At 46.2% G+C, this 61,909-nt stretch overlaps 9 protein-coding genes across 12 annotated transcripts; 4 read left to right on the top strand and 5 right to left on the bottom strand.

The window, feature by feature from the left end:
* Window positions 1–2,391: 2,391 nt before the first annotated feature.
* LOC128304310 (ER membrane protein complex subunit 5) lies at window positions 2,392–3,011 on the top strand. Its single transcript, XM_053041482.1, has 3 exons — window positions 2,392–2,501; window positions 2,572–2,624; window positions 2,713–3,011. The coding sequence occupies exons 1-3, from the start codon at window positions 2,426–2,428 to the stop codon at window positions 2,950–2,952; spliced, it is 369 nt and encodes a 122-aa protein (XP_052897442.1). The 5' UTR covers window positions 2,392–2,425; the 3' UTR covers window positions 2,953–3,011.
* Window positions 3,012–3,050: 39 nt separating this feature from the next.
* LOC128303333 (T-cell activation inhibitor, mitochondrial) lies at window positions 3,051–5,017 on the bottom strand. The gene is made up of 4 exons (XM_053040258.1): window positions 4,956–5,017; window positions 4,303–4,893; window positions 3,928–4,240; window positions 3,051–3,851 (listed from the first exon to the last, which is right to left on the bottom strand). Exons 1-4 carry the CDS (start codon window positions 4,976–4,978, stop codon window positions 3,240–3,242), a joined length of 1,539 nt encoding a protein of 512 aa, XP_052896218.1. The 5' UTR covers window positions 4,979–5,017; the 3' UTR covers window positions 3,051–3,239.
* Window positions 5,018–5,263: 246 nt separating this feature from the next.
* LOC128303234 (CKLF-like MARVEL transmembrane domain-containing protein 4) lies at window positions 5,264–7,906 on the bottom strand. Of its 3 annotated transcripts, none has more exons than XM_053040115.1 (3): window positions 7,372–7,906; window positions 6,176–6,652; window positions 5,264–6,104 (listed from the first exon to the last, which is right to left on the bottom strand). In XM_053040115.1, exons 2-3 carry the CDS (start codon window positions 6,560–6,562, stop codon window positions 5,961–5,963), a joined length of 531 nt encoding a protein of 176 aa, XP_052896075.1. In that variant the 5' UTR covers window positions 6,563–6,652; window positions 7,372–7,906; the 3' UTR covers window positions 5,264–5,960. The 3 variants fall into 3 exon arrangements, with proteins under 3 accessions (XP_052896075.1, XP_052896078.1, XP_052896077.1); XM_053040118.1 differs by lacking the exon at window positions 7,372–7,906 and adding an exon at window positions 7,202–7,294; XM_053040117.1 differs by lacking the exon at window positions 7,372–7,906 and adding an exon at window positions 6,756–6,910.
* Window positions 7,907–23,253: 15,347 nt separating this feature from the next.
* LOC128304574 (calmodulin-lysine N-methyltransferase) lies at window positions 23,254–24,766 on the top strand. The gene has a single exon (XM_053041774.1). The coding sequence runs from the start codon at window positions 23,270–23,272 to the stop codon at window positions 24,764–24,766; it is 1,497 nt and encodes a 498-aa protein (XP_052897734.1). The 5' UTR covers window positions 23,254–23,269.
* Window positions 24,767–25,819: 1,053 nt separating this feature from the next.
* Window positions 25,820–27,856, bottom strand: LOC128303215 (zinc finger protein 271-like). 2 transcript variants are annotated; one of them, XM_053040089.1, is made up of 4 exons: window positions 27,529–27,856; window positions 27,231–27,466; window positions 27,019–27,165; window positions 25,820–26,948 (listed from the first exon to the last, which is right to left on the bottom strand). In XM_053040089.1, the coding sequence occupies exons 1-4, from the start codon at window positions 27,652–27,654 to the stop codon at window positions 26,237–26,239; spliced, it is 1,221 nt and encodes a 406-aa protein (XP_052896049.1). In that variant the 5' UTR covers window positions 27,655–27,856; the 3' UTR covers window positions 25,820–26,236. The 2 variants fall into 2 exon arrangements, with proteins under 2 accessions (XP_052896049.1, XP_052896050.1); XM_053040090.1 differs by having other exon boundaries at window positions 27,550–27,856.
* Window positions 27,857–28,484: 628 nt separating this feature from the next.
* Window positions 28,485–31,393, top strand: LOC128304595 (coiled-coil domain-containing protein 40-like). The gene is made up of 4 exons (XM_053041797.1): window positions 28,485–29,822; window positions 29,895–30,207; window positions 30,288–30,904; window positions 30,966–31,393. Exons 1-4 carry the CDS (start codon window positions 28,485–28,487, stop codon window positions 31,344–31,346), a joined length of 2,649 nt encoding a protein of 882 aa, XP_052897757.1. The 3' UTR covers window positions 31,347–31,393.
* A 125-nt stretch (window positions 31,394–31,518) lies between these two features.
* On the bottom strand, window positions 31,519–33,581 carry LOC128304716 (mitochondrial basic amino acids transporter). The gene is made up of 3 exons (XM_053041928.1): window positions 33,526–33,581; window positions 32,345–32,809; window positions 31,519–32,271 (listed from the first exon to the last, which is right to left on the bottom strand). Exons 1-3 carry the CDS (start codon window positions 33,557–33,559, stop codon window positions 31,574–31,576), a joined length of 1,197 nt encoding a protein of 398 aa, XP_052897888.1. The 5' UTR covers window positions 33,560–33,581; the 3' UTR covers window positions 31,519–31,573.
* Window positions 33,582–37,657: 4,076 nt separating this feature from the next.
* On the top strand, window positions 37,658–39,766 carry LOC128303309 (neutral and basic amino acid transport protein rBAT-like). The gene is made up of 2 exons (XM_053040222.1): window positions 37,658–38,217; window positions 38,298–39,766. The coding sequence occupies exons 1-2, from the start codon at window positions 37,658–37,660 to the stop codon at window positions 39,664–39,666; spliced, it is 1,929 nt and encodes a 642-aa protein (XP_052896182.1). The 3' UTR covers window positions 39,667–39,766.
* A 370-nt stretch (window positions 39,767–40,136) lies between these two features.
* LOC128303307 (protein expanded) lies at window positions 40,137–55,387 on the bottom strand. Its single transcript, XM_053040221.1, has 5 exons — window positions 55,296–55,387; window positions 53,457–53,602; window positions 47,615–47,694; window positions 43,791–47,544; window positions 40,137–42,619 (listed from the first exon to the last, which is right to left on the bottom strand). Exons 1-5 carry the CDS (start codon window positions 55,385–55,387, stop codon window positions 42,021–42,023), a joined length of 4,671 nt encoding a protein of 1,556 aa, XP_052896181.1. The 3' UTR covers window positions 40,137–42,020.
* Between the last annotated feature and the right edge of the window lie 6,522 nt (window positions 55,388–61,909).

Here is a 61,909-nt window from a genome sequence, read left to right as displayed (position 1 = left end):
CTTAAAACTTACATTGAGCTTGAAGAGCTCTAAACAGGCTCAGAATGATGCATCCAAGTTATCCATTATCGTAAAGAGCTTCATACAATCATACATCAATAATTAACCATACATCAGTCAATTATTCGATATCATTTAGTGCTCGGAAGCTTATTCACGACACAATGAATAACTTTTGCCAACTAGAACGTGCAACATCGTGATCGGTGCTTGTATGGCAGTATTTGCTTACCATGCTTATCCATTCCATTTAACCTTTTTTCTAACCAAATGCAGTTTTTCAATTGACATTCTAAATTAATGATGTTCAACTGGGTGTTAAATGTTAAATGACAATGGGTTTGAGTTTTGAGTTTTCCGGCGCTTCGTGGTCTTGGCTTGCTGCAGGAGTCCTCTAAACCACCTACGGTCCAGCGCCGTCATTAGCCAATCCTTAATCCCGATATGTCTGTTGGACTCATCAACGGCATCCCTCTAACTTAATTTGGGCCTACCAAGCCTCCTCTGTCCATGAGGACGACCTAAATCGGCTTTTTGGACAGGGTCGTTGGGTGTCATTTTCATGACATGACCAGCCCACCGGCGCTCAGACTGGTCTAATCCGCTGTACGACGGTAGGTTCGCCGTACAACTCATAGAGCTCATCATTGTAGCGGCTCCATTGTCCTTCCACACATACGGGGCCAAAAAACCTTCTGAGCATCTTCCTCTCGAACGCGGTTAAGAGGGTTTCGTCAGTTTTGGATAAAGTCCATGTCTCACAGGCGTATGTAGGTACTAGAGCTATATAAGTTCTATATACTCCCAGCTTCTTTCAACTGAAAATTATTCACTAAATCTACTTTACCGACAAATACATTCGCCATATTTTTAGATCCTATAAATCTGTGTTTTATAAAAAAAAAAAGTTAGTTAAAAGTAAAGTAAATGAATAATGAGAATGAACAGAAGACAACTACGCAAAAGAAAGGTTGCTAGATAAATAAGAAATGAATAGTACCCAAATAGCCTGAAACGTTTGAAATCGAACCATAACGCTGCTAGAGGGCTGCTTAGTGAAAAAGCGAACCATGTGTGAACCTTGGGGTTGCTTAAACCGCACGCAGCGCACGATGGAACTCGTGAGTTCCAAAGTAGTCGGTTAAAAGTTCCCGACGGAACTATGCGGTTCTTTTGGAAGCACACGGTACTCGTTGGAACTTTGTTTACAATATGATAGCTCTACTGTCAAATGACGGCTCCGCAAACGACACCATCCGTTTCGGGAAGTTGTAAGTGAAAATAAAATGGTTTTAATCCACGTAAAGGTGTATTAAATCAACGTGCTGGATTCCAATTCGCATCTGATTTATGCGTACGATTAAGGATGAGGGTCCTCCTTATGTACTCCAGTCATCATATCCTTGCGATCGCGAGGTTATCTGCTCCTGCAACATAGTTCGTAGCGCATACTCTTCTGTGATTAAGGCTCACAAACTACGGCAAAGTTCGTAGCACCCGCCGATTGAAAGTGATAATAAGTGGCATTCGTTTGTTTTGTGTTATTGTGTAATAAAAAGTCAACGATACATAAATATATATATACAATTATTTTGCAATAGTTTCCAAAAAAATAAAATCCGAAATAACAATTGATACCTAAATAGACAAAACATGAAAAAGAATGTACACGAAAATGTTAACTTTTTCCATTTAGATTGGTATCATTTATATATGTATTTTGTAGGGTGTAACGTAATAAAACTAAATGGCCGAATTAGTAAAGTAGTTGTTCTGCTGTCTCTGAAAACCCCTAGGTTCGAATCTCAGAAAACGATACTTAATAAATAAGAAAAAAGCAACATAAAGCCATAGATATGAACAGCTCCACCGTGTAGTCAGGCATTCACATTTTTTGACGTTTTGGCCGAGGGCTGCTTAAAGGTTGCTTAAAAGTTCGCGGAACTTCAAGGCTGGTTATCTACTGCAAACAACCTATTTAAAGATCGATCTTTAGCGTTGCCAAATTGGCTGCTTAAGCAAATCTGGCTACTTGGGTTGTTACAGTAGTGGGGGAGGGGTTCGAAAATTTAGAATTTTAGCGTTACGTAATAATTGAATGAGCCCTAAAGTAATTTTTTTCTTTCAAATTGCTCCGCAGTTGGACAAAAAAACTGCCAATTTAGTCAATTTGCTGGAACATATTTGTCTTATTTTTTTATGTTTTATTTTGTTTTCTTTGTTAATTTTGTCATAACTTAAATGCATTAGTGGATAAATTATTCAAAAGACTCAACATTAGCATACGTTGTATGAATTTAATAATATTTTTAAAAGTTATTACATAGAATGTCACTGAGAGGACCACCAAACGTCCCACTCTTTTGACGTTTGTACAGTTGTAAACAAAGCTCCATCTTTTCACATTCGTACATCCACCATCATCATGGCAATTTTTAATAAAATTCAAATTGTTATTGGATTTCTGTCCCTGCTGCATGCGGCATACTCTGCTGCTCAGCGTAAGTGTGCCCCTGGCCAGCGATGAAGGTTTCCATCTTGAATCACCATTCGTGTGTTCCCTCTTTTCAGACCGGGCATACCTTCGAATCACGGAACAGGAATTCTCCCAGCTACCGATCGATGTATGAATTGTTTTCTCCCCATTCTGTTACCACCTTTGGTTTTCCTTCTAATAATAACGGATTTCTATTCCATTTCGTTCCACAACAGATAATTTTTCAAGCGATCGCCAGCTTGATTTATATCATCTACAACATACTGCAAGTGGTGGGTGATTTCAAGGAAATTCGTGCGGCGGTCGATTTGCAGGCCAAATCGTGGGAAACTCTATCAAACATTCCCTCGTTTTACACCTTCAATCATCGTGGCAAAGCACTGTCGCCGGTATACGAGCAACCTTACCCCGACGTATATGACCGTCCGTACACATCGGAGTCCTATCTTGATTAATTGTCTTATGTAAACCAAAAATAAAACGCTAAATAAACGAGCTCCACGTGGTAGCCTGACAAAACACAAACTCTTTTTAGTGCAATTTGATAGTGTCATATCTTTATTATTGTCTCTGCCGTTTCACACGATTATTCTATCTAGTCATTACACATAAAACCCGCGTTTTTCGTTTCTCGGAAAACCTTTCTAGCTTATGAATCTCATACATGGCACATACCGGTTGTTGATTGACCCGCAAGAATTGGCGTTCAATTTTTAATTGACCCTTGCACGATATCCTCCCACTATTGCTTCCAGTCCCATGGTATACAAACCGTCCCATCCGTTAGCACGGAATAGTACGTCGTAATGGTAAGATTCAAATCGGCCAGCTCTAGTCTATCTTTTGTCCCTTGTGCCAACAGCTTTTCCAGACACTCGATCATTCGGTCCGGCGTGACGGAATCGTCCTTGGTGAGTGACAGCAACCGAAATTGCGCCACGCAGCGTGCGTGCAGATCTCGCTCGATGTGCTTTTGTCGATCGTATGAACTCTGCTTTTCGAGTGCCTCCGCCAGATGATTGGTAAGGAAATCTACCAGTAACGAACCGGGGCATGTCGCCGGTACAATCAGCTGTCCAGTCGGGTTCACCATCAGTGGGCCAGCTTCCGATTCGACCACCAGCTCAAACTGTGACAGATTGGTGGGCCACGATTTGGGGAACTTAGATTTTCCGAGATAATCCAACAGTGCGGTGGTTATTTTGCGCAGATGCGATGCGTACGCCATGGCTTGCGCCTTGGGCATAAACTTTCGACGTCCGATACGAATGTTACGCAGCACTTGAGACAAGGCGTACTCGTACGCGGGCAATTTGTTCAGGTAGCTGTCGTGCTTGTCGATCGTCTTGATAAGCTAAAAGAGAAAACACAGAACGAAGTGAAACTCAATTCTACAAGCGAAACTAATAACTCCGCATTTTTTAACTTACTTCCAACCAGTTCCGCTGTACATCGCCGGTGAAAAGCATCACGTGTCCTTCCAGGCTAACACCAGTGAACGCGGCAAACACAACCGTCCGATCCTTCAACCCATCCAACGCTCCTGGATGCAATTCGGCCAGCTTTTCCAGACTTTTCAAGCAACCGCGAAAGTGTTCCACATTCCAGCCACAGTCGTAAATTATCTCACGCAATCCCAATCGTTTCGTCACATCCTCCCGAAGCTTTTCAACTTCTTCCTGTAGTTCTTGGACAGCTTTCGTGCGTACCGTTGCGGTAACTACCTGCTTTCGAAGCCATTTCCTGTGGCAAACAGAACAATAACTTATTATATAACTCGATCGATGCTGAAAATGGGAGCATACTTGAGTGTTTCGTTTTCGCGCACTTTCTTAATCCTGAACTGAAACAAATCAAACTCCTTTTCGAAGGGAGAATCGTCTTGGTCGTCATCTTCGTCCCTGCCGAAATTATGCTCGGATCGTTTCCGGTAGTAGAATGATTGCTGATACTGCTGCTGAAAGCCTTCCTCGTACGTGCTGGACGCTGATTGATTCGGTGTGCTATTTTTAGATGCAGGCATCTTGTCCACAAACTCCGTCGACAGGTTGCAGGATTCGAGTATACGCCGTAGAACTAGCTTAGTATCGACGGTACGTTCAAGGGGTACCTTCACGAGATTGAATGTACCGCGGTCTTGAGGTGCATTCGACGCACGGATGTAGAATGGTAGTGTTCGCGGTGTTGAGGGAAGGATACGTTTCTGGCTGAGCAACGATTCCAGGTGGGCACTGAGCAGCTTTAGCGAATCTTCATTCACCTGCCTTTGCTGGGGATAGCGCCCGAAAAGATCCGGATGGACTGCAAAGTAAAACGGCCGCAGAGCGGTCGCCATTTCGGACGAACTGATCATCCGGCGCAGTATCAACGTGCTTGGAACCGTATATCGGCACGTACTGGGATTAAAAATACGTTTTTTATATGGAAAAGCTATTTTACTGATTATCACAACACATACCATTTCTTGATGAAAATGTACATTCCGAACCGATTTCCAACTTCCCGCGGGAGGTAATCGTATCCTGCTACGACGGAGAAACTCCAAATCCGCCAAAGTTTGTCAACAAAAATTCACCCAAAAATACCCCAACAGCTGACAGCAGTCAAGCGGGGCGAGAAAGGTATATACCATCGAGTTCATTTCCGCGACATTGCACGGATTTGAAAACGATCAGCATAATTCCAGCTCCAAACAAGGCGGCTGATCTACGATGTGTTTCTTTCATTACAAATAAACTTAGGGCAACTAATTACATCCTTGTCTTGACTGTGTAAACTTCAGTGTAAAGTTTATTTGCAAATAACTGGTTTTCTACAGCGTGATTTTTGCAAATACCTCTTGATCCATCCTTTCCGATCGGGTTTTTGGTAAGCACATCGAATCACACAACTATTCACAAATATCAAAATACAATGCACACTCTGGCAACATAAAATGAGTTTCATTGAGTTATTAAAAATTTGTACGCGCGTGCAGTCTGTGCGCACTACAAACGCTAGATTCGGTTAGACGAGAATTCCGTGCGAGTTCGCTTTCGCGATGATAAAGCTATCCTTGCTACGTGTGTAAATAAGGCGGTTCCGCTTACGGTTGAGGTGGTTCGAATCATTTCGTTTAAAGGCGATTAAAAAGGAGTTTCTTCGTTTCCTAAACATTATTACGTGCTATTATGAACAAACAATCGAACAGTGGGAATTGTTCTTAAAATACGACAATAGAAAAAAAAACACGCGACCGTAGTATTGATTACGGATAAAAGGAAAACATACTCGAACAACAACAGTTTACACGTTACACGGGTAAAAGAGAACGTTAAAATCTACACAAATTCATACTGGGCTAAGTGTTGCTAAGCTTTTGCACTTGGTTTTGAAATAATTTACCTCCTAGTCCAGCTTTATCGGTATCGGGTGTACCAAAAAATGGACTTAAGAGGGCAATTGTTAAGATGTTTGCTTTGTCTTATGCGGTTAACGTCGAAACCGTTTGCTGCTGCTGCTGTACATGGACGGTTCGTGCGCCTTGTGCGATTTCACCTGCACGGACACTTTTGAACTTAAGAAATGCATCCACACCGTACCCGATCATGGCACAGTAGCCGAAGAACTGTAAAATAAAATACAAATCATTAATATGATGCTCGGTTACAGTTAGGCATGGTGTCGCTCATGGCTTACGGCTGCTGCCTGGAACGCTTCGATGCTGGTGGCGGCCGCCACCGAGGACGCTATCATGTACATTGCTGCCCAGGCGGCACAGAAGTACAGTTCTATTTTTAACCAAGGGATTTTGTGAAACTTTTCACAAACGTGAAACAGGTAGAAGACGAGCATGATGCCGCTAAACCAAAATCCCAGCATTGCGATCGTGTTGAAGAAGGAACCCTGCGGTCGGTAGCTGAAGTACGAAAACTCGATGCAGATGAACCCGATGAGATTGAGCACGATGCACACAATCTTCACGATGCCCGGTATGGTCCGGACGTACTCCGGATCGTACCGTATGTACGGCTGGACGACGGTTTGCTGCTGCGTCACAGTGGCAGTTTGCGTGAATTCACTCATGTTTTACTGCGGTTCTAATAATACACAATTCAACTCGGCACGGTTTGCTAATGATGATATGCTTCCAATTGGTCGGACAGCTGGATAGATCTACGGGAAAGACGAATAGTACAAAGCAAAAGGGTAGAGAGAAATTAATAAATGCGAAAAGGAAAAAAATCACTGAGTGAAAGTATCCGATGGGCAAATTCACCCCTTTCGATGGAGCCACCCTATCTGGGGAAGTTTCGGACCCATTTGGATCAAAAGGAGCAGAACACGGGACCAGTCATAAATACGACCTTGAGCAGGTGGTCATCAAACCACCTGCCATCGTTTAGCGACCAGTTGATAATGTGCGTAACGCTGCCACTATGTTTTATTCTCGGACTTAGGTGCGGCCACTTTAAAACATCCACCCATCCACACAGGGCACACATCAAATTTAAACCGAAGGGCACACACGAACACGGCGCACAAACGTTCGTGGGAGGCCCTAATTTAATAATAGGGATTAAATTGAATTAACTCGCCGGCATGCTTCGGTTGGTGAGTGGTTGATGAGCACTTTCAGTTTCAAGTCGAGTTTAACCGTGCATACGGATCATTTTCTTTTGAAACTCCCCTTTTCTTGCAATTGATTTTGACGCGTATACGCACCAATCCACAAAGCTACACCGAAGGAACTATGACTAAGGTAACGTTGTTCTCTTTTGATGGTGATGTCACGAATCTTGCCCCTTCCATTCCGAGTTCTTTACAACTTTGCAAGAAGATTCTGTCCCCTGATGCGCCTGATGAAAAACAGTTTGCGAAACGTATGAGCTCACCTAACTAGTATCAATGCGCAACTGTTGTCGCTCTCGAACTACTGTTTTGCGATTGTTTTGATTTAATACAAAACCGCGTACACACTTGTTGAGGCGCTAAAATCTTTGCGCCTGTGCCTGTGGTCAAGTTTCAGCTCGCGGCAAACGAAACGTCCATCGAGAATACTGTTTTCGTTCCAATGCAGCAGCAGCAGACTTTCACTTGTGGGGACGTCGATGAACGATGGACGAGACACGACACCAACGTTCGGTTCGTACGCATGGCACGAAAGCACGCACGCACGCCACGCGCAACGTTGGGTTTGCGGGGTTAAAAAGGAGGAGCGAATGCGGTTAATCTGGTGTCGGGTGCACACGAAAATTTCACACCAAACGGTCAAGAAGCGGATACGGATCTTGCAGCTTTTTTTCGAGTCCGGTTTTTGGAGGCGTATTTTGTGCGAAACTAATATCTTTCATCCCACCACACTTTATCGCAACATCACACTTTTCGCCTGCGATTACTGCGTCCGCCTTCTGCAACGAAATCAACATGAAATGTTTTTGCTTGTGTGGACACTTTGGTAGATAATGAAGAAAATAAACAAAACACTAGGCGTGGCCCAAGGGACATCTGGAAAGAAATTCAATTGTTTGTTAAATTACAAATTTTGCATCATTGTTTTATTTATTTTCAGTTGCAGTAAATTACGTTAAATTAGTTTTCATTTATTCGAAATCTTAATTAAAAATAAAATAGGTATAATTTTATTTCACTATTCATGCCCATTGTTTCCAAACCGATTTCCCACTGTTGCAGGGTTGGATCGTAAAACAGGGTTTTCAGATGGATTTTTCAAAAATGAGTTTATTCGTAAAGTTCGAGTTATAAAGAAGATTGGTAATTCGTGATACGTGAATCGTCGTGCATTTATAAGTCATAGCTAACTGAGAGATAGCTCATGAATCAAATAATTCTTCGCTAAAGATTCATATGAAAAACTCTTCACAAGAAACTCTTGAAACAAAAAACTATATTTGGTGGCAACGGGGACAGCTTTCACGCCATGCGAACCGGTACGAAATCGCTAACAGTATATGTTGTACAAAATCGAGTTGACTAAATTCCATAAATGGTTGTTAGGAATTCCATTATTAAAAAAACAACATACAGGCAGTACGCGAGATACGCGGTTCCTCTTATACGCGGATTCGGATACGCGATACGCGGTTTTTGGAAATTTGACAGCTGAGCTAGTTTATAGCACAAAATTTAAGCAAAATGGTGAAAAATTGGTCGAAAATACCTTTCACATAAAACATTCCTCTTTTACTTATTTTAATGTAATCCTTTTAAACATCGCCAGATCTGCTACATAAAATAAAATGCAGAGAAGGAAGTCGACTCTGTGACTTTGAAGTATAAACGAAATTGCACCAGGATTCGACTTACGCGGAAATTCGGTGGTCCGCAATAATTGCATATCTCGGGGACTGCCTGTTTCTACTTTACAATCTGCACAATAGATTACGATGCTGAATTGATTTTAGTTTCATTTTATTTGCCTACTACGGTCTAGCAAAAACAGCTTGTCTCGTTGCGTTTTAATTAATGGCTCAACTATTGCAATTCAGCTGCGTTTGTTGTGCTACCAACGGGGGAATTAACTCCATTTATTTGTTTTTCCGCCATGCACGAGCGTGCGAATTCCTGGAAAAGAATTAAAATAAGATGCAGGAGTACACAGGCAAACTGGCTGGATCTCAGCAATCACTTCGCAGCATCATAATTCCGAATCAACGCTCGGACACAAACCCGCTGCTGCCTTTCCCAGATCTATTCGTTAGTACCGTGTTGAAGATCGCAACACAATCTTTCTGTTTCGTTTCTTTTCTTGCAACTAAAAACCATGAAAAGTTGACCGGTTGGTGGTCGGCTCTTGGCCAAAAGACTGCAGTCCGTTACTCATCGCGTAGGAAGTGGTCCATTGCTGCTCTTTGCCTTCTCTCTCCACTCGAAATCTATCTCAGTGCTAGGTGCGGTCGGTTTTTGTTTATTTAACAGCGAAACATGTGTTTCCGTGTGGGAGACGAGTTGCAGCTGCAAAAATGATCTATCGAGGTGAAGTGCAATAGGCAAATAGGTAATTTAAAAGGGCTTCGTAAATGTCATAGCCGTCTCTACGATGCGCCATTTTTGCTCTACCAGAAATTTATGCAATCGTTTAACGATTACTGCGATCCAATATTTGTATAAATTTATCTAAAAAAAGACAGACCTCAGCAGAAGAAAACTGTACAAATTACAAACACGTAGTGTGTTTACCTTAGTATCATATCTATGTTGATTCTTTGAAGTTCGATCCTTCTTCTTAAGCAGCTTTTGAGCAGCCAACAAACGTACAGCAACCATGTAGAAACTGTACTGGTTCGGGGCAAGCAAAAGATAAATGACCTTAGATCTGTTCAAAAACGAGTATTTTTGAATGTAAACACAGAAGCGAGGAGCCAAGAAAAAAAATTCAGCCATCTGCTGTTCACCACCATTCTGTCTGGCATGGTCGGGTGAATTGCATATGAAAAAAAAAAGAAAAGAAACCCTGTAAAACCACCACGATCATCCCCAAACACCTACAGCGTGTGTCTAAATGGGTGGGGTGAAAACGCCTTTCATCACCTTGCCCCGATCGATCGTTTCGGTGTGGCGAGAGTTTGGAGTTTTTCCGCCTGCATCGCTGCCTTTTCCACGCGGCACACCTCTGCCTGGGACGGTTGTTTTATTTTCTCACACCATGGCGTGCATGTATTAATCACTAAATAAACTTTATGTCACAACGTTATTTTAATTAGTGTTGGGATGCAAAAAAAAGGTACGTACCGGAGGATGGATAATGTAATTAAAGAACCACATGTTTTTTAGCGCCAGAATGGAATGTGTTTGTGTAAACATAGAAATGATCGTATTACAAGATCATGTTCTGGGAGGTGAAAAAATGGATCTTTTTTCTATACTAATAACAGCGAATGGTATGATTTATTGTCTGTGTTTTTTTTATATGTTTAGCGTAATCTTTCACTTGATCGTTTCTAACCCCCCCTTTACCAGGAATACCTTCTGATGACCTTAACCTGTCCAGCTGGGCCGTGTAAGAAAAACAAAATGGTGACACACTTCGTGGTGAAAACGATTTTATTACACTTCCTCCTGTACCGAGCCGGACAACCAACGCGTCCCTGGAGCAGTTATTACTCCTGTCTCGGGGCCATCTACGACAGCCCGGTGGTCCAACCGCGAGGGATGAATTACCAACGTCCGCGCTTGCAAGAGTAAATTTTTACCAACCACTAACCCACTCTACCAATTGGAATGGTCTACCGATCTACCTTGAGGAATGTCTTCAGCTTTTGTATACGAACACATCCCTGAACCTTGCCTGAACCGACCGGGGTCGAGACTGCTGGAACGTACGTACAAACCGTGAACCTTTATTGCCGTACATTGTCGGAAAGGGATGTATAAATTAGCGCTAGCCGCAGCTAAATCCCCATTACAAGCCAGAGAGGGGAACAAGAAAAGGGACAAGAGAAAAGGAGAAACAGAGAGAAAGAGCAAGGCATTACAGATTTATTTTTCCGCTCCATGCGAAGTGAAGAAGTTTGCACGATCTTTATTATTAGAAGAGTTGCAAACGTAAACCCGTGTACATAGAAATACGTAAGCTAAAGGCAGGGAATTTGTTTTAGTTATAGCACCGCTTTCGCACAAGCAAACAATCGGCAACAGCACCAGCTTAATGGTTCACTTTGAAGATTAAACGCTGCCGGTTTTTTTCTCGGGGGCGGAGGGTTTTACTGCATATTCCAATTTTTGTTTGAACATCACCGAACTGCGAGAATTTTACAGTATTTCAAACAATCTTGACCGTGAATTTTTTTTTGATATTACTTGTTTCGAAAATGAAGTAAGAGATGATTTAAATAAAATAATCTTGGACTTTCAATAGCTGCCTACAAACGCTTATAAATTAAATAAGTAAATAAATAAATAAATAAATAAATAAAAAAATAAATAAATAAATAAATAAATAAATAAATAAATAAATAAATAAATAAATAAATAAATAAATAAATAAATAAATAAATAAATAAATAAATAAATAAATAAATAAATAAATAAATAAATAAATAAATAAATAAATAAATAAATAAATAAATAAATAAATAAATAAATAAATAAATAAATAAATAAATAAATAAATAAATAAATAAATAAATAAATAAATAAATAAATAAATAAATAAATATATAAATAAATAAATAAATAAATAAATAAATAAATAAATAAATAAATAAATAAATAAATAAATAAATAAATAAATAAATAAATAAATAAAAAAAAAATGAAAAATAAATATATAGATAAATAGGTTCTAAAAATAGGTTTGTTTATGCAATATTCCTATCTACAATACATTTCAAAAAGAGTAGAAAAAAAGAAGAGAAAAGAGAAAATAATTCAAATCAAGAATGTCACATTTGTTCGTACCGGACTGCAAGCGCTACCATGTGTCCGTTTTTGGAGCTTGTTTTGCAATTATCGTTTGAAATCTGTCACAATTGTTGGTGCCATTTTATAATCGCATTTGGCGCAAAAAAAAAATGCTATTCCATAGAGAAAACATAAACACGAAGAGTAGCTATGTTCAACTTTTCCCTCCCCCGAGCTAATCCCCTGTGATTAAGTCCAACGTGCCGACGAACCGAAACAAATAAAGGAATTTCAAGCGCATTCGCAACATTTTGAAACAAATAACAATAAAGTATTAAATGAATCGTTTTGAGTGGAATAAAAACAATCAACATATTACAAATAAAATGAAGACAATTTCATGTATGCATCTTAAACAAACCTTCAAGATGTTTCAATCTTCCAAAAAAGCTCCTTGTCATAACCATCCAACCCTTCACTTACTACCATAATCCACATCCAACACGCTTCAACCCGCAGGCTTCATCATACCCCCATATTCGAATATGTGTGATGTCCATAAAACATTGGCCCGTTTCAAAGCAAAATCCACCGCGTCCCCGTTTGCCGATCATAAATCATTTCACTGTGCAGCTTACAAGGAGCTTCTAGAGCGTGAAGAAAAACAAACACAAAACAAAACGGAACAAATTGTCTTTGCATAGTTTTTGCCTTGCTTGGCTGTATATACATATATTTGTTTTTTTTTGCTGCTCACCGAATACGAATTAAACCATTATAAACACACAAATGTGAAACACACAACAGCACAAAAAAAGAAGAACAATCTCACTTCATGGCGGGATGTGTTCAACCGGAGGGCGCACACGGTTGAGTCATTTTTAGCTGGCATTTCCCGCAAATGAAAAAAAAAAACGGAAAAACAAAACCATAAAGGCGAACGCCAACAACATCAAAACCACCCTGGGGCCCTTGGGGCAGGGTTTTGCCTGACCTGCCGTAATCGCGCCAAAAACGTGCTTTAAAGCCGGGAGCATGCAGGCTCTCGCAACTGACAATTCCCGTTGAGCGGAGCGCACCGAGCGTTGATCTTCCGTGGTTTTGCTTTCATTTATTGGCGGTAAATAAACACTCTCATTGATGGTTTGTGTGTATTGACCAGCGGCTTGATACCTTTTCCCTCACCCGACCCGCATGCATCTTCCCCGGCGGCTCGAGAACTCGCGAGTATGGGCGAGTATTTAAGAGTGCATTCTTTCAGCCCTACCGCTCACGTACCATTTGGTGTGTCGCTCTTTGGGGATTCTGTTCGGAAATTTTGCAGACGAGATTTATAGAAGCAGAACACAGAAACACACAAGCAAAGAACGTATTATTTTTATTCACTTCTATTTTGTTTGCATCAGCGTTCGGGCAAGAGCGCGCACAGCAAAGGATGCTCCTAAGCGTACCCGTTCCGCATTAGGTTGGACCCTTCTGCGGCTGTGTATGTAGCCGTAAACGTTCCGTTCCGCTCGTTCGCCGGTCTCAGTTCGATCTGGTGCTCCGGTACGGTAGCATCGTGCCGTGCTTCGCAGCAGACCACGCACGCTACGGTATTGCGGCCGTGAGTGTGACCAGTTCAGTGCGTCCCGTCAAAACAAGCTTACGTCCGTTAGGGTCTAGTGGAGAGGAAATTAATTTAACCGTGTATAGATCCCTTTATGGTGGCTACTGGTGGAGCAAAAAAAATATCCGCTTCATTAAATATTGTTGGATGGTTAATTGTTTCAAAGTGGGAAATCTTCAAAAAGGAAAACTTTTCAAAGTTCGTTTAATTCCGTTATCCTGCCGTTAGTGTGTAGACCAAAACGACCACAAAAAAAAACAACAAATCGCGAAAGCCAATCCCGCACCCCTCCCTCAGCTCATCATTCCCTGGTAGCGGTGTAGTGTCCACTCCACTTCAGTGTCAGTCAGTCGGGCCACCGGTGGTGGTCATCAATCAGTATTATGTTTAATTAGTGCGAGGACAGCTGCTGGTTTCGCGCGTTTGGTGAACCCGAAGCCGAACGTGATCCATCTCTTCGATCGGAGACGCGAGACCGTAACGTGTGTGGTGTGTCGGGCGGTACGGTGTCAGGAAGTGAAGGTTGGTCGAAACGATTTTGCTTAACTCTGCCCGTGACTGTGTGAACGATACCGCCGTTGATAAGTGATACTACTACGCGATGATGCTGTGATACAAGCGAATAATGCCGATCGAATGCGCGTTGGTAAGAAACCGCTTCGCACCACGTGTGTTTTGTGTGCAATGCGTGTTTTTTGGAGTGGTGCATCCACGTGCTGCTGGCTGCTGACCGTGAAATCGACCGAAATCTGACATTGAGCAACTCGCCTGCATCCAAGAAGGCACTGCAATCCATTCCGTTTGCCGGAGCCGCTACCAAGCAGTGACAGGTGAGCAATGCACATGTGATTCTAGCTGAAGTTTTGTTCGTATGTGTGGCTTACGCCAACGAGAGCGACTATCACCAGACGAAGCGCTAATATTGAGCATGGTTGAAATAGCGAACAACAACCGTTTATCATCTGTTGCTGAATGTTGCGGATGATTCTGCGGATACGATTGCGGATCAGTGACTTAGTGCTTTAGTTTTACCTTCTCGCAATTGCTGTTGCTGCTTCCTGGCTTGGCACACCTCGGGCGATGCTAGTTGTTGGGGGAACAAAACCGTGGCCTTCTACGTTGAAAGCCTTTCCTTATGCTTCTTCTTAACTCATACCGATTGTGTGCCGGGCGATGCGTTTTCGAGCCGTTATGCGTATGCGAATGCTCACTTGCACGTGCGGTACGTACGTACACGTACGAACAGTTTGGGCCCAGTCTGTCTTGGGTCTGTCTCGAGCATAAATCATGATTTCGGTCAACTTCACCGCTCTCGGGATTCTTATCGACCGGGCGATCAGACCGGGCGGATATTAACGAAGGGCAGAGCGTGGGGCAAGCAAATCAGGAAATGAAAAAGGAAATACGGCTCTGCGGGTTGTGAAATTTCTTGCGTTATAAGTTTTTTGGCCTTCAGCTCGTGGTCGGGGGGAAAAATGTGATGGAGCCGCCTGGTGTTTGGTGAGATATATTGCACCACCAGGCGTCTCCATTTCGCACTTTTGATGTGTGGAAGAAAATCAGTTTACGGTGGCAAAATAAAAATGCATGGGACAGGTGCTTTTATTTCACTGTCGTTTTAGATTTTGTTGATTTAGATAATTATATACACAATAAGTTAAAAAAAATATTAAAATTTTTACTTAACGAAAAAATCTTAATGATACAAAAAATATTCGTTTCAAACGAAAACTCTTGTAACTTTTCCTTTCTACTACTAAGGGGCAAAGTTGGAGCATTGAAGAATCTTCGGTCTGATATGCAATGTTCGAGAACTTCTCAGAGCAATGTCAATGAATTTCGTTAACAAACATCTCCTTGACGATTCGGTGACTTTACGTGTAAATAACGTTTATGATATTTCTCAATTAAGGCCAATTTTAAAACAATCACAAATGATGCTAATGATGATAAAATAAATAAACAATAAACAAACGATGCTAGTAATAAAAGTAAATTTTAGAAAACCCAGACACCCCATGCCAAATTTAAAGACCACCAGGCGCCTCCATCTGTAAAACCAGAAAACGGTTTCAATGAATGCGGTGTCAATTCCATCTGCCACCTAGGTTGGAAAACCCGTGAAAAAAGTTATCCAAACAGATGCTTGTGGTTATTGTGGTTTTTTTTTGACGAGGAAAAATGAACAATTTCATTTCCCAACCGAACTTTACCATCGCAGTTTGTACAAAACCAAAACAAACAAATCATAAAACCAATGTGACACACGTATCACAAACATCAAACCACCAACGTCGAGCGGTTTTGCTTTCCTGCTTTCCTGGTTTGCCGGATTTCTTCCTTTCGGTACCTTAAATTATCCGCAATTGCATTTGCAAACCGTCCAAACGGGCGATGCATCACGTCATTATTAACTCGGAGTTACCTCCTGTGTGTTTTTTTTTCAGTTAATTTTCGTTGCGAAAGGTAGTATATTTTGTGTATGTATCTAATTAGTCTATGTTTCGCTTACAATTCATCGCCAAATTGAAAAGGGGTTTGAAGATATCCGGCAAGAGCAGCGACATTTAAGCTGTACACCCATACTGTCTAAGTATAGCCTTTTCGCCGTCCCGAAATAACAACGATCAAGCAACGATTGAAAGGAATGCACGATCAGCAGATTATAGGGCCGTGGTTCGGTTTGCGTGCTGTGGTTACGATTGTGATCAAATGTGTCTTTTATTCAATCGTACCGGCATTCAACAGAAATAGCAGCCCGAAAGGATACGGCCAGCAAGGGTGTCGCTGCTTTGGGATAGGTGAAAATAATTTGTTATTAAAAGATCTTTTGCCACTCGGGGTAAGTTTTGCGAAGGAGAGCAAGCAGAGTAGAGATGATCGTGTTTTTCTACACCCTCACAAACCTCTCCCACTGCACCACCCCCATTCACTCTCGGGGGCCACTCTTGAAATAAAATTTCATTCATAAATTTTGTCGCTGATCTTCCGCGAACACCGGATGAACACCGGTGGGTGGTTTTGAAGGACGCTCAGCATCGTTTGTGTGTGTGTGGACGCACGTGTGTTTATATATTTGTGTTTCATCCAGTAAACGGGTTTGGGAGATCTACAAGAAAAACGACCTCACATTCTAGCTAGCGCGGATGATCATCTTCACTGTATCTGCTGTGATCTGGAATACCACAAAACACCCGGTGCGCTCCAATCGGGCCATCTGCGTCGAAGCTACAGGTTGTGTAAATACGTAGGCGCACGATCACGAACATGTAAACCACCTTAAATCCGCCAAAGAAATAGACATCGACGGAGGGAGTGAGAAATAAAAAAAACAACAACTCAACTCTCTCTTTCCTTCCCGTTTCGTTCACCCAACGATCGTGCTCGCCTCCCAATGGGGGGCGAAGTCGCTTAATGAAACAAATTGAAAAATGAACTGAAACATGTGTTTTGAGTATCTTTCCGTACTGCGGTACGTATCTGAGATGGAATGGGAAGGGTGGTTTGTGAATCTTTATTTCTTTGTGGGGAGAGTTTGGGACATTCATTCTTGAATAGCACAGACGCTTTCCTTCCGGGCCACTGCACACAGTGGTCAAGCTTTAATTACGATCACGGTACCAAACCCCGGTAGCTAATAAAATAAATTCTAAACCTATACTGTCGCTACGATATAATTGGTGTTGTTTGTGTTCCGCACACTCTGCCAAATAACGATTTTTGTTGATCCACAAAGGATGATTAAATATTTGTTTACCCAAAACCATGCGTACGTTACGCCGGCAGTGTAACGCTCGTAACGCACTGTGCTAAAATAATATTTAATTTACCCCAAAATAAAAGCCACACCGAAATTGCACATGATTACATCGATCGAGCGTACAGCGATATGAAATCGTTTATCTTAAAGACATTTTATTGTGCAACGTGCCCCTTCCCGAGTCAAGGTTAGTAATCGGTAACGGTGGTACGTTGAGGGCGACGCAATTGAACAAACATCCCATCAAAAGAAGCAACCACTATTTATTTATAGGATAATTGGTTCGAAATGCATTCCCATTCAGTGTTTTTCGCGCTGGCCGCTCTTTGGGCCATAGGTAGCACCACGTTTGATTGGGGAGTGGCAACATGAAGCAGCACAACAGCTGAACCTGTCATACCCGCGCCAGACAAACAAAAACCACCCACCAAACCACCGCGAGCGTACACAACAAGAAAACGACACCTTAACTAAAGGTGACCGTCTGCCTGGCCGGGGTAAACTCTCGGTAGCATGCATTTCGTTCCCGATTCGCCATCTCCCGTATGCAGTCTTGCACAATCTTCAATTTCCCCGAAGGGTTGAAAGAAAACCACGCCGACCTTTACGTGAGGCGAAGAAATTATGAGCCATTGTGCAAATTAGGAGTGCTAATGTCACCGTCGTTGTCGTCGTTGCCACCGTCGTTCGGTGGGGGTTCATTTTACTGTTGAAGGTAATTATGTCGGAGTAATGAGCCAGAGCAGTCTTTCGCTGATGGTTGGGTTTTAGTTTATTGAGCGGGGAAATTAATAGCTTATTGCATTGCAGCGTAGAACTTGCTCAGGGTCTGTGATGTTTTTTCTTTGCTGAAAGGTTAATAAGTTAAATAATGAAACATATTTACCAAAAGATTGCCCTAGAACTTTGGGATATTTACTTGAGAACTCTGTAGATTAGTTTTCGATTAAGCTAATACTTCGTACTGTTAAATTCGTATTTTAAATTTAGTTTTTTATAATAATCGTACAAAACGATACTTGTTTCGCACATTACTCTTGTAGAATATAGAACACATGTAAACGGATCACCTCCAGGTAGTCGACTTCAGTTCGCTCGAGCAACAAAAATATATTATAAAAGGAGCACAATTTTTAAGTTTTAGAAAGAAAGCTTTGACAAGTCAAACCGTAAGGATCTCCCATCCCAAGAAATTCTACACTCTAATGGGATGTCACTTTGCCACTGTAAAGCCACAATTCGGCATCGTCAATCCAACAATAGCGTTGAGAACTTTGAATCGGTCACCATAAATACCTTATTTCTACCTGATGTAATACTTTATTTAAAATATTATTTTTATTGGTTATTATTACAAATTTATTTTTTTTTTATGTTTTTCAACAAACTTTAAACTTTATCAATCTCAGATATGCTAGAGAATTCAAAACAAACGAGAAAATAGTACGCTCTTTGCATGCTTGCACTGAATAAAATATATAAAAATTGTATTTTTTGTAAACTTTCAAAATATGACTGCCAATTAAAAATTAAATAATAACAATTATTTCACAAAAAAAAAAACAATGTAATTCTGCGTTACTGCCAACTTGATAGGCCAGATCCTAAAGAAAACGAGGCGGCCAAATAAGGTATTTCCGGTGACCGATTCAAAGTTCTCAACACCATTCTTGGGTTTACACCGACGAATTGTCATTTAGTGGATTTATTATAACCATTAGGCTGTGTAAACTCTATAATTATTTATGCTCCTATTTAATTAGGGAGCAAATTGGAATCAATATTTACCAATAATGTTCTAACTTAATAAATCTTTTTGAGTTGATTAATCCCCTTACAAAAAAAATAGATCGAATAATTGATCGATTCATGTGATTAATCATAACCGTATTACCAAACCAGTTACCATTTAAGACAGACAGTTAATTTAATTCCAACTAATAAAATCATCGAACCACTTCAACCTTTCTCCAGGCGGCAAAGTGAATGAATTATCATTTTAAAAGGCACATCAACAGCATCAAGTTTTTTTTTGTTTTCGTTCTCTTTGCCGGGCGTATAAGGGACAATTATACAACACGTGGCATATGTTTTCCCTTTTTTTCCGCTACAACTGTCGTATAAAGGGCGTGTGATCGTCTACTAAACTGTGTTTGGCAGAATTTACGAGAAAAAAATAATCAAAACATACGCACACATGGCGCCTTAACCTTAACATTTCCATCCTTGACACGATTCAATAGGACATCAGCCGTGAGTGGTTGGGTGTGCGAGTGTGGCAGTTTATAAGTCGTAACCAGTAGATCCACCTGTGCGACATACCATTCAACGCTGTTTCCCACATTTTCCCTCCTGTCCTTTGGCATGATTCGGCGTTGTTTCCCATGTATAAGTGTGTCTGCGCTGGTGAGTGTTGTTGCCTTTTTTTCAATTCAAATTAACGATATTAGAGATTTGCTCGCCCATTTGTTGGCGATATTTTTATTTGACCATCAGCATCACTGTCGTCGACGATGTGGTCGTTTTGCTACTCTACACGCTTCCCTCCTCACTATTGCGCGATCGTACGCTTTTCCGCATCGTTGGCAGAGAGTTTCCTTTTGGCATTTAAAAACCGATCCCCGTACAACCGAGCAATCGGTCGACGGAATGCTACAAACAGCGTGGACGCTTGCCTCTTACCGTACCAATCAAGCACAGGCATGATTTACTGTTTGTCAAGTGAAGGGATTTATTTTTAAACAATAACTATAATCCGGTTGGGGATTGTTGGTGGAGCACACGCATCATCGGACCATAATTCTTCGCAATCGATACCATTCCTTTATTCCTATACCGCATTTGAATGAGTCGGTGTGTGTGTGTGTCGCTTATGCAATTGGCAATTGTGAGTGCGCCAGCAATATGAAGATAAATCTGCTGCACGTCTGTGCAACGTGTCCTCTGAAGCCAATAGCCCACCACGCTTTGTGTTACTGCATCATCATCATCATCACCGCCATCATCGGCACCATTGGCAGGGTCAAATCGAACCGTTCGCTTACATCCATCGTGCGAAGCATGAGTTTTTTGGCAGAGGATGCGATACCACAAGAAAATCCTTGGAACGATTTCTAAATTGATCGTTTAAAGATCTAGACAGTGCGCTTCGAATGTTTTATACGAAAGGGAGAGCAAGAGCGAGAGAGAGTGTGGAGGGGTTCTTGCTCAGTTCCTTCGGAACAATGCCTTATGCTCCATGACACACTCGGAATGATAATTGTGATCCAAATCTGACCCCACATTATCGGGTAATGGTTTTTTTTTTGAGGGCATCGATGCATGGCAGTTGGCTGTTGACCACTCTTACGTAGCCACACTCTGATGAAGTCCAATGTCATCAGCTGGGGCGCGGTAGAAGAAATGGAGCCAAATGATAGGGAAAATATGGATTGATGTTTTACAGACTGCCGCAGTTTGCTTTAGGGACTGTACGCTCTGAGAATGAGAACAGAGCTGTTGTTAAGGAAAGTTGGAGTTAACACTTTGGGAGCCGTCTGAGTATCAGTTTGAGATGTTTCCCATTGTATATTAAACTGCAGAAAAAACAGGCTTGGTTACAGCGATATAATTGAAAACTTAGTTAAATCTAAGATCTGGCCATAGCTGAGCACTTCATGCTGACTACTCCTTAAATTAAATCGACATATGAGCACAGCAGCTCCCCGCTTTACGCTAATGTTCGGGACCGAACGCTTTGGCGTATATCGAGTTACAAATTATACTTGAAGAGTTGAAATATAACCTTGGTCACAAAATTTCGCAATTAAATTAAGTTGAACTAAGAAGAATTAGCTTATTTTTCATTCCTTCTAGTCAAATAACTAATAAACTTTCCATAATTTATGCTTTTTTTTCATTGCATCTCAAAATTTCGAGGACTGCCGTTTGCAGAACTCCTTTGATTATTTGTCTACTGTCATTTTTCCAAAAAATCGCGTAAATCGAATCAACTGCGGGGATTTGCTCTTTGTGTATTCTCTTCGAACATGTGTAACAAACTTTCGCCCATAGGCATGTCCAAGTTTAAAAGGCATTGCTGCGTGTTGGGACTATAAATGCACTGCGTAATCCCAGATTAAGATCAAGAAGTTTGCTCAAGAAATTCGCACATCTCACCGTCAAAGTCGTTGCTGACTTTCGACCCGTGATAGAGCTGTAACAGATACGATTATCTATCACTACAATGCGTAAATTGACGTTTGATAAAAGAACCACCTCTATTGGTTCCTGTTAATCTTGGACCTTGTTAATCTCCTATATGCTGTGCTATGTGGTCTATCTTTTGAGCAGCATCGACTATCTCAGATAGCCCGGGAAGGCTAAATGTTGAAAGTATATCTTGAGCTGGATTGACGTATAAAAGCACCTGACGTTCAATAATTGCTACTAAATGTTCTATTAAAAATTATCTACCAAAAGCAGGTATTCAAGCTTGATGCATCGTGTTAGCCACATCTTGATGGTGCTATTTCTGTTAGTCACTTCTATCGCTTTCCAATAGCATGATCATACCTCAGAGGTAATCAAGTACTCTTTGCCCGCGATGGTTTTTGGTCATATTGGCTTAACGATCTAGTTAGCCAGGAATATTAAATTGGTTCACTAGACTTATTCTATGCTCATTCTAGGTTCATTACATAGGTGACGCACAAAATCATGAGATAGCTCTCCAATAGCAATGTTGTAGGAATTATAAAAAAAGCATTAGAGGATGCAAGCAGTAGACCTATTACAATATTCTTCCAAGAATAACTTCCGAAACATCAGCTTTAAAAATTCCCCAAGACGTGGAAGCTACTCATGTTTCGTATGATAAGAAGATTCACCCTTCTTCTATTAAATTATTTGATTGTCTGCTCATTAAACCGTACCCTATTTCTATCACACTGTGCCTAATGCTTCCATATCTACACGCCACCCCTAAATTCAAAACGCAACCACACTTATCAGAACTCCCTCTCGCCGTGTCTCTGATAAGCACCAAATCAACGCGTATACGTTCGTAAGCAAATTGATTATCTTGCCCGAGTACATCATCGCATCGCACTTCTCTCGTATCAAAAGCATATCAGCTGCGAGCTGTAACCCTTCCCTCCTCCCCCGTGTGTATCACATTTGCACGTCAACGGTTCGAATTTCAAATTTATGTCCGTACACCGTTTTGGTGGTGCTCCCCATGGTTGTTAGCGATTGTTAGCTTACCGACGGTGTGTACCATCCCATCCATTCCAAAGTTGAACTGCGGCCAAAAAACCTTATCGAGAACGGTGAGGGAAACTGGGGGGGGGGGGGGGGGGGGGCTGTTGGGTTTAAAATCTCGTACCGTAGGGTACCCCGCCATCGGTACATCCAGCGATCCATTTGAAGCATGTGAAAGGTCTCAAGTGGAAATCGGTAATGTCGGTGTGGTCCTCTCGTCATCATTGAGGCAGACCAGGGCGGACGGACCGTGTGTGTGTGTGTTTGTGTTTATTGCAATGGTTAACAAATGGCAAGTGTATCGTGAATCGTGGCCAACATTTTCATCCATAAGCGTACCACTATAAATCGTATGCATTAGACGGCTGTAAGGTTGCTGGGCCGGCGACTGGTTGGGTAAAGCATGTAAGGTTACAACCGGGAATTGATTGTTATAAATAAATCCACTGCTAAGCCAACCGTTGCGAGCGTTCTATCTTGGCACCACGCGGCTGTGGGAGGAGGAAGGTCAACCGATTTTAAATTTCTCTTCCATTGCAGGAAGCGTGTGATGCACTCTGACTCTACGGTGCTAATACTTTCCATTTCATTCTCTTCCCCTTTTTTTTTGCGCAGCGTAATGGTGTTTGCTTGCGTGGATGTAACAACAAATTAACCATTCAACCGTTTGCGGAATTAACCGGAATCAATCCTTGGAAGCGTCGGAACCGGACCGCCGACCACATCTTGATGAACACGCAGGGTGATCAGTGCTGACAGGGGCAACGGGGGCAACACTGGGTGGCGAGCGAGCAAAAGGGGACAGCCAAACGTAACTGCGATGCGTTCGGTCGGTTCGCTGACAACGGCACCGTTGGCGGACGAGCAAACGGACGTGCCGGACGAGGCGACGGATGACCGGTGGCTGCGACGGCGACGACGACACGAAGATGACATAAATTGGAAAATGTCAGCTCAGCAACAGGTGACACCGGATCGGCCGACAGGCACGGTCACGGACGGTACGGACCAAGCGCCACCCGTCCCATCGTCGGCGGTGGTTGACGGTGAGAATAATCCAATTAAATCGTTGCGACGGCAACGACGGGTTGAGGGCACTAATGGCCCCACACCCACCAGTACCGTCCCATCAATCACGGCACCCACAATGCCAATGATTGCTGGCACGGACACGGAACGATGGTCGGCACGATTGTACCGGACAGCGGCTATTGGCGACGATGGGGAAGATGGTGACGTGCAGCAGCAACCGTCTGCAGTGGCAACTGATAGGAGCGAGCAGAGCGAAGGGTTTGCTGTTGGCGAACCGACGAGGGCGTTGGAGTTTGTTGATGGGGGTGGTAAAAATAGCACCGGACAAGATACTGCTAATAACAATCGGCTGGAATGTATCGTCGCTTCCGTACAGCAGCTCGCCGTAACGGACGTTGTCAACGAGCTGGAGGACGCACTGGAGCGAAAGCGTCACAACACCGGCAATGCGCGCCGTCGCTGGAAGTTGCTGGCGAAGGCACTCCGGCACGATTCGAGCGAAGACGATCAGTTCTCCAAGTTTAACCTGATCGAGGCGGATCGTGCCGGCGATGAGAAGGATGAGAATGTGTACGTTTATCGGCTGTACGATCGCTACCGGTTGAAGATCCGTCTGATTGGGCCGGAGCGTCCGTGGACCGCCAGCGAACTGATCGGATTTAACAACACCGGCAATATCTGCGTTTGGCCCTCGGAAGAAGCACTCGCGTACTACATCCTGTCGCGGCTCGCGCAGTTCGATGGAACCTCAGTGCTCGAGCTCGGTGGTGGGATGACCTGTCTGGCGGGGCTAGTGCTTGCCAAGTACGGGCAACCCGCATTCGTACACGTTACCGACGGGAACGAGCTGTCCGTGGAGAACGTACGCAAATCGCTCGTGCTGAACAAATTCAACTGCACGATCAAATCGTCCGTGCTGAAGTGGGAACAGGCGAACAACGAACTGGACCCGGACACGGCCGAGCGCTATCACTTCATCCTGTCCGCGGATTGCCTGTTTTTCGACGAGTCCCGTTCACAGCTGATCGATACGATCTGGCAGGCGCTGGCAGCGGAAGGGGTCGCACTCATTACGGCACCCCGCCGTGGGCAAACGTTGAGTCTCTTCCTCGCTGAGTGCGTTGCCCGTGGCTTCCATTACGAGTTGCTGCAGTGCTACAACGAGGCGATCTGGGCGCGACATCTTGAGCTGAAGCAGATGGACGGTTACGACGAGAACGTGCACTATCCGCTGCTGGTGAAGATGTACAAATACGGACCGGGCAGTGTTTTGCATCGATTGTGAAGTGCGATCAGAGCGATCCCGTACACAATGCTAGTTTCCCAAAGCAATTCCAAACAGGAACTAATTTGTTCACACTGCGTCCACGTACTTCCATTTACTCGTTCACCTGGACCGGAGTGATTTTTTTGCAAACGGGATACGCTGCCCGCCCGTACGCTTTGTTAGTGGGTAGTTTTAATGTAATTTTGAGGACCTGCATCCTGCAGCCATTAAGAAACGGTAACCTAATGGAAGCCTGCGGATATTGTGTTTAGAACGGACCAACAATAATGGATTGCACTATACGAACTTTGAAAGACACAGCACCGAAACGATGTGGTTTGTGTGTTTGCTTGCTGTTGTTGCTGTTGTTACTGTTGTTGTTGTTAAGAGTGTTAAGAGAAGGAGCACAATTTACGGCGAAAGTATTTACGAATAAGCGCAACAAACCAGGCGTAGTTTAGGAATGTTTTGTCGGTAACGCAGCGGTAATGCCCTGGTGTATCCCTGGTGTACAATTACGTAAAATGTAAGTGTCCAAACGGTGCGTTTGTCGACGAAGCCAAAGTATTCAACATGGACGGCCTTCCCCAATTATTTTGTGATAAAAGCGATTCTCCGAACCGGAGCGACACCCGGTGCACGGGGAGCCTAAACTTAGCTTAGGTTATAAATAGCGAATCAGTAGCAGTTTTTTGGTTGAAAGCCCCCCCCCTCCTTTTTGGCGTATGTTTAGTCTAAACTGCATGGGTGCATGTGCAGGAAACACATCGCGGAACACTGCTGTGTGGGAGATGTGCTTTCTGCCACTTTATTAATGAAACGTTCGTCGGGCCATGAATCATGGGGAAGCGTGGGGATTAGATGTTTATTGTTTAGGAACTAGTAAAACTCGACCAAGGCGACCGGCATCACGTTGTTGGGCGGTAGGCTAAATTTAAAGTTATGCCCCACTTTGCTGACTGGAAGAGGCATTCTAAGCGTTTCTTGCCACACTGGACGTGCCAAAACAGCAATGAATGAAACATTCAAGTGGCCAATTGTATCGGTTTTGTCTCGAAAAAGTGTTTTACATTAAGATAGTGGTGTTTCGTATGCAAAACCCTTTTCCACACTCACATACATACGCACAAACACATCCACACGCACACACTCTCATACACATTGCGACGATGATGTGTTGATTCCAAGGAAAAGCCAGTATCACAAACGCTCTAGCACTATGTACTTTTTTTCCTGATACGTTATCTTGTACTGTAGAATTGATAGGTCGATCCTGGACGAAACAAATAAAACAGTCTCGTTTTAGGGAGCTAGGGGAAGCGAAAACCCAGTGAGCAATGAATTTCCTGTTATCTGCAAATACAAATTTTATTCCTTCTAAGCTAAATAAATATTAACTGATGTAATGCAAATCGTGTGATGTATAACGGTTGAGGGGTGTTTTTCTTTCACTCTTTCCCTGCTGTGATGTTTGGCTTCAGACGATTTTCAGTACGGGTGCAATCGTTGGGATGGATGCATCTGGCTGTGGTAAGCTACCTGGGCGGGTGGATGTGTTGCGACGTGAGAGGAAGGATACGGTAACATACCTAAGCCAACACCGAGCGGTCCCGGTGGTCCGAGTCCGTGTGGCGGGAGCGCAATTGCAACTGGAACCTGCTGATGCTGTTGGTGTTGATGTTGCTGCTGCTGTTGTTGTGCTTGTGTCGGTGGCATCAGTTCACCGACAGGGTCCGGCACCGAACCATCCACATCCGGCGCATGTACCCTCATGTGTCCGTTAAGATTGTTCAGTGTAGCGAACACTTTGTGACATTCGTGACATTTGTAGCTTTCGTTGCCACACTCGTTCAGATGCATCTTGCGTTTGTGTGCCATCATGTCACGGTTGCGGCTAAAGCTTTTGGCACATATATCACAGTGATAGTTTTTGATGCCCGAGTGTGAGATCATGTGCCGCGTCAAATCGCCCGACGTGATGAATCCCTTGTTGCACGACGGGCACACGTGGTCCCGCTCGTTGGTATGTATTTTCTTGTGTGCCTGAAAGTTCCCGAGCGCCGAAAATTGTTTGCTACAGATTTCACACTGGTACGGTCGTTCGCCGGTGTGCGTACGAACGTGGATGGCAAGGTTATGCTTTTGTGCGAATCGCCGTGGACAAATGTTGCACGCGTACGGTTTCTCACCGGAATGTGTCCTTGGGAAGGGAAAAGATAACATTTCTTTTAGAGTTATTGTTCCTTTACTAAACCGATCTAAACATTTACCTCAAGTGCATTTGTAGCTGGGCGGCACATTTGAACGATTTGTGACATTGGTAGCATGTTTGCGGTATCTTCGGCATCGGTTTTGGGCCTCTCTTCTTGCGCTCTTCTGGCAGCTTGGGTCTGTATCGTTTCCTGTTGTTCGATTTCCTACAGATGTGGAGCGAAAGAACGCGTTAACTTTCTGTTAGATGCGACTAAAACTAACTACGTACTTTTCCGCTGATTTATGTTCATCCCCTTTATGCTCCATTCCAGAGAGCAACCACGAATCGTCCGTCATCGTTTCTTTCTCCATCGTGTAGCTGTAGTTCATTGCAGAGCCTCCGTTCATGTACTGGCGCAGTCTAATGTCAGAATTCTCACACTGTTGCTTAAGATGAAAGGCCACCCCTAGCCGGTACATGCAGTTGTTGCAAATAGTACTTGGTAGACCGTCATCTCTCGATACCTGTGAAGAGATACGAGGCACCATTCGTAATCTGCACTAATCATTCGATTGCACACTATTACCTTTATGTTCGAACACATTACCAGCATATTAGCTGGTGCCATCGGAACTAGCTCGGTGCTAAAGATCGATGTGAATACTCCCTCCTCCAAGCACACACGGCACAATCGACTAATATTGTAATCCATCTCGACAAGTACAACTTTGCTAAGTTCGACAGTGCAAAATTGAAACCAGATGGTAATTACGCCTTAAAATCACATTCCACAGATGCACTTAAATTGCTATCACTAAATGATACCTCACGTTACATGATATATTAAGAAAATATACGTTTTTGGTTGAAAATTAACTTAATTTTCCACATTTTTAAGAGAACATTGCTAGTGATATGGGGTTGTTTACGTTTTAGCTTTTTGTTTACCAATGCGATCTTTTGACAGTTTGCTGTGACAATACAGTGACCTACACATCAAACGCGAATGCACAACGAGGATTTTTTTGGTTTTACGCTGTTCCGTTTCTAGAGCAGCGACAAACTAAAGTTTCTGATGATTTGTTATAAAATGAACGATATTACATTTTTATTACTCAAACGAACTTAAAACACAGTTATGTAAAAATGGAAAATGGAATATAAAAACATTGAAATCTTTCCGCTAGAATCTGCTCGAGTCTGCTCGAAATTTTATTGGGTGTTCAAAAGAAATGCCAAACTCTAAATTTGGTGTACAAAATAACGAAATTTACGACCGAAAAGGGAAAATACGACACTTTTTTTTACAAAAATAAAAAAATGACCTTTGTAGAACATCAACTGAACACACTGCAAACCAAGAAGATGTTTTCCGTCGTTCCAAAGAACAGTTTTAAAAGAAAGAGAAGGTGCTCAGTCTTAGCAACACGCGACCATAGCAACCGTTATATTTCATTTATTTACTGCTGACGCTTCCTCGGGACATTGCGGACTGTTTTATCTGCTAGCAAAGAAAATCTGTTCAATTCTCCACTGGTAAAGATGAATCCGGAAGAAGATGCTAATTCCATCAGTGTGCAGGCGGATGCATTCAACGAATCCGTTATGGATCCTGTGGGGGTGCTGGAAACTGATCATCCCTTGCTCGAGCGCTTTCAGGCCGCTCTGAAGGCTCACCTGCTGAAGGTAAAGGATCAGCTGGAGGAGGAAGTGGCCGAGTTGAACCATCGACTGGAGCAGAATGAGAAAGAATCCGAAGAGGTCGGCGCCGAGCTGTACGACCTGCAGGAAGAAATTGATAATCAGAAGGAGCTTCTCGAAATTTACAGTAAAGAAATATACGAGCTGGCCGCCCAACGGCAGCAGGAGGAAAGGCAGGCCGCTCAGTACCGGAAGGAGTTCGAGGAACAGCAGCAAGAGCTGAAAGAGTTCAAAAAGGTGCACAAGGAGCATTTAATGGAGCTGGAAAATTTGACCATACTGGAGAACGAGTTTGCAAAGTGGGCCCAAGAAATCAAGGACGAAATCGCCGTTGCTAAGCGCGTCGTCAGCAAGGACGAGAAGGAGGAGCTAATCGCGGCGGAAGAGCAACGCAAGGCCGATCTGCTCCTGCTAAACCTTTCAAACGAGGTGAAGCGCAAGGGCCGTGAGATGGAAGCGATCGAGGATCAGATAAGGGAACAGGATGAAAAGCGGGAAACGATCAGCCGCAGTTTGGCCGATGCAAACACCGACCTGGAAGCGCTGCAGCACGAACACAAATGTGTGTCCCAGGCGTGGGGTGAAGTGATAGTGGCGATTCAGCAGCGGGACCGAGTGCTGGTGAAAACGAAGGAAGAGCTCGAATCGATTTACGAGGAGCATAAAGTTATCAAGAGCAAAACGGAAATTACCAAGAAGACGGCAGCGAAGGAAATGGAGCAGAACGAGAAGCTGGCCGGTTTTAAGAATCGCATCCAGGGTGATATCAACTCGCTGGAGAAGCAGGTCCGCAAGGAGCAGGAAGATGAAGATAAGCTCAAGCGTGACCTGGATCACTATGCTCTGATTCTTGAGCAAACGGAGGCCGATATCCTGAAGGCTCAGCAGGAGGGCTTGCTGATTGAGAATCATCTCAAATCACTGCGCCAAACGTTGGAGAAACAGAACCGCAAAAAGTTTGACCTTGAAGAGCAGATATTGGAGCTGCTGCAAGATCATCTGACGACGGATAAGGCGGGAGAAGCGCAGCGCAAGCTACTGGTCGATACCACCGAGAAGCGCAGGGAGCTGGAAATTAACATGGAGGTCACGGAGAATCAGCTATCGACGGTACTGCTGGATTTGGAAAAGTGGAGATCACTGGTGGAAAACTCGAAAGATGTGTTGAGCAAAGTGAAGGTAAGCTGATAGGAGGGACTTTGACTGAATGGTTGGCCGTTTTATACAGCTTGTTGCATTTATTCCCTAAAGATTGAACATGACGAGATGGATGCTGAGGCAAACAAGCACAACGAGGAGATAAAGCTTCGGAAGGAAATGATTGCCGTGAAGCTACGCAAAATGGATTCACTGAATCGTGAATTGGATCAGCTGATCAGTAAGGCTGGCGGGCAGGAGATGAACCCGGACGAGCTGAAGCTACTGGACGTCCAGCAAGACATCGTGGAGGTGGAGATACAGCTGAAGGAGGCACGCGCAGCATGGTTAAAGCTGCAGACAAGCGTCGCAACCCAAACGACCAAGCGATCCCAACAGCTGAGCGAAATCAACTACTCCAGAAAGAGTCAGTACTGCATGCGTGTGCAATATTACGCGGTGTTCTATTTTAATGCGCTTGCGTTCATGTTTTTTTTTCTTTTGCAGAGCTTCTTCTGGCCGAACAAAAAGCAATCAAAATCGAAGCCCAGCTCGAGGAGGTGTTGAATGAAAACAGGGAGATTGTTCGTTCGTTATCGGCGCTCAACACACGCCTCGACAGTGCCAGTATGGAGCTGTTCAAAACGCGCCAAGTGCATGAGAAGGGAGAGCAGGAGTGCGAGGTAGCTCATCACCAGGCAACGGAACGGCTGCGAGATGCCGAAATGGCCGTCCTAGGGCTGGAACAAGAGCTTAAAGATCTTGGAAAAGAGATCGAGGACTGTAAGCAGGAGGTGCTGGAGAAGCACCGCGAAGCATTGTCCTGGGAAACAAAGTGCAAGATGTCGACCGAGGCGAAGAAGTTTAAGGAGGAGGAAACCACACAAAACAGTGAAATCGGCCTGATGAAGGCGGAGATTCATCGTATGCAGGTACGGTACGGACAGCTAAAGCGCATGCAGGAGAAGCTGGTTCACGACCTGGAAAATACTGTGCATCATCGTGAAAACATTTTTGAATCGGTTAATGCACGCGAAAAGGTGTACGGTGGAAAGTTTAAGACTCGCTCGACAATGCAGCACAAGATAAATGAGCTCAAGAACAAGCTGAAAGTTGTGTTTTCGGTAGGTCACCCGTTTATCAATCTATCGGTAGACAGCTGACTTCTCACCTCCTCTTTTCTAGGAAATATCTCAAGCAGAGAAAAGTCTCCTGGAGATCGACACCGCCCAGAAGCTGCTCCAGGCGGAGATCGAGAACAAAAAGCATCAGATTGAGGAGGAAAAACTGCAAACCAATCTGATCCGGGCGGAAACGGAACAGGCGTCCATGTTGAAGCAGGAAAATCTGGATTACATCGTGCGCCATCAGTATCGGGCCCGCCGTTATCGGGCGCTGGCAAATGCACAGCAACTGCCCAAGTTCCGCAACGAAATTCTCATCCAGGCCGACCTGCAGCGCCAGCGGGAAGTGAACGAAAACATTGTGGCGGTGGTCGAAACGTTGCAGCAAGATTTTCCCACCCAGAAGTATAATCTCAACAAAATTCTTCAATTGCTTAAATAATGCTCCATTGGTTCGTTTGTGCCGGTGTGTTTGCTTTTCTCTGCGTGACACGGTTTGCGGTTTTGATAGCATTTAAATAAAAAAAATACAAACATATATTTGCAAACACGGTGTTCCCATCGGCAACAATTAGTCTAGGGTTTTCTTTGTACACAAGTCTTTGGTGGGCTTTTCCAACCAAAACGGAACGGAAACAGGCACAGGATGTCGTCTTTGGGACAGGACATTCAGTCGCCTAAAAATGGGTAACGATTGCTAGTGTCCTCCGGGTCTGTGCTGAGCAGCAGTTCGTTCAGCTTGGCGTAGTTTGCCCCTAACCGCTCGTCCGAGTTGCTATCGTACAGATCGTCCGCCAGTTCTCCCATCTCCGCACAGCAGACTGCCTCACTGAACGCCCCGAGTGAACGCAGGAAGCGGTAGGTGTTTTGCTTGATGTTAAGCAGGTGGCTATCGTGATCGTGCGCTATCCGTTTGTGGCCGGTTGTAGAGGTTGTTTGAAGCATTGGAGCACCGGTGACTGTGGGAACGAGCAGTAGCGGCGGTTCAACCGTTGCGGCTGCACTCGCTCCCAGTTCGACTACGCTCGTGAGGTTAGGATCGTCGAACAGTTTCATCGTGTACGATACGACCAGGAAGCAGACGGCATTCATTGGGAATGCACGCAGTAACGTTGACGCGAGCCCCCGGGACAAGAAGGCAAGACCTTCGGCGGCGTGGCTTTTCCTTACGCAATCGACCAGCCCACTGTACTGAGGCTTTCCGGCGATGCCGTCCGCTTGAAGGCGCGATTTGACGACATCGATTGGGAAGGTTACGAGCCAGGAGAAGGTACCGGCAAGTCCACCAGCCATCAGGATAACGAACGGTGATGGATCCACAACGCGCCTTACCATATACTCGTAAGCTACGAAATAGCTGGAGAATCCTGCGAGTAATAAAATGGGAATATTTTAGAGATTAGAATGCAGGAGCGCTGAAGAACGCATTGCAGAACCTACCCGGCATATCACGTGCTGCCGTTATGCCCAGTCCACGGAAAATTCCCCGAGCACCTTCCCGGCGCCAGATGCTTCGGGTACAATCCACCGGTCCACTAAACCGTTCCGCACCGCGCGGCAGATTATCCTGCAGCTGGAGGCGCGTTTTGATTAGCTCCATCGGTGAGCAGACGAGACTTTGCGCTAAGCCAGCGGCCGTTCCCGCCAGGAAGTGCGAGTACAGCGAGTCCGGATTGGTGGTGCGTCGCTGTATGTTTCCGTACACACCAAACACGATCGCATTCACCACGGCAACGCCCGCCATCGGGCTGGACATCCCCCGGTACAGTCCATGAACGCCCTCGCGCACGATGATCTTCCGGAAGCAGTCGACCGTGCCGCGGTACATCGGATTCTTATGGTTTTGCGTCTGCAGATGCACCTTCACCGTATCGAACGGAAATCCAACGATAACGCCGGCACAACCTTAAAGCAAGAAGGTAGAGATGGGTGCAAGATTGTAGTAGCGTCGTCCGCCCTCTTATCACATCATCAACATCAACAGCCTCCAATTCCATTCCATCAAGAGGGGCACAATCGCATAATGCCGATCGATCGGTCAGCATTATTGAGAAACAAGGGTATCGATCGACCGATCGCACTGTAGCGATATGTCGCCCTGGTCGTTTGCAGGGGGTATGGAATGTGTTTTCTACTTGGACGTGAGCCTTGTTTGCGACCCAGCATCATAAGGAATCCGGTTCGGGTGAAAGTGATAATGGGCAACGGGGCTTGAAGAGGTAATGTATTATAATGATCAACAGTAAAAGTCCCCTATCAAAACGCTTTCTGGGTGCCGGGACCGGGGAGTCAACATTATCAGCGGTGTCTAAACCGTTGCGGTGATAGCAACGTTGACCTACCAGGTCGTCATCGTGGTCAACATCACCCGAGCCCGATGTTATGTGTCTTTGTTTGTTCCTTTACTTGTAAAACTTCCGAAAAATGTGAACTGAAAAACGGTTGCGTCCGGGTACGTTGGTACACATCGCTATCAAAGTCGTCTGACGAAAACGTGAACATCACGCCAGATAGGAGTGTGGCACCCAGTGCCCTTTGGGATAAGAGCACGTGCCACCCCATAGAGGGGAAGATGAACAGGGGTGAGAGAGGTAGGACACGCTTTGGGATGGAAAACTTACCTCCTAAACAACCAGCAGCAAAGTCTAAAGCCATCGGATTGACTAACTGGGGAGAAGAGACGGGCTCTAGTGCAGGCAAAGGACGCTAGATGGCGCAACAGAGTAGCAATAGGTAAGTGTTCTAAGAACCCCTGCCCGATAGGCAGAAGAAGTATTGCAGTAAAGAACGTGTGCAGCGAACGAATGTAATGTATCGTTATACGCTCCGCTTAGTCGTTGAACTGTGATAACACCTCAGTTCAGCTACGATCAGCCTGCAGATGTTGGATGGCGATCTGCCAAACAAAAAGAAGAGAAAAATAATCAAATGGAGAGGGAAAGCATTTTTAATGAAAACAAATAAAACGCAAATAATATAACAACGGGACAATCAGCATTTTTCTTTTTCGTAGTTGATAACGAGTTTCGGTTTTGCACTGTTCGTTCGGTACAAATATTTGTAGTTGGTACGACCGTACATTATAATCGCATCCTGACGCCTCGAGACTCCTGCTCGTTGGTGCGATTGGCTGGTTTGCTGTTGTTGTTGTTATTGCGGGACACTGATTGCACTGTGTCCCTCTTGTGATGTACGTGTACATGAGGCGGAGCTGGGAGTGTGTCTATTGATAACCTCCCAGCATCTTCTACAGGTTCTGTGTGGGTCTGATTTCCTTTCCTCTTGGTGTCCACCGCCAAACACTTCCTGATTGAGCTTGTTTAACAAATTGTACTCCGTTAAACGCACATGGCACGTACTTCAAACCGTTCTTACCCCGCGCGTCATGTGAAGGGGTGTGTTGACTCTGGGGCTCTGATAGTTCTGGTTCTGGCTGTTTGTTTTTGGTCTTGGACAGTTTAGAGATGGTAAGCGGTATGAATGGAATATTTTGGACTCCTCCCAACGTGACCTCTTGCCCTCAGATAGTACGGTGATTTGCGTAAATATTCGTTCGGTTAGAGAACAGAAGAGAAGTTTCCAGGACCTAAGATGTCCTCAAGATCGTTTTCTCAGTATAGAAAATTCAGTTCCTCTAAGCTACCTCATCGGGAAGGTGTAAAAGTGGATCTTTCTTCCATCTTTGAATGTACATGGTTTGTAAGCATGTCGCGAAGAATTCACACTGGCACTTTATAACCTTCGTTACTACGCGTGGCACTGATAAGCGGTGAGGAATTGCGATTCAAACCGGGCTGGTAATCTTGCTGGTTCCCCGCAGTCCGGTACGAAAGCTTCCGGCGTTCTTTACACCAATGCCACATTGCACACTGTAAGTTGGTACGCGTCGCACTACTTACCAAATGATGTGTCGATGGGTGCCTTAAACTACGAAACTTGCTGTCACTAAGGTGACACTCTGTGTCATGAGCTGTCTATGATTGGTATCGGAACGAAGTTGTCGTATTTGAGCACTAGCATTCTTGAGCAGATAGTACCGATTGTCTGCTAAGACACTCCACTACTTCAGACACACTAAACCAGTGAGGATGCGTATTGTCCTTGCAGATAACTTTGGTGAACTGCTTAGTTTGCCGAAGGCCTCGATCGTTCGAGCTCCTTGGAATTTCACGCTTCACGTAGTGTTTCACTAATGTTTTCTCTTTCTTTTGTATGATGCACTAAAAACACGAACTACATTGAATTGGCCGGACTATACAGGTGATGAACGATGGAAATTGTGTAAGGAAATGGCTTTCCAACAACCACAATGCCTTACAATCGCCCTCCACAGATGTAAACTTCCAGACCCGTAAACGTGAACTCGCGGACAGTGCACACAGTAATACCTTCCGGATTTGACTGTTTGATCAGTCGCATTGACTCGGGCAGTGGAGCCTCGGTCTAGACTATATCAGCGAGGCAGCTATACACTCGTAGACCGAAGACGATCGTACCAGCAGTAGCCAGAACCGCTCGGATGTACTTATCACTCTGATAAGCCTTCGGGAGTTGGTTTGGCCGGATGCGTCGCATCGGTTCGCTAATAGCTCACCGGTGCGACGCTGTTACAGCGAAGTAGTAACAGCCAAAAGTGAGTACCATATTTGCGCTTTGGCACATGCACGACACACCCGAAATTATGCAGGATTATCCCGTACAAAAGAACCTTCCACTGCTCCCGTTCATTAAAGCGTATGACGCTCGTAACATCTTGGGGGCAATCTTTGAACTTCAAATGAAGGTTATCGATCATCCCTGTGCCAATGTGGAATCGGTTCGTAGCAGTTTGGTTTGCTATTTGGTTTTTGGAACGAATTCCAGCACGACAAACAAAACAATTCCGATTGTTTTCCGTGCATGGTTACGGTTGCTTTGGTACAGCTTTTCTCCGTACCTTCAAGCCTATTTCACAACATCTCTTTCGTCAGAAGCTTCCCGTTAAATTGCGTAGTTTTAACGCAAAAGTACGTCCTGTGCGTACATTGTAACACCACAGCGCACGGTTCATTTGTTGGCTTGGTCTAGTGCGGCGCACATGGAGCACAAATGTTTCGACATCTACAGCTGTCTGGAAATGTATTGAGATGCGACGTGGCGATAAGAGCGAAGAAGGAGTGATTCGATCAGACAGTTATTTCAATGCACTTTGAACTTGCACATGACATGCAGTTGAGTGCAACCTGTAATGCGGGGCATCGGGTTCCTAGCGATCGTTTATTGGTTCAGTGCATACTAAGAAGTGTTAAGAGGAACATGCCGATCTGTCGATAAAAAAATTCAAGCTAACTTTGTTCGCGGTAGATCTTGATACATTCTTTCTTATTCGATTCTATTGTTGAAACTGTTCTTTAAATTAGCATCCAGGTCTAAGAAACTAGTAAGTCAAATGGCAAAATTCCTACGTCATATAGATGTCATTTTGAAAGTTAATTCCGGAAGTACATCAGTCAATCGGTTTAAAACTGACAGATTCTTATTCAAACACAGCTCTGTGGTTAATAGATATTACTTATTTAAACTTATAATTAGTCCAATTTAGTCAATATCATTAGTCAATATAGTGTCATTTATTAATAATATTAAAAATATGAGAGAGTATCAGTGATCAGTGAAGTAGGAAGGAAGACAAACAGCTACGTAGCCACGGAACTCCCTTGGGAAATCAAAGACACAAAGGCACAGAGATGTTCCAAATGATAAATTCGAAAGGCCAAATGAATCCGTTAGGGATAATTTAGAAATCAGAAACTGAAAAATCAAATTTAATTCGAAACCATAGGTGTTTATTTTTGCCTCGATTTTTCTTAAAAAAGGCAAATTATTTTTGGCTTTCTTTGAATATTCCAATTTCTCAAGTATTTCTCATTTTAAATAAATAATATCCTGCTATTGAATAAAAGGGAGATAACTTGTTTTCCTTAAAGAAATTTTTTCTCACGAATCACCCTGTCGCTTCCATATGTGCCGTGCTGTTTGGGGTAATTTTCCGCTTTTCCACGCGCTTGCGCACACGCCACCACGAATGGCGCTCATCGTGAGTGAGTTTCCCGTGCTGTCAAAATTTTCCTCACTTGCGAAGGAAAACATTACGAGTACATCTCATTCACCCCCCCTCAGCAAGGAAGGTCATCCCCTAGCGGTGATATTATTCGCTCGGCCGACTGACAGCAGACTGGTGGCAAGTCTAAATCGGGTTGCAATTTGGTAAGTGAAGCGTGTGGTGGGACAGTTTTTGATTTTATACTGCTGTTGCTGTTGCTGGTTGTTAATGGCAACCGCATCCAAACGCGCTGATTGGCGTTAATAGACGCTAATTGATTGTGCGCTAGCCGGGGGTGTGATCGCCGAGAACGGAACGGAGCTAACGGGCGGTTGTGCAATTGATTCGCGTATTGGTATTGTGGGACCATCGTTAGATTGACATATGTGCGACGGGAAACATACCCCGAGTGAGCGAGCGCCGTAAGAATAGCTCACTGCGGTCTTACCATCAAAGCGTGTAGTGCCACAGACGACATATTGCGACGTAGATAAGCTGTGAAGCAAATCTGTTAATGAAAATTCGGCATCTGAAAACTGTGCCATCGGTGCCTTGAGTGTGTTAGAGTGAACATTAAAAAAAGAACGCTTTCCTCACTTTCGTTGTGCAGTGTGTGGTAGAATCGTTACGTATTGCTGACGCTAGATACAAGTGTGCGAGTGAAAAGAAAAATGAATCACCTGCAAATATCTACCGATCCTACCCTACTTGGGGCGGATCTGTTACCGGAGTCATTGACAACCTCACCCTCGGTGTCGACGTTTCTGCCGGAGGAGGACGCCTCCACGTGTTTGTTGCTCCCGGAGACACCGAGCCCACCGTTGGATTTTTCGCACCCCCTAACACCGAGCATGGGCAACGCGACGGACAACCATGTCCGCGATTCGGTTACGGGCGACGATGACCAGGCTGCCGAAACGAGCAGTTCCTCCGGCAGCTCGGGCATCGGGATGGTGGCACCGGTCGGTGCTGGGGCCGGCAATCTGTTCAGCCACAACACCTATCAACATCTGCGCAAGAAGAGTGACGTCGTAAAGGCTAGCCAGGACGGTTCGATGCACCATGCCGCTAGCTTGGGTATCGCCGTCACGAAGGATATGCCCGGCTTCGTGCACTGGAACTGGCCCCTGATACGGAAGTGTACGTTCTTCGTGTTTCTGGCGCTGATCGTTGCGATGGTCGCTATCGTGGTGGCCATGATCGCTACCCTGCCCAAATCCTGCAATCCACCGTAAGTGTGTTCGACCTGAACGCCCCCGTTTGGCATTTTAATTTGGCAAATTAATCACGATTTAAACCTTCCCGTTCCAGGGCAACGTGGTACAAGGGATCCGTGTTCTACGAAGTATTTCCCGCCAGTTTCCAGGACACTAACGACGATGGACTCGGGGACATTCGGGGTTTGATTGGGCGTGCGGAGTACTTCAAAACGCTCGGAATTGCAGCGGTTCGGTTGAACTCGATCTTCCCATCGAAGCACTATCCGGACCACTTCCAGGAGGTTACTTCGCTGCTGGACGTGGACGAAGTGCTCGGCAAGGTGGAGGACATTCAGAAATTGGCGGCCACCCTACACGAGCGCAACATATCGCTAGTGCTCGATCTCCCGATACATCCCTTCCTGGAGCGTCTTAGTCCACCGACGATCGATGTCGATCGGCTGCCGAATCGCACCGATGGCGATATGGTCACGAGTGAGTTCTTGCGACTGTCGCGCTCGGTTGCGACCAAGGGCGACGGTACGGTCATCTCGGACGTGCTCCGCTTCTGGCTGACCCGCACCGGTGTGGATGGGTTCTACGTTAAGGGACTGGAACACTTTGCCGACGATCCACTGCTGGTGGAGAACGTGAAGGAGTGGAAGTATCTGCTGGGCCCCGATCGCATACTGATGGTGGGACAGAAGTTTGTGCAGCAGCTACCGGAGGGTGTGGTGCGCGATGTGCTGTCCAAGGTGGATCTGGTCGATGTGTATCTGGATGTGAGCAATGGTACGGATGGGATTGCATCCACTGTGCAGGATGCCATACAACGTCGTCTGCTGCGTGGAGTCGATCATCCGTGGATACACTGGAGCCTGGGAAGCGTGTCGGAGCGTAGACTTGCATCGGGCCTCAGTCCGAACGCGACACTCGCGGCCACCCTGATGGAACTGACGCTTCCCGGCACGCCCAGCATCTTCTACGGCGATGAGATATCGCTCGAGGATGCGAACGATCCGAAGGGTGAGCACGTCGATACGCAACATCTGCACCACCTAGCCACGATGGTGTGGGACAGTGCGCAGAATCAGTTCACAAGCCGTGGTTCGCTGCCGTGGTTACCACGCAGTGCTTCCGCCTCGCTGCACCATCTGGATTACGTGATTGAGGCGATCGCCCTTCGCAAACGATCACCCTCGATCTACCTGAATGCGGTCGTCAAAGAGGAAAAAACGCTACCGAACACGGACATCAAGTCGAACCAGAACGAAATTCTCGTCATCCAGCGATGGTACCCGCGACGAAACTCCTTTGCCACGATTGCCAACCTGGGTCAGAAGCGGGTATCGCTCGACCTGACCGCCATGTTTTACAGTGGAGAAATCATTGCCGGATCTTCGCTCAAGCACGAGCGCGTCTACTTTGATCGTTTCGAAATCAATCCACTGGAAACGATAGTGGTGAAGCTGCACAAATAAAATGGCCAACTGGAAAATTGGAACGGAAATTGGTAGGAATTCTTTATGAGCAGGATGTAGTTACAGGTTGAGTGGAAGACTAACACGCCTCTGTACGCTTTGCAGATCCCTCCGCTTCTCGAGTGCGAGCTGCTTCTTGGTCCTTTGAATGTTACAAAATGGTTACCACAGTAACCGCCCGTCCCACCTTCCACCCCCTTCTTCCCCATCCCTGGCATAGCGCAAACGGACGGAGTCATCCCGGAGTCGTCCCGGAGTTGTCATCAGTGTCTCTGGGAAACCCAGGTTAAGCAATGAAAGAGTGCGCGTCCATGTTGAATTGTATTGTTTCATTAGATCTCTAGATTTTATTTTCATTTGCTGGTTGCCTATCTAAACATAAAAATATTATTAATAATTAATATTATAAATGGAAGTTTGTTAATAAAAAAAACAAACTGAATAGTTTGACAATTAAAAACGAAGCCTGCCCTGTAACACCACGAACGCACCCAAAACCCCGATCTTGACTCGCAACGTTTGTCGATGAAGAAGAGTTCGATGTGCGGGTGCTGTTAAGCTGGCGCCACGTGATATATATTTATATTTCTCTATATCCGAACCTCCCTAACTCGTATCGTCTAACTATCTAACGCCCTAACAACCAAATCTGCCTTTTAGGAATGGATGAAGAAGCTAACCGAACCGGTAAGAGAGAGAGAGAGTTGCCCGTTTGCTTGCCTAAACCTAAATGCGCTCCTCCCGGCGTTGGGAAGCGTTCCCAATCCTAGGTGTGTTGGGAGCGGACCGTGCACGTGTACGTGAAAACAGAAGAAAAAAAAAACACGATTAAATAGCTATTAAAACCTATCAGTAGTACCGCTAGTCACTTAACAAGTTCTTATATACGATCGAACCGCACAACGCTCCTGGCTCCTGTTTCTTTTCCTTCGCGCATGTTCCCGAGTGCGAGAGTTCGGGTTTATAGTTTTGCAACTGTGTGTTATGTGTTCCCTCATACCAAAAAAAAAAAAAACCAAAGAAATTCAAACCTATTTATACATTCGTTTTCATCGACTTTTTCTTTTCCAAAAACCAAGTTTTTTTTTGTTTGTAAAAATGAAGGCCAACCATACGTTGGCATATTTGAGCAAAACATAAAGCGAGTACTAAATATCTAAATGTAAATGTATCGAGCAGCTGTAGCTCTGTGTTAATTTTTTTGTTTCGTTTTACAAAAAAAAAAGAGCTAAAACAATTCGATGTACTAATTTTGATAAACTAATGCCAAAAAAAGGTATGCAATATTTTCGACAAAATATTATAAATGAAAATAAAAACAGAAAAACAACATAATAGTGAGACCTGGATAAATTAGAACCCTTTTCATTTTAGATGGATAATAAACGTACGAAAACATAAGCAAAAATGATTTAATTTTGCATTTTTTCTAATGTTGTTGCAATGTTTGTGTTTCATTACTTTTTTTCCTTTCTCAGTAAAATTTGATCACGGTTGTTTTTTACGATTCGTTTTTCCCTTTTTCCTTTTACATCCGATAGATAGCAAGATCAGTCCGCTTGTTTTTCTTTTGTTCTCTCTAGGCACTAAATTAGTCTTGTTCTCCGTAAAAGTTAGTACTTAAGAGACTGCCTTTTTGCTTATGCGCTTTCACCTCTTCACACCTACCTGTCTGCCGTTTGCTTTGTGTAACATTATTTTGGATATGCTTCCATTTTCTGGCAACGTATTCCGTTCGATCCGAACCTTGGCACCTGTCTAACTATTTTTATTTTTACCATTCCACACACAAACACGTCATACAACCACAGCAGAACGGATTCGTCTTCCCATTTGTGTGTTTGTGTTTTTTTACGGTTCCTTCTATTCTATTTACAGTACACATAGTTAAAATACTACCGCTAAAAGTTTTATAAAAACAAAGTACGATACGGAGACGCGTTCCTTACTCGCATTCCGCATTACGCTCTCTACGCGTGAATAATCAAAATTAAAAAGTACTAAACGAAGAAAACGAGATTAATAATCCTGAGTAATTTGCCGAACATACCGCGCACGTCCACAGTCCTACAGTAGTTTTTCCGATTTCTGTTTCCTTTTTCTACCTTCACGACGCCCCATTATGCAACCCGAGCTCATTACGGTGAAAGTGAGTGCCGCGTTTGAAGATGTCTCGGAAAAGACACTAACCTAGGGCCAGTAGCCTAGGGGATAAATAGTGATGGCGAACGAATATAAATACTACAAATACTGCATCCAGAGTGAAGATTTGCCTGAAAATATGGGCTAGGCCATAATAGCATTTGCAGAGAGATGGTGGTCGGTGGGAGAAAGAAATGCCGTCCTACTCCTCATCAGGCACTGGGTTGGGAGGAGCTGAAGCTTTTCTGTTTGATCGGTGTCGGCGTTGGATCCATGACGTAGTTGTTGCCCTCAGCCGTTGGACCCGTTTGACCCGGCAGCGGGGGCAGCTTGTCGTTCGGATGTCGATGGCTGGCGGATGTCTTGCGGGGTTTGGCCAGCTGCGTTGTCGACAGTCCGGACACGGGATACTTCGCTTTGGACGATGGATTGCTACCGGGCGGTGAGCCACCGTTGCCGTTCGGCGATTCCCCGTTGATGGTGGCCGTACCCGGCACTGTACCGCCGGTACCGCCCGATACACCCTTCTGCATACCGAGGGACCCATTCGTTTTCGGGTGCTTCGGCAGGACGAAGGCGCGCGTCTGCCTAAGCAGCGATCGATCGTGCATGAGCGCCGATATAAGCGGGAGGTCGAGATTTTTGCTCTTCTCGCGCAGTGTCTTGATGTCGATCGAGGTGTGATCGTTCGGCGACGGGTCCGTCATCGATGCCACCGTGCTCATGTCAAAGTCGGGATATTGCTTCTTGATCTGTGCCTGCAGCTTAGCGCTTGGACCGCTCGGTTTCGGTGGTGTTGGTTTGGCTGGCACTAAAAAAAGAAAAAAAACCCCAGAATCGGTTAGCACATGTTGCAGCGTTACAGCGTTGGGCAATGTTAACAAGTGGGCTGATAATTGTTGGGCCTAAGACAGTAAAACACTTTTCTTTTGCAAAATTATTTTTGTTATTCAATATACATCTCTTCAAAGGTGTTACTCCGATTATAGCCGGTTTTCAATTTTTGGTTACTATTTTTGTAGGAGCATTTGTCAATTGCCTCAAGAAAGGCCTCAGTTTCGGCGATCACCTCTTCATTCGAGTAATATTTCTTCTCAGAGTACATCCTTTTGAGATCTGAGAAAAAGGAATTAGTCACTGGTAGCCAGATCTACGAAATACGGTGGGTGGTGAAGCAATTTGTAGCCTTGGTGAAGCAAAATTTTTTTTCTCTGTAAATACGGCCGTTTTTTGGCGATTTCGTCCTTCAAACGCACCAATGACTTGATATAGTAGTCGCTGAGGAAATTGGGCCCAGTCCACTCGGATGACTGTCTATTGGACTGTGGAGTGAAGTGGAGAAGCCAAGACTCATCCATGGTAACATATTGACGCAAAAACTCGTATTTATTTCGCTTAAACAGCTCCAAACGCTGCACCAGCCATTTTGCTTTCCAGCCAGCCAGAGCTTTCTCATATGCAAATACTCGTGAACGATATGTCCAACACGTTCCTTAGACATCTTTAGGGTGTCAGCTATCTCGATCAAGTTCACGTTACGGTTGAATTAAATAATTTTGTGCATTTTTTTAAATGTTTTTTTCTATATCCAGCACTTGTGAGCGTCCACTGTGTTCACCGTCCCCTGGGCTCATTTTACCACATTTAAATTTAACATACAAAATATTTGATGGTTGATTTTGGTGGAACAGTGGCCAAAAACTCTTCATCAAACCAATTTTTGGCTTCGACTGCATTTTTACCCTTAAAAAACCAATATTTTATCATCCCGCGAAATTCCTTCTTTTTCATGATTACTCAAAGCACAAAAGTTGCGTCACACATAATGCTCTAGCTCATTAGGTTATGGCCCGAGTGCTGTCAAATGTAGACAGAGCTCGATTGAAGGTTGGTAGAAACGAAATATGGTCTGGATATAAATCTTCTAGCGCGATCTATGTGTTAGGCCAAACAATTATAACAGCCGACCTGGCTAGACTTACCTTCCGGTGGACGTTCGGGATTGAACGCAACCGGCGACGGGATGGCAACCGGTGGTTTCGGCAGGATCTTCTCCATCGGCGATGGCGGCGTCGGTAGCGGAAGCGGTGGCTTGCGGATGGCTTTCTTGCTTTCGTATGGCGGTGGTGGCGGCGGTGGCGGATGGCGCCGTATCTTCGGTGTGCTTTCGATCGAGTTGAGGATGTTGTCGTCCGAGCGGGACCGCGCAAACAGGGCGGGCGATGGACCGGTCGACATATGGCCACCGTTCGACGGCAGGGCGGAGGTGCCCACCTTGGCGGACACCATCGGCCGTGGACGCAGCGGCGGCGGTGGTGGAGGCTCGTACGAGGAGCAGAGACTCGCGACCGAGGGACTGTACAGCGGGGAGTAGGCGCCCGGGAGCTGGACGTACGTGTCGGAGAGGTTCTGGGTCGAGGCGTACCGGGAGTTGGACGAGAGCGCCATCGACAGGTAGGGCGTGCTGCGATAGATCGCATGGTTTTTGCACGCATCCCAGCTCCGGTTGTGGGCCCGCACGGTGTGGTAGGCGAGGTAGGGCGGCGGTGGCGGACTCTGGGCCATGGCCGCCAGGATGGAGCCCTGCTTCGCGTCCAGGTACTCCTGCTGGCTGATGGACGGGTCCTGTATCGGGTAGATCACGTAGTCCACGTCACTGTACAGCTGCTGCTGGTACAGCTCGATCTGCGACCGCGCCAGCTGGCTCGTGTAAACCGTGGCCAGCGAGTGCGGTGGCGGGGGCGGTGGCGGTTGCCGCGGGATCGTTGGCGGAGGTGGTGGGTGGTATTGGCGGGGTTTGATGACGGGCAGCAGCACGCAGGCGGTCGTCCGATGTTGGGGCGGTTTCGGCATCTCCGGGTACGGTGGCGGTGGCGAGGTTATGGCTTGGTGGTTGGCATGCAAATTGTACGCCGGCATGCCGACCGCACCCGACGGTACGGGTGGGGGCGGTGGCGGAGGTGTTGCCTGCGAGAGGTTGCCAATGTTGTTGACGGTCGGGGCGGCGTAGCTCGGCTTCGGCGTTTCCCCCACGACGCTGGCATGCGCCTTCAGGATGTTGATCTGTGGCCGGGTTGTGATAAACCTGGCCGGCACTTCCTCCGACACGGGGGCAGCCGTTAGGATGGGTGTCATCACCGGCATCACCGGACTCTTGCGCATCGCGATCGGTTTCTGGGGGTAGGGCGGTGGATCACGCAGTGGGATCGCGGGCGCTTCCGGGTCCGGGGTGGCCTGTGCCCGAATGTCCGGACCCCGCAGTCCGGTCGTTTCGTGATGCGCGTTGTACGGTGGTGGTGGTGGTGGTGCTCCACCACCAGCCGGTGGTTCCACCTGCTGCAGTAGCTGCGGTGGTCGCGACGGACCGACCGTGGCCGCCATGTTGCTGTCGATGCGTTTTGGGGGGGCCGGCGGTAGCACCTCGTCGTCGTACTCGTCCTCGGTGGGAGCCGTGTCTTCGCTGCCCTGCAGGTAACTTTCACCCTCGAGCGGAAGCGGCAGCGTCACGTAGTCACAGTCCGAATCGAGCGTGTGGCTGACGGTTTTGCGCGATGGGTACGTCCCGCGACCGACGATCAAATCGGTCAACTCTTCGGCACTCAGCAGGGAATGCTTGTTGTCCGTCGGATCGCTACCATCGCCACGGAACGATCCCGCCGCACTCACGTTCGAGTCCGACCGCATCCGGAACTCGCTGTTCAGGCCACTGTCGAGCCGCGGCCGATGATAATCCCCATCGACCGAATCGACCGGTTCCAGCGGATCCGCCATCTCGCTCCGGCACGGCTGGAAGCTCCCGTAGTGGGAGCTTTCGTGCGATTCCGACTCCGCGATCTCCGACGACTGGCCCGTGAGTTCGCTGCTGTTCATCGTGTACACGCCACTCGTTTCGGTCGGCGGTACGTGCGCGATCGTGTACACCCCGGAGTGCGATTCTTCCTCCTCCTCGTTGATGTCATGCTCCAGACAGGTGCTGGTCGCCACACTCAGCGTACTGTTCTGCGCCGTGTGGCTAAAGCCCAACACCAAGCTGCTGCAGGTGGACGTTTGCCGGCGGTCGGGACTTATCGTCGACTGTCCTACCGCCCCATTGCTCAGCGTCGTGGTGCTGGTTGCGGTCGAACTTTGCGGCAGACTGAGACAATCCGTGGCCACCACAACGGTGCTGCAGGTCGACGAACACTGCGATCCGATATTGTGCTGCGAGGAAGGTGACGAATCACAGTCCTTCCCAGGGCGGTCCGGTTTGCCCTCGACGCTACCATTATCGCTGCTCGCGCTGTTACTGTTGGCGGCACACAGGTTCGTCGGTCGGCCGACGGAAAGGGCCGCGAACGTACCCTCCAGCTCCTTCAAGGATACCTGCCCAACGGACGACGTCTGGCGGGACACACTCGGGCAGTCGAGTAGATGCGCCAGGGCGAGACTTTCCGTCGAGGGTGCGGCGAGCGTTGCCGTCGGCGGTGTATTGATCATGATCTCCAGCTCGTCCTCCGAATGGACGCGGTCACTCACGATGCCCGAGGTGGTGTTGGAGCTCGTACTCGAGATTACCGAGATGCGCTGATCGCTTTTGCTCTTGTAAGGGAGGTTCAAGGCGCGCGAGTACAGATACGGATAGCCGTGGATGCAGCTGCTTTCCTCCTCCTCGCGCTTGATCGCCTCCGTCAGCCGTGGTGCGATCTTCATCGAGAACTGATGCGTCTCGCGGCACAGTGCCAGTATCATCTTGTTCTTGTCGTCGTTGGTGGAGTAGAGCGTGATCTTGCTGTCGCCGGACCGGATCTCGAACTTTTTCCGATCGAAGCTCAGCTTGCCAATGTGCGGCCAGTGGAAGGTGGTGGCCGTCGAGCTACCGTCCGTAGCAATCCGGATGCCCTTGGCGTAGATGCTGAGCGACACCGTACCGTGACCGGTCTCGTTCTTCGACTGCTTCATGCGGAAGATGTGCGCGTTGATCGCTTCGTTCAGGTTGCACGCCTCGCGGATGTAGTGCGTTTCGGCATCGGCCCGCGAAAGGCCACGGTTTTCCCGGTGGCACGTGGTGACGGCCGAGATGCCCCAGGCTGAACGGAGCGCCGGATTGAGGTATTCGTCCGGGCGGAAATATTCCACCGAGGGAGATCCGCTACCAGCACCGCTTCCACCCTCGTTTGCTGTGGAGGATGTACCAACGACGGAAGCATTCAAAATGGCGCCGGCCACAGCGGGGGATGATGATGGTGCCGTCGATGTGGACGACGCCGATGAAGAACCACCCGAAGGATTAGGCGAAGAGGCTGACGTGGTGCTGGAGTTGTTGCTGGTGGCACTGCTGTTGCTGGTGGTACTGCTGTTACTACTGCTGCTAGTGCTGCTACTACTGCCAGTAATGCTACCGGTGTTAATGGCCACCACCCCAACAACACCCCCATTCGGTCCGGCACTGGCGGTGGATTGCCCCGGCACGGTAGCGGTGGACGTTGCGATGGATTTCACCGATGGTGCGGCGGGTAATGGTGTTCCTGCATCCTCCGGCACGCTGTCCCCGAGATCGGCCTGCAACGAAAGCCCACCGAGCAGCAGCAGACTCTGCTCGGAGCACTCCTTCGGCAGGTCCCGGTTGACCGCGTTGTACTTCAGCTGCAGATAGTAGTTGTGCCGTGAGACTTCATCACGCAGCATAAGCGGACTCTCGATGTAGAACTGCACGCGAAAGTGTAGCTCCAGGAGAGGTTTCCCGTTGGCGTCCAGGCCCTGAAGGAAAAGGAAAGTCTTCAGTATCGATCTGTGGAGGCCAAAGCACGCAAAGCAGCGCGTTACTTACATGAGTGTGCGAGGAACGCCAGCTTTTTGGTCCGTACTTGGACAGTTTGCTCTCGGGATCGGCGAACAGGTACTCGCCATCTGTGGAGAGATATGGAAAACAAAACCGATCAAATCATTTTCCGCAAGGTCGACGTTAGATGCGATATTTAAAAAAGGCCCCCAGGCAACAACTCCTAAAAAAAAAAACGCTACGCGATCGTAGACGGCTCCATATTCGGGCCCTTTATGGAAGCAAGCGGTCAAGGTTTTTCGCTGCCATTAATTCATTGCCGTTCGTTAGCGTAAAACCCCTGGTGGAAGTTCTGCGATGGGGAGTTTCCGGGAACGTGCCCTAATGGGGCTTCATTTACTGCGAACAATTGCAACAATCCACCTAATTGTCACCGAATGCACGCATGGCGCCGTATTACCGGCGCCAACCGTCTACTCCGGTGAATGATTTGTGGCCGGTGGTGTGACGCATGCCATATGGTCGATCTTGCCCTGCCCAGTTCGTCAGACAACTACACGGAAAGGGTCAAGTGCACGATGTGTGTTGCGCGAGAAGAAGGCAGCGAAAGATTCAATGATCCGATGAAGTCATCGATCGGAGATGAGGGAATGAATTCCAATCGATTGAAGTATGCGATGACTGGAAGGGCCCCGTCGATGGCCACAGTACTGTGCTGGGATGTGGTGGCAGCGGAACGACAACCCTGTTAAGCCACATTTCTCCTCCTCAATGCGAAGATAATGCGAGAAAACCGGAGAGCTTTGACTCTTGATTATGCTCAAGTAATGAGTTTTGGTTTCTTCAATTGCTTTCCTACCTTTTTACCCTTTCTCCGTTGCTTTGAGGGTAGTTTAGAGAAGCCTCCAACAAATGTTGTTAGTTTAAAATCCAACGTTTGAAGTTTTGCTTCAAGACTCTATTACTAAAGGTTCGATTGAAGTGAAATGTTCTGTTATAGACCAATATCTAATCGAACACAATTTTGCTTATTGAAGTGTGAAAAATGTTTTCTTAGTCACTCATTTAAAAGTCTCAATTTTTTAAAGCCAAATGTTGTGATAACTGCAACTCGAAAGCGATCGAAATAAACGCTGGACAAATCCCGGTATTTGTTCGATCAGGTTGCAGCATGGAATGGCAAAAAAAAGGCCTACGATCGACCGACGGACGCACACAGCAAAGTCCCAGCTGGGTCCGGATGCCATTTAGAGTTCGCGGAACGTATACAACACACACACACTCACCACCACCCAGCGCAAAACAGAAAGGGGGGGATCGAGTTTTGAATCGAATCGAATCGGTTCATCGGAATGAATTCCGAACCAACCCCGTGACGGTGGCAAAAGGGGGGGTGGGTGAGCTGGTCTTTTCGTGAGCTAGTTGGGTTGGGCGCATTGCGCGAGATGGAGGAATACGCTGGAATTCGGATCAACCGGCCGCGCTGAATGAATGCCACAACGCTGCGGAGGAGAATGCGGGAATGCGACACTTTGCGTGGAAGCGCGAACGAGCGGAACCCTCCCTCCCCCCACCGAAGTGTTCGCGGGAGTCGGGAAACGGTGCCTTGGGAGGAAATTCCAGTTTTTTTTTGTTTAGTTTCGTTCGTCTTCTTCATCCGTTTCCGTGCGCCACGATCGTCACCCGTTCGGGGGGTTGTCGTGTCGTCGTCGCTAAACGTGAGACCACGGATGGAAGAGGGTTATGCGATGATGGCAGTGAATCGAAAGCAATGAAGTGAAGGGTTTTGGCGCGGTGTGGCTACGGGTGGCAAACAGATACCGCATGCCGCAGAAAGTAAAGAGCTTCAACCGGCGTAGCTTCCCTCCGCCCTCCCCCCTCTCTATCCCTTCACAGTCATACACACACACACACAGGCAAGATCATTGATCGTACCCGCGAAAGCTTCGCAACTTTGATCGACTCTCTTTCGAGAAAGAGGCTGCTCGGCAGGCGTTTATGGGCTACGGATTTCATGCCGGCCACAGCCGCAGACGTACGGTCAATCCAGTGGACGAGCGTGCGGTGAGTCCCCGCGGCCACTCACCGTGATCACGCGATCGATACCCCCAGCACCCAAGTCCATGTGGCAGCCATTTTGCCCGCGAGTTGAACTTTCGGCTCACGTGTGATGCGCGTCTTGTGCCACACGATCAAAGCCGCGAAAACAACGGCCCAATCTTCGATAACAAAAAAAAAAAACACCCCGCATTGAACCACATTCTGTTTAAGAAGGACTACAACAACGCGTATCACTTTGGCTGCCTAAAAATATCTCCCAAACGGAAAAGAAAGGTGTTAAACTATCGGCCGCAGTCCATACTGCTTCGCTTCGCGGTGACATTTTTGAGACAGACTCATTGCGTAAGAGAGTGGACGAGGTGTTGTCGCTGTTTCGGGTCGCTGTGATTCGGTTGACCTGACCTGGTAGTGTCATGTTTCGGGTGATGTTTATAAAAGCTTTACGTCATCGTCTTTTTTTTTAATTTAACGTTTGGAAATCTTTTAGCTTTATTGTGTGTCTTAGTTACGATTTTATTGAGGCTGTTTAAATTATATTGAATTAATTAATATTAAGCAATGTTCTCTTCTTCGAGCGAGATTTGCTTTTAAATGTGTCATTTTTCTTAGCTAGCCTTTGGTCTCGATGGATTCGCGATAGCCCTTTCCCGGGAAGTAATAAGTTCGTCGCTTGTTGCCATCGTTCAAAAGACATCAACGACAAGCGACGAACCTTGCAGTGCAGTGAACACACAGCCCAAACACAAAACGAAAGAACGGACACACTTAACCCGAAAGAATGGAAAAATCAATGTCCGAAAGCAAAATTGATGATGACAAATACAAATCGATTATGTAAATCGCAGTTTCGATTCCCGCAAACCGCGCGCAAAAAGGGGAAACCCGCGAGTGGACACCAAAATGCCTGTCCCCTTTGGAATGCCTTCATCATCAATCGTCTCGCGGCCATGGTGTGGTTGTCTGTTTGGGAGGCTTTTTGTTCTTCTTGTTTTTGGCGATCGTTCAGTTGCTTTCTTCAGAATTTTGTTTGGCATTCGGGGTAAACTTTACGTCGAATATAGAAATTCGACAACCATGGACAAAATATATGCGCAGGCAGCGGGTGATGTATTGTGGCCGGTCCGTAAGTTGATTAATATTTCATTTGGCAATTTTATTGCTCTTTGTGATTGTCCACTGCAAACGTACTGGGAATGTGTGAGTGAAGCAAAATTAATTTTTGAAAAGCATTTTTATGTGCACAATAAATAGACAAAAAATTTGACACTTTGGGGAGGCATTCATTTTTGTGAATTTTTTGTGAAAACACACAGCATCTTCGGGAGCATAAACCAGCATGGTAAAAAGAGCAGGGAACTTTATAAAAAAAAAACAGACAAACACACATGTACGGAGAGTCGGAACGGCTCGAACCCGAAACACGCGGTGGTTTAAACAGCATGATCCAGAGCCCAAAAGAGACGGAGGGTTTTGAAAAATCGAGATCGGCAGGAGACTTGAACGCACGGAAAGGAGACGAACGCACGGAAGGAATGGCAGGCCCGGGCAACAAGGCATGCCATGATCGCTTAGTGAGCACGAAAGAGAAAACGCGCTTGACGTTGGCTGTGATGCTGCGCACACTGGTCTCTTGGTTGTCGTCGTTGTCGTCGTCGTCGTCGTCTTCACCGCCATTCGGACAGCAAACCTGTCCAGGGACATTAGCTGCCCTCAGCAGGCCGAAGAAAGAAGGAAAAAAATAGCCACAGGAGAAAGAAGAGGAGGCAGCGTTGGTAAAAGGAATATTACGACGTTGCTGCGCACGATACTCACAAACACATACACATGGAAAAGCATTTTTGTTTCCACCACCCCTTGCCACACACACTAAAGGTATGCAGATAACGATGTATAGTAGTATTCGGGGGATGCTGTGGATGCTGTGCAGCGGGCCGCGGTCGAACAGGCAAAGGGAATTGAATCGCGAATGCGGGCCTTTTGGAGTTGGGGGCAACCCTAGGCTTCGGGTGAGCGGATGCGGGAAAAAAAGGCGTGGGGAGGATGGGAGGCGCATTGGTGGGATGAAGAATTTTCTTTTTGGCGTCGCCCCTGCTTGCTGCTGCTTGGTGTGGCGTGTTTCGGCGGGAATCGTCGTACCGCGCGCATTGTACGATGGGGTCCGTACCCATTGGAGTCCCTTTTCTGGTTCCAAGCACAGCAGTGGAAGACGAAGAATTGGGAGTAAAAGCAACAAAAAAAAAAAAAACGCGCGCGCGCGATCACGCAAGAAGAGACGCGAGGAAGAGCGCGATCGAAGAGTGATCTCGTGGATGGAAGGAAAAAGAAATGGAAAACAGGGAAAAGAAGACATTTTCCGCTGTACATGGGTATGGTTGGGGAGGGAAGAGAGTGAGAGAGAGAGAGAGGGACTCGGAGACACCGGGGAGCGCAATAGTGGAAGAGAAGTAGCGGAAAACAAGGCACGAGGAATTTCATTTTAGTAGGCTTCAGAAAGACATAAGACGCGTGTTTCAGTAATTCAGGTAGCTCGCTTGCCTCCTGCGCCGGTTTCTCTTGGAAAAGAGCGTGTTCGTTTCGAGGGTCTGTGTCGGTGTGTGAGTTTCCTTTGCCAGGCGCAATCAGTTTTATTGTTCTTTATTTTGCCTTCTTCGCGAGAGGAAGCCCGCTCCTTGGCCCTACACCCTATTCGCAACCCAGCCCATCACTATCATCTCTGCTGGAAGCTGCGCGCGGGAGATTCTTGCTGGCTGTTGCTTAAATGTTCGATTCTGAACTGCCATATTTAGCGTGTTTGGGGTTCTGGCTGCTATGGTTAGATTTAGTGGAACAAAAAGCATTATTGAAACCAATTACTTATGAAGTCGTAGCACAATTTGTCTTTCCATGCGAAAATCTTTAAGACGTCTAAAAACATCCAGAGAATAAAATGCTTGTTTTTGCATTGTCTTCTCAACCTCATGATGAAGAAAACTTCTTCAAAGTCCCCAAGGAATCAAACGATTTTTTCCTACATATCTGTTGCAAGCAGGCCCGCTTGCGATCACCTGCGAGCAACTTTTGCGCTCCACGTCTGACACGGCTTTCGTTTTGGAGATTTTTAATTAATGGCAGCGAGAGATATCAAATTTTATGACATCGAAGGCGCAACGAAATCGATCGGAACGGTTGCCCCCCCGAGGGGGGGGGGGGGGGGACAAGCCCAGGGGCCTTTGAAACCAGACAGGCAACGGTGCCTAACCACAATAGGTTCCCAAAACAATGGCTCCAATCGGGACTCGCCTCTCTCGCTCAGAATGCCAGCGTCTTTCAAAAATCGTAAACTGCCCGGGGAGATCGTCATCATCATCAGCAGCATCGGAATGTGGGTTGATGGGATGATGTGAAACGATAGTGTTGGCATGGAATGTGTTCATGTGGTCACCCCAATCCTCCCCCCCCCCCATCCCCCAAAAATGTAAAATAAAAAAAAGCACAAAAGCAGGAGAAGAAAAAATAGCACCTTGCAGCCAGCCGTTTTTTTTTTTCGTGTGTTCCCGATTACGAGCTACGAGTCATCCGAACGTTTCGGAGTGTACCGGCTGAATGGAGGTTGATTTTCCCTTCCAAACCAGCGCCCAGGACACGTTCGCAGAGGACGTTGGTTTCTTTCTATTAGCTCACTTTTCTTCCCCGGGGGGGTTCCAGCCAATTCTGGGTCCCTTCGTTTGTAAGCTTCGCTTTGAGAAACGATTAATTATCGTTGGGACGCTCTTGAACCTTGCCTCCCAATTCTCCCCGTCTGAAGTTTGACGATGGTGGGGTGCTGGTGCCTTTGCTTTTGCCAACTTACCTATTAGTACGGCCAGCCCAAACAGCTCCGTGTCCAGCATGCCTTGCTTGGAGAAGTGATGGCATGTTTGTGCGTATACTTCGCGTACGCGACTTTTTGCTTCGACTAGGAAGTAGAGTGTGCGTGGCTGCGGCGTTCCCAATAATCTAAAACAAAAAGAAGGAAAGCAAGAAAATGAGACCAACATAACATTACAAATAATAGACGCGAAGATGTAATAAACTACCAAATAACATTAGGTGTAGAACCGAAATCGCCTCAACTAAGCGTACTAAGCGTGGATTACTGACAACGTTTTGTTAGTAAAGAACGGCACAAGGGAGCACACAGGGAGGGTGAGTTGACCGTCGCGGAGAGAGAAGTAAAAGTAGAAAGGCTAACAGCAAAATCACCCCGATGGTCCATAATGTTCACGCACTAACCAAAAAAAGAAAAAACGATCAAGTTGGGCTAACGTGCGTTGCTGGCCAGCGAAAAAAAAAGGAGGCAAACTTCGAAACGAGATTTAAGAGAAATCATATAATTTTCGGGGCACCGCTCTCTTACTAAACGGTAGGGTGGGTGATTTATGATGGTCATAGTCAATTTAATGGGGTCATTGAGATGGAATTTTAATTGATTCGATTATACCGCGAGCAGGGGCGTCGTGGCCGTTGTCGTCACCGGCAAGTGGCCGCCCTCTCGCATGGTGCGGCCGGTGAAATGAAGCAAAAGGTGTGCTCGAAGCCGTCCGAAAAAAGGAGGCCACAGCACAGCGCACGCAACTTCCACCGCTTGGGTCACATATTTGTGTGCCGGGTGTTGAAAATAGAAGGGACCCAAACGCACACACACACACGGACCCAAAAGCGGGTCCGTTTCTGTATCATCTCCGTTTGTCGGATTTATAAAGCAGATGGAATTATTATTAGGTGCGTTCTCGAGCGAAGACAAAAAAGATGCAACAACTGACGCTAGGATACATGGCTCACTCAAAAGAATGGAATGCCATCTACCATTGGAGCGGAGGTAACTCTCCTAGACGGTACACGATATGGTATCGAGGTCCTTCCGGCTCTTGTTTTTTTGTTTCCCTTTTTGTCGGTACCAAATTAAAGGTCACCCAGATCGATTTCGACAACGGAATTTCCAAAACGACGGTACGATGGATGTTTCGTTGTTTGGAGGATCGAATTAAATGCTTCAAAACAATTGGGAAGTCTGGCGCCAACCAAATCGCGCCCCCGGAGGCGATCGTGCCAAGGTCAGCGCGATGTATGAATGTTTAATCTATTACGGAAATTACGGACCCGCAAGCATCTCTCTCGCCAGCTGAGCTGAAGAATGAGACACGCCGAGAAATACGTGTTCGCCGCCGCTTTTTTTCAAGTGAACATGAAATTTAATCGGATTATTATGGCACACCGGTTCTGTGGTGTGCTATGTATAGGAAAAAAAACAACTTCTGAAAATAGAATACAGTAACGACCGCATTCCTTCCTTCGCGTCCGGGCCAATACGCACGTGTGGCTCAATAAATACAACTTTCGGAAATGGGGCTTAAAATCAACATGGAAGACATTAACAGCAGCATCTTAAGCTTGCGCGACGGGGTTTACCCTGGAGTGGGGAATTGGGAGACGCGTACAAGTGTTCAACCTCTTCAGACCTTGCCGAGGGTCATTAAAGTTCTCGATGCTCTACACCGAAGACCTTCAACGGTACGGAAAGTAATCAGTATCGCTAAAACGCACACACAAACATTGTACGGCGTCCGCTACACATAATTGGTCAGTCGCAAAGCGCTGAATTCTATTCAGCTCGCACCGTATTATTACACATGGAAATTGGAATACTTACTTTAAAGCTAGGAATCTGGTACCCGGAGGTAGAGGTCGGGAAGGTGGTGCGCAAACCTCTAAGGGTGCGCTGACGGTACAAAAAGCTCGCATGCTGCATCGTTACCATCTGCAGTAACCTTTACGAAATATTTCCTGCGAAAAAAAGGAAAGAAAGAGATAAAACGCTGGTTAGTATATCGCGTATGGAAGATGGTGGAGTTTCGGGGTTTGCCAAATGGACCAGCCAACAGGATGGTGAAAATTGAACCCCGGTCGTCACTAATCGTTTTCCCGCAAATGCATACGAATGCAACAGTGTTGCAACGCTGCAACACCGTGGTGGTGGATCGTGGTTTGCAACATTGTTGCTCATTGAAATTGATTGCTTCGCGTTTGCGTGTCGCTGTAAGTGCGAGTCGATGGTGAGAAGCGATGGAATGTCATTAGGCAGTTTTCCATCCACGGGTGTCCGTGGACAGATTCCCTAGACATTGCGTGCCTTGTACAGGAAATTCGCTTTGCTTTTCGGAAGATTCCTGAAGGTTGCATTAGAAGATCTTTAATTGATAGGAATGTATCATTCAGTTGGACAACCGTTTTTAATTACATCTTTTTTGAGCAGCTGTTAAGCTGAGTGTGTTTAAACCCCAAAAAAAAATTCTCTCAGATGTAAATGAATATTCCTTCGCGCAAACCGAAAACCAAAAAAAAAACAGAAAATCGTTAAAAAATTCGTTAAACCCATATTAACCTGGCTTCCTTCCTTCAGCCCGCGCTCGGTTAATGGTTCTCAAAAAAAAAAAAAAGGCAGGCGATTGGAGTCCAGGAATTCTCTGTGGCGAGGTTTGAAATTTCGGGAAAGCTTCACAGATCACGCAACCTCGCTGAACAACAATGTGAGAGCCCCCCGGGATATGCGCGCCAGCTGGTTGACGGTTGAAAGCCATCGACGACGAACGAAAGCGAACAAGGAGGAAGGTTGCTGGATGATCCTAAAAGGAGGATCACCGAACCGTTTGCTTAACCTTCCTCCGGACGGCACTCGCCGACTCATCACCATTTAAATGATCGAACCCTTGCCAAGCACTTCATCCCCTTGGTGTATCTCTCTCTCTCTCTCTCTCTCTCTCGTTGGGTAAATGTGCATGGCCCACTGTCCGAAAACGCGACCCGTTCATTCCGGGCTTCCTATTCGTGCGCACCTCTGGCGTGCGGATCCAAAACATAACAACGTCCCAACGCCGCATCCCTCGCCCGGCTTGCGGTCCTCCAGTTCCAAAGAGGTTTCTTTCGACTCCATCATCAACAGCATCGCCGTCTTCGTCGTGTATATACTTACTTTATCCCTTCGGGTTATAAAACCGGTGATGGAATGTGGATCCGTTTCGTTCCGTTTTGTTCAGACGTTTCTCTTTTTTTTTTCCACCACCACTACCATTGCGATGATCGTCCTGTCTCGTTGCCCGCGTTGTTGCTACTCCTGTGGGTTCGCTTGTGGCGGATCGGGGTCCCTCGCTTGCTCGCTCCACCAAGCTCGTGCTGGCTTTCTGCGACGTGAACGTTTCGCGAACGCGATTTAAAACGCGCGGCTCGAAAACATTCTTCGTCAGCGTCAAGGGATGCTTCGGAGGGATGCTGAATGCCGGGCGGATCGAGATGGTAGTAATGGGTCCACCCCACAAAACCCCACAAACCGAGCAGCAGGCGAGAAAGCATCTCGCCGTGATCTCCGTCTGGCAGTTAAAATGGCGGGAGTACGAATCGGGACACATCGGGATCGCATCAAGTCCGGGAGGTGTTTGATCGAAACAAGAGAGAAAGAGAGGGGGATCGAAGAAAGAGGAAGAGTACACCAAAACACGCACACACACAGCACCCCTGGGACAGTCAGAATGGGGAACGAACACAAAAAAAAATGGCCCCGAACGAAACATACTCAAGAAAGAAATAAAAGAAAAAAACAGCAAAACAGACAAACGAAACCTGAAAATACGGCCAACAAAAAGTACACTAAAAACAGTGTTGGCGAGAGGGGAAAGGGCGGAAGGGAGGGAGAGGGGGAGTTCCCTACACGATTCGAGAGCGGGCTTGGGCTTTCGTTTCCAAACCGCGCCAAAAAGTGGCGACGCGCAAACGAATCGAACGCGCAAAACAACATCAACAAAGCCAAGGCGAAGGAAATGAAGTCCGGGCGGGAGCAAAAAAAAATGCTCCACCATAAAAATAAATAATTCTGTCTCGCGACGTTTGCACGAAACATTTTCGATGGGCACATATGTTTGGCGAGAGGTCGGGAAGGAAAACACGCTAGTCCCCTGTTCGGTCCCGTACGCCGCACAGCCCTCCGATGGGGGTTTCTCGCTTAAGCTGTCGCACAAATCGTTCGTTTGTTTCGGGACCGGGTTCGCGTAATACGGGATTTAAGCGTGCGAGCAGGAAGCAAAGCGCTTAACGCGCTTTGTGGCAAAACAGCTTCCTGTCTTGGGCTTTCCGTTCGAGTTTTTGGTTACTCTTGTCGTCCCAAAGCTACCTACTGTGCCCTCCCCCCCCCAACCGTTGAAGGACCGAACCGGCCTCCGAACGTTCAGAAACCGCGATTTTATGTGTTTTCGGATTTTTCTCTTGGTCGATTTTTATGTTTCGTTATTTGGCACAATGGCTCAATGGCCAGCATTCAATTCCAGGACCAGAAAGTTTGGTAAGCTTAGAACCGCAAAAGGTGTGTTATTTTTATTCGTATTGAGAAAAATATATACAACATTTAAAAACATTTCTAATGTCTTTCTAAATTCATAATATTATAGCCCTGTTTCCAATGCATTGGAAAATTAAATCGTTCTTCCATGGCCTCCTGAGCCCCATTATAGCACCGCGCAAACGTCGCAAAGAAGAATCGAAAACATGGCGCGATCTGTAAGCAAAAGCGATACTTCCAAAATCGCCAAAACAACACACTTGGCCACGTTGGTCCTTTCCTTTCCCTTCTCTTCCCCGATAGTCAAGCCGGCTCAAGAAGTCCTCCTCCAGAATTGAAGAAGAAACCAGAAAAACCAGCTCCTCATTCTTGGCGTGTACATGAAGAGTATACCAAATATATATCTATACGAAAAAAAGCCCTCTTTGAGATGGATGACGTGAACAGGCGAACAGGCTCCGGGTGTTCGGGCGTGCCGAATTTCTTGTGCCGTGGGGACCAACTTCCACTGCCCGGCCCCGGGGTTTCTGTTTTCCGATCTTACCCCCTTCGAGCAAACCGTGGCCGGTGGATGCTGACAGGAGAAAAGAACATTCAACCCCACAGCGGTGCCATCATGCCATCCATTTCGAGCCCGGCCATCGCTTTTGTCCAGGCCCCTATCGAGAGGGAAGTTTTCGGGCCCCGTGTTTTTTTTTGTTTTCGTTGTTGTAGCGTGTTTTCATCCGGGCTCGCGAAAACCTGACCGGAGTGCAGCGTTCGAAAGACCGCCCGAAGGCGATAAAGAGAGAAATGAATCAGGCGCGCGCGCGCGCGCTCGCGCACACACACACACACACGCTGCTCACCCTCGTAGCCATTTTTTGGCCAGCCCCGGTCAGCCCTGTGTGTGTAGCTCGGTAGCACCGAAAGATGTCGACGACGATCACGATGAGATGCGTGGCCCCAAAGGCTTGTCCCTCGTTGTTGTTTTCTTGCCCAAACCGAAGCCAACTTGGATGGAATTGGTGAGGAGGATCGGTGATCGGCAGGGTACCACATTCGGCCGATTGACTTAATGCTAATAACAACCTGTTATACGCTGTCGTGCCGGCCACAGCCAGGCCAAAGAAAATTGGGAATGTGCGCCTGTCTGTGTGTGTGCGCCCGTCTTTGATTGTATTTTTCTCCCCGGTAAGGGAGTAATCTTCTCGTGCGTCGCAGAATGATTATAACCACACTGGCAAACCCATCCAGCCATGTTTCGGAAGGGACAACTCGGTCGTACCTTTGGAGAAGATGAGCAAAGAATTGAAATTGTGGTTGCGTTTTTTTTTTACACTCTTCACCCTTTTCCTTGATCGTTTTTCTGACGATCGTGTGTGTGTGTGTGTGTGTTTTGGGGTGGAAAGAGGGAGAGGGAGGGAGGGTTGTTTTTATGTCTTGTACCAGCTTCCGTGTTGATGCTGCTATCCGTGCACGTAAGTGAGGACCGCATCGCCACACAAAACAGGGACAGACAATATAATTTTCAAATTCCAGTAGCCAAATGTAATTACACGTGCGCACATGTACGCAAGCGATCCGACAAACGGCATGGCAGCAGCATGCGGCCGTAATGTTTTAGTTTTATTCACGGTTCAGCATTTCAAGCCGCGGACAGACGCGACCTGCCCGGCAAGGCAGAATGGCAGCAAAATGGCCGTTGCTTTTGTTGCGTTTTCTTAGTTTTAGACATGTAAACACAACGCTGCGCTCGTCTTTTTTTTTGGGAGAGCCCCGGCCTAAACCCCCCTTACCCGTTTGGTAGCCATCCCCGTTCCCCCTTCCCACCGATTTTATTTTGTCTGTGAATGACAGCCATAGAATGGGGCTTAATTTACTGCAATTCTTTACCTACGTGTACGTGAAAATATGCATTTTGTCCGAAAGCGAGATTTCCACGCTGGAAGTGCGAAAACGGGAAAAAAGGAAAATAAGTAATAAAAAGAAACCATAATTATTGCATTTCAAAGCTGGTAGATAAAAATGCCGATAACAGTATACGGCTGTTGATTATTTAATGGCAAAGCATGCATGCAGTTCTACATTTCCATTGTGCATCCCCAATGCAGTCGGGGTGCAATTGTGTGTGTGTGTGCGAATTGCAAACGTCACAAACGATAACATAATCGTAAGCTGGGAAATTAACCATGGTGTGATTAATGCAAAGAAAAAAAACACAAAAAAGCTTTATCATACATTCATGAGGTGCTACATTCTGTTCCGCCAGTGGTATTTTGCATCAGTGGTAGGAGCTTTTTTGTTCCCCTTGTTCCCCCTCCCATATGACTGTTTCATGCTGTCTTTCACCCATTTATTTTGCGCATAAAACTCGAGCCACTATTTAATTAGTCTGCGAAAAAGGGTTACGCAAGTGTAAGGTTGCTTTTTGCTGTACAATTTCATCGAGTTTACAGCGTTAGAAAATGGTTTGTTCCTCTCTCTCTCTCTCTCGCTTGGGTGATGTACACCCTAATGGGTCCGGGATGGCAGGGCGCGGCACACATTCCAACCAGCCAGGTAGGGAAGCAGCCGGTCGCAGGGAAGTTGCATCGTTTCGCGTAGGAGTTATTGATTCACTTGGCCCGGCCATTTAGCTGCTGCCCTATACACATTTACCCACCGAACGAGATAGCATTGTGCCGGACGACATGTGCATGTGGGGCCACGATTCCTTATGCATTTTGCTTAATGGTTTGCTGTTATCCAAGGATGGCAGCACAAGTGTGTGCGAGAGCAGACGAAAGAATTCGCAAACAAGAAGCGCATGTGGATATGCACCTATTTTTTGTTTGTTTGTTTGTTGCGCCTGTACGATTGTGCATTATCTCATCGAGCGCATGGAACGGGTTGCATATATGTCGGTGGTATGCAGCTCGTGAAGCTATTTACGCAACTCACGCTAAGCTCGCGCTGTGATAGGAATGGCTGTAATAGGTACGTTGCAAGCAAAGGTAATACATTTCCCATCGACATTTCTCCACCGTGTGTTCGTTCGTTTATTGTGAATGTTTCAAAGAGTTTCCTCGCAAAACTACCTTCGCGCTGGTGACGTAGGTGAAATGGTTTAGCAAAACCATCATCAACAGGCTGGCTATCCCATTAGGCTGTGGATGACGCACGGGCTTGCAGCTATTGTGTTAATTTGTTTTCCAGCTTTAAGGTGGATTTTCCAACTCGTGGTTGGAATTGGTGAAAACGAAATTCCTTCACCAAATTAAACTATCATTAAGCTGCCTGTCTGTATCGTTTGCTTTAGTTTACTCCTTCGGAAACTGAAACTGATTTCTAATAAGATGATTGTTTACATCAAAATGGTAAAATACTTGTTGCGTCTTGAGTTGTCTCTGAAAATATTACCATCTATTTACTATGGCTAATATTTAAAGTGAAACGACCATGGGTTCCATCATAGTTCAACAGACGGGACAACCAATGCAAGGTCATTTTCGTGTCGTATTCCCTTATTACTTCCGTGTCAACATTCAAACCATACCAAGAAACCCGGGACAGACAGGCGTAGCAATAAACGATCAGCATCGATCGAAGTTCATAAATCAAAATTTTGAACACTGAATATTGAACGTTTGTAAATTACACACCAAAGAGGGCGGTTTTGAACGAACAGCAATATACATAAACATACACACACATACACACACACATGCCATATGCCCAGTTGGTGCGTTTTTGTGTTGCCTGGGTTTGAAAAAAGATCCATATCTAATTCCAGCCCTCGCGGAGTGGCCCGGGCCACATTCCGGAGTCGCATTCAAGCAGCGAAAAGAATGATGTAGCTTCTTCCCTTCCAGATTCTTCCAGATGCTTGCAAACGAATCAGGGCGGTGGGGGGAACCCTTGGCAGCAAAGAGTTGTTTTTTTTTCTCTGTTCCAATCATTCTTCATTTCATCCCTCG

Source organism: Anopheles moucheti, chromosome 3 (genome assembly GCF_943734755.1).
Source record: "Anopheles moucheti chromosome 3, idAnoMoucSN_F20_07, whole genome shotgun sequence".
Classification (NCBI taxonomy): domain Eukaryota; kingdom Metazoa; phylum Arthropoda; class Insecta; order Diptera; family Culicidae; genus Anopheles; species Anopheles moucheti.
This window is presented reverse-complemented; position numbering and strand designations above follow the sequence as displayed.

Excerpts from the sequence above, each read along its gene's own strand:
- LOC128304310 (XM_053041482.1), top strand. The coding sequence starts at position 2,426 with ATGGCAATTTTTAATAAAATTCAAATTGTTATTGGATTTCTGTCCCTG. Across the intron at positions 2,502-2,571 it reads GGCATACTCTGCTGCTCAGC|ACCGGGCATACCTTCGAATC; the intron begins GTAAGTGTGCCC and ends CCCTCTTTTCAG. Across the intron at positions 2,625-2,712 it reads TCTCCCAGCTACCGATCGAT|ATAATTTTTCAAGCGATCGC; the intron begins GTATGAATTGTT and ends GTTCCACAACAG.
- LOC128303333 (XM_053040258.1), bottom strand. The coding sequence starts at position 4,978 with ATGTACATTTTCATCAAGAAATG. Across the intron at positions 4,894-4,955 it reads TACATTTTCATCAAGAAATG|TACGTGCCGATATACGGTTC; the intron begins GTATGTGTTGTG and ends TTTTAATCCCAG. Across the intron at positions 4,241-4,302 it reads CGCGAAAACGAAACACTCAA|GAAATGGCTTCGAAAGCAGG; the intron begins GTATGCTCCCAT and ends TGTTTGCCACAG.
- LOC128303234 (XM_053040115.1), bottom strand. The coding sequence starts at position 6,562 with ATGAGTGAATTCACGCAAACTGCCACTGTGACGCAGCAGCAAACCGTC. Across the intron at positions 6,105-6,175 it reads AAGCGTTCCAGGCAGCAGCC|TTCTTCGGCTACTGTGCCAT; the intron begins GTAAGCCATGAG and ends TTTATTTTACAG.
- LOC128304574 (XM_053041774.1), top strand. The coding sequence starts at position 23,270 with ATGCGTTCGGTCGGTTCGCTGACAACGGCACCGTTGGCGGACGAGCAA.
- LOC128303215 (XM_053040089.1), bottom strand. The coding sequence starts at position 27,654 with ATGGATTACAATATTAGTCGATTGTGCCGTGTGTGCTTGGAGGAGGGA. Across the intron at positions 27,166-27,230 it reads GAACATAAATCAGCGGAAAA|GAAATCGAACAACAGGAAAC; the intron begins GTACGTAGTTAG and ends CCACATCTGTAG. Across the intron at positions 26,949-27,018 it reads CAGCTACAAATGCACTTGAG|GACACATTCCGGTGAGAAAC; the intron begins GTAAATGTTTAG and ends TCCCTTCCCAAG.
- LOC128304595 (XM_053041797.1), top strand. The coding sequence starts at position 28,485 with ATGAATCCGGAAGAAGATGCTAATTCCATCAGTGTGCAGGCGGATGCA. Across the intron at positions 29,823-29,894 it reads ATGTGTTGAGCAAAGTGAAG|ATTGAACATGACGAGATGGA; the intron begins GTAAGCTGATAG and ends TATTCCCTAAAG. Across the intron at positions 30,905-30,965 it reads AGCTGAAAGTTGTGTTTTCG|GAAATATCTCAAGCAGAGAA; the intron begins GTAGGTCACCCG and ends CCTCTTTTCTAG.
- LOC128304716 (XM_053041928.1), bottom strand. The coding sequence starts at position 33,559 with ATGGCTTTAGACTTTGCTGCTGGTTGTTTAGGAG. Across the intron at positions 32,810-33,525 it reads TGCTGCTGGTTGTTTAGGAG|GTTGTGCCGGCGTTATCGTT; the intron begins GTAAGTTTTCCA and ends TCTTGCTTTAAG. Across the intron at positions 32,272-32,344 it reads GGCAGCACGTGATATGCCGG|GATTCTCCAGCTATTTCGTA; the intron begins GTAGGTTCTGCA and ends TATTACTCGCAG.
- LOC128303309 (XM_053040222.1), top strand. The coding sequence starts at position 37,658 with ATGAATCACCTGCAAATATCTACCGATCCTACCCTACTTGGGGCGGAT. Across the intron at positions 38,218-38,297 it reads CCCAAATCCTGCAATCCACC|GGCAACGTGGTACAAGGGAT; the intron begins GTAAGTGTGTTC and ends TTCCCGTTCCAG.
- LOC128303307 (XM_053040221.1), bottom strand. The coding sequence starts at position 55,387 with ATGCGAGCTTTTTGTACCGTCAGCGCACCCTTAGAGGTTTGCGCACCA. Across the intron at positions 47,695-53,456 it reads TGGGCTGGCCGTACTAATAG|ATGGCGAGTACCTGTTCGCC; the intron begins GTAAGTTGGCAA and ends ATCTCTCCACAG. Across the intron at positions 42,620-43,790 it reads TCCCGAACGTCCACCGGAAG|TGCCAGCCAAACCAACACCA; the intron begins GTAAGTCTAGCC and ends TTCTTTTTTTAG.